At 35.9% G+C, this 72,089-nt stretch overlaps 2 protein-coding genes across 2 annotated transcripts in view; one reads left to right on the forward strand and one right to left on the reverse strand.

The window, feature by feature from the left end:
• LOC145662664 (anoctamin-1-like) overlaps positions 1–3,599 on the reverse strand; it is a gene marked incomplete in the record, with an annotated part of 119,385 nt that extends 115,786 nt beyond the window's left edge. The window contains 1 exon segment of the mRNA XM_081728465.1: positions 3,492–3,599.
• Positions 3,600–5,675: 2,076 nt separating this feature from the next.
• LOC145662665 (rab-like protein 2A) lies at positions 5,676–49,280 on the forward strand. Its single transcript, XM_081728466.1, has 5 exons — positions 5,676–5,831; positions 10,573–10,682; positions 28,811–29,002; positions 40,613–40,710; positions 48,509–49,280. Exons 1-5 carry the CDS (start codon positions 5,725–5,727, stop codon positions 48,599–48,601), a joined length of 600 nt encoding a protein of 199 aa, XP_081584592.1. The 5' UTR covers positions 5,676–5,724; the 3' UTR covers positions 48,602–49,280.
• The last annotated feature ends 22,809 nt before the right edge of the window (positions 49,281–72,089 follow it).

A 72,089-nucleotide genomic window follows, 5' to 3' on the forward strand; every position in this document is an offset into this window, starting at 1 on the left:
GAAAAGTTTAGCGGTTCTTGCGATGCAGATTTATAATCTAGAACCGATATATCTAATGGATAGATTAATTGTATTTTCGGTGTCGATTGATTGCATGGATCCACATACTTGTAAAATGTACAGAACAAATTTCTAGCAACATTTTAACAGACGAAATACTTTATCCTTTTACCTGAGAGACGAATAAGCACATAGCAATACATTAAAGTGTAACTCGTTACACATAGATTCGTCCATAAGGTAGCCATGAAGCACAGTATACAAAAAGAAGTGAGATGATTCAGGCAAAGTTGAAGGCAGTATGTAAAGTTATGAAGGCGGAACCAGTAAGGTGCTAGTGAAGTAGAACATATAAACTGTTCAGGCTGGAGTTGTGAGCAATGGCGAAGAAAAAGGTATCACCCCTTGTAACTCAACCGTACTGAACTGGTTGCTTTCGTGCTTTATAGTGGCAATCTAGCACACGTTGATCAGTACTTTTTTTTTGCACAATACTCTTTTTGTGATTAGCATACTATTGCTCCTTCGGGGTTCCACTGTAACGAATAAATGGCAAACGAAGTCTACAGTATATTAAATTAATTTATGTATGAATCTGTACAATCAATGCACCATATTTTACTTCTTTATTTATGAAGCAAACTCTTTTGTACATTGACAGAATGAAGTTTACAATGCCCGCTGCAGTTGCTGTCCTTATGCAGATGTAAGAAATTGTACTTGATTAATTTTAACAAAATGAGTCCAAACTTCCCTAACCTTAAGCTAGTCTGACCCTACTCTACTATAATTTTTTAAAGCCACTCTACATATTGATGCGCAGCTGGAGTGTGTACTGCAAAGTTTAGACCATTTAAAAACTGTTCATTGAAAGAGTTACATTCCTATGTACGGATAATTTAAAAAGACTTGACCGTTAGGGATAAAAATATAGAAATCTAATGAATTTCAGGTACAAAATTACTTTTTACCTGTACTTGATTCCAGCACAGAAGGTTTGTATCCCTAACTACGGGTAAGAGGTCACGCGGAGACACGTGATGGGGAACACAATGATGCCGACAGCGTTGTCTTTCACACTTTTTACATATACATTCCACATTTACTTGTACATCCCTTACGTGTGGAATACTTCTGTCTGCGCATCATCAGTTAACTTACTACCTTTACATAGTTATTTCACTTTGTGATGCCTTCCTTACAGTCTATTCCTTGCTTAGAACCTTCCACATTTGATCATGTATACATTATTACAAACCTCAGAAACTATATTAATGAACGTCGAACGTGTTAGGCAGATTCGCCCACAATGTAGCTAGTACCTGTACTATAAAAAGTGAAGTATCTAAAGTTAATGTGCTAACGTCATAACGCGCAACTACAGAAATGTCCGAAAGTTAAGGGATTCACATAATTGTAGAAGTTACGTTGCTTTGGAATACAAGTTTGCAAGCGGCAAGGTTCTACAGGTCCTCCTACCCATTTAGCTGTAATAAAGGCAGAAAACAACGTGCTCTCCGTGGCTCTAACCCGCCTTCACGCACTGACGGTTAATACCATGCGAGTTGAATATTAACCTTTGGTACAGAAAGGAACCAACCTAGTTACTGACCTACATGAGGGGATTTGTGTTCTAGAACCTTTCCAAGTAATTTTTACTATATACAGTGTTTTGCGCTATCCTTGTTTATGCGTATACCACCTTCGCTGACACGCCTGCTCCCTACGGACGCACCCTCATCAACGCTCGGTTCTCCCTGCTGTGTTCCTGCTCTGATTCCATTAGATATCATTCGTGCTTTTTCAGTGGCCACCTACCAAAAGTTGGTTAACGTCTTTTGCACAATAGTTCTGACCATGTACATACACTGAAACTCCCTAAGGTGAATCTAAACAGAGGAATGCAAGTCCAAGCCCCAAAAATGAATATTCAAGATACAAAATGATGATTTTCTCTAAAAGAAGTATATGTAATGAATTTGTGCATGGATCCATACAATAAATCCTCCCCCTCTGATTATTTACAATATTCTTTTAAAATAATGTACGCATTTTTTCCGTAAACTTTATAAATATGTGATTCCACTGTTGTTGATAAGTAGTACATATTTAATAGAGCACAGAAAACAAAAACCGCACATTTTTCACTCTCTTCACGTGTATGATGGTATGAGTCATTTCTCCCTCTGTCGTTATATATCAACTATGTCCCGAATATTTAATTTAAAAGTTGTCAGCACTAGTCGCAATCACACAATTCGACAATGAAGTAAAGTGTACTTTAATGCAATCTCAGCTATCGGGAAGGTTCTACATTACTGGTCCCCCATGTAAGTTAGTAGCTGAATTGGTTTCTTTCTGTACTAAAGTTTATACATTTAATTTACACAGTATTGCCAAGCAAGCGTTAGCGAGTGAAGGCAGATTAGAGCCCCGCAGGGCACGTTGTTTTCTGTCTTTATTACTGCTCAATGGGAAGGGGGACCAGTAATCTAGAACCTTGCCCAGCTATCCAGTCGAGGATACTCCCTGTGTTAATGCAAAAGTGCAAAAAGAAGTTGCTTTGTTTGTTAAATAGAGTCAGATTTGAGCTCACTAATGAGTAGAAGGATTTGTCCTACAATACCAATTAAGTCTTGAGCCAACGGGCAAAGCTCACAGAAATTTCAACGGTTGATTGGATTAGAGTTTCGGGTTCTCTTCAGCAGGGAGTCCATGTGACACCTGGATCTCCAGCGTCGAAAGCACGTACGCTAACCACATAACCATGAAGGAGTTCAAAAGATATTTCGAGTAAACAAGAAAACAATCCTGAAAATCTCTGAAATTATAACTTCATATAAAATTATCTGGACAGGTGAATCCAGTCAAAGAAGCCAATATAGAAGTGACTTAATAATTGAAGGACTGACTGAATTAAATTAATATGCATTTTTGACGTTAGGAATAAATTCATAATTTACCTCATTAATAAGAGTTCTAAACATTCCTTTACGTGTCACTTCTTTAATTACTGTCAAACCAAAAACACGAATGATTGGTAACTATCTTCCATGCCAGTCAAATGCCCTGACCGCTGATCTAGTGGTAAAGCAGACTAATCAGAAGCATGTGCCTTATCCGGCCTCTGATACGTCCTTTAAGAACACCAATCAGGCACATTCACACACAAACGGAACACGCTGAAGCGCGCATGTCCTAAATGCATCAATATGTTTTTCGTAATTTGTCCACAGCGGGGGAGGGAACGTACGAAACAACAATCAAGATCCATTAACAGATAACAGGGTATTATTTTGGTTTATATTTACATAAAGAAAGACGAATAAAGGTAACATAATATAGTATTACATCGTTATTACCTCTTATAAATAGCAAATAAAAATAAATTAATTCATGTCCTTAATCTATGACGAATATATAAATCTACAGTATGAAAAAGAATTGTATCATATTATGCTTGTTAATAATTAGGCACAAAGACTTCTTACCTTTTTCTCAAATTTATTTTCATCTGGAGATACCACCACGATGGGATCTGTAAATCCTGGGAGTTCACACATTTTAATAACGCGTTACATTATCGGTAACGAGATATATCCACAGTTCCTGAAAAGAAAATCGAAAGCAACGTGAGTGAACAGAAAAGTAGCTTTCAATATAATTAGCATTATAGTATCATTAAGTAGGCAAATGAAAGATATATTCCCTACTGAAACTGCCTTGTAACCCGCACCGGATTGTCACTATAAAGTACCCTCTCGGCATTCTTTTCCTATTTATGAAAGCAAGAAAGTATGTTATTCAGGAAACGCGTGCTGGCCCTATTTAAATATTGTAGCTTGATATTTTTCACTAGATACCAAACTACAAAACGTACAAATGTAATTAGCAGCAGAAAAACCGTACAAGCGGAGTGTACCGGTACTATAGTTGTATTTATACGCAACTTGAATGACAACTTCTACACATCTGAGTTCTTACGCACGTTTCACATCTATTCTCCACTGCCGTAAGCAAGTAAGGCTAGCGCGTGCCGACTTGCTTTGAAAATTATTCACTCGATGAGGTCACTGTAATATTCAGACACATTACACCACTCTAAAACATTTACAAATTATCACATACATAAATATTTACGTTTGTTGAAACATTTGTTGTGTCCATTTGTTCAAAACTCTGAATTAATAACATGTCCTTACCCTGTGTCAGAAATATTAATACCATGCCTTAATTTTTGTGAATTAGGTTAATAAACCAACACCAAAATCATCAATTACTTTAATCCAAACACAATAAATCCAATGATTAAAACCAAACACCGAAGATGATACAACTGTTCTTGTTATTGATAGTAATTATACATAAATTACATGATCAATTTGATCATATATTACATACCTTCTTTTAAAAATTAGCTGAAGGAATTTATACACTTATTTTCATGCTTGTCATGGCAAGGAGGAGTGTCTTTTTCCTGCTCCGTCAATGAAGGCCGAGTGAAGGCCGAGTTACTGCTACATTCACTTGTATGAAAATTTTAGGATAACATATAATCCAATTGCGAATACTAATTTATATTTAACTATATTTAACAGAAAAGTGAATGTAGTAAATTATTATGAAATTAGTGTGTCTAGGAAAATACTAACATAGCTCATTCCTCCAATATTGTGTAATTTATACATTATACATATTCTCTGTTCAACAAATTTTGATCGAAAGTATGTAAATTGTTTAAATTTAAAAATATTTTGTATTTTGAATAAAATATGTAATTATAAATTTAAAATCCAATTGCGTGTTAGTAATACTTTTAATAGTATTAGCCTATTTTATAATTCTTATTCACCTCATTGAACACACTGTAGCGCAATAGGTTTATTTGTTTTAATGTAGACAAAATACATTTACTAGTGTCTGAAAATAAGTAAAAATATACATTTTTATTCAAGAGCTTCAAAATTACTCTTTTTAATATTATTACATGTAAAGCTTCCCTGTTACAATGATCTACAACAACTCCTTTGTGGTGGACAAACACCGTGTGCATGGGTTTTCTCGGGGTTCTCCCGTTTCCTCCCACTTTCTTCATTCCACCATTTTATTCATCACTCATCATCACCGTCTCCTTTAGCCTAACCGGCATAACCGTGGGACGTAAAACAGAGATTTCATTTTCATTTCAATGATCTACAATACAATGAAGTGTCTTGAACAGTAGAATGCACTAAACTGTGTATTATATTGTCCTCATATTTGAGTCAGAGCAACAAGAGCAGAGACGGCTTAAAACTGACAGAATTGTTGAATCAAAATTATTTGTTAGTAGCATATATTTATACTGCATCGAATTATTTTATAATAAATTAAACACATATAATGTTCTATGCCTTAAAATCATTTGAGGCATCATCGTCCCTGAAACAGAAAACTTTCTTTTAGTGACCTTGCTGTGTTGAATTTCCTCATTATAAAAGAAAAAAATAAGGAACGAAAAAAGAAATAATGAATGGGAAAGTACAAATGATGTAACCGTAAATTACATTTTAAAAATCTGAGTTAGCAAACGAAACAAATTCAACCAAGATATTAGATTAAATTGTCATGAAACAGCATATAATTTTATTGCTCATACTCTCGCAGTTTTGCTATTCGTGTTTCAATTGTTCTCGTAACCTTATTTCGATTTGACACATTTCTCGGTGCATATTTTGAAGGAAAATGGCAAGTGAGGGAAGCGTTGAAGTTGACTATGATGCAGACGAGGGAAAAGCGGGTTTAGTTGTGAAAGTTATATGTTTAGGTGATAGTGCTGTTGGCAAGTCGAAGTAGGTGTTATAATATTTAATTTTAATTCATAAATGTAACATAATTAGAAGTAATGCAGGTGTTAATAATGCAGTTCGTCACATTAATTAGCATATATTTCGTTGATGAACATTATACTGAATTCAACACATTTATCGTAGATTTCGTTTACTTTTATGGAATGTTAGCACGTGAAAGTGATATCTGCCTTATTTTTTGTTATAATAGTATGTTAAAATTGTCATAAAGTAACTGCTCAGAACTCTTCGTGGCTAAGCGGTTTGCGTACGCGTCTTTGGCATGGGAGACCCGGTACGATTCCCGGAGGGCTCATGTTCGGATTCCACGTTAATCAGTAGGTCCATGTCTCATATAGCCTCGCTGCTGAGCGGAACGTTAAACACAAAATCAGTAAATCAAGGCTCAGGTTAAATTCCGCAGGTCACCTCCCAGATATCAAAATTTACGAAGAAATGGTAGATTATACAGAATTTAAGGATCAGAGAAAGAAAAGAAAAAGGGGTCTTTGTGTCGCAGAGTAGATTCGATATTTTAAGGCTTAGGCTAGCGTGGTTAGTTTGGGGTAAGTTATGTTAGATTCTGGTAGTTTATTTCAGATTAGATTGGGTTATCTGTGTTCCTTTTAGCTTCAGGTAATAGTTCACTTTCTGCAGAACGTTCATAGAAACGGATACAATAAATAGCAATACGAGCAATTACACTTTATTAATTTTAACAAAATGGCTCCAGACTTCCCTATCCTACTTATTCCTACCTTGCGTCATGTCAATAATGTGACAAAATCACTTATGCGCAAAGTGCACTATTGCCTAGCTTCAATATTCCTGGACCTGCTCTGCAACACTTAGCCCGAAAAAGATAGTGAAAGTCATCACTACACTGACTTATTACGCTGATAAATAAAGTTTAATCTTGGACTATATAAAGGCACGTAGTAAGGCCATATTAGGTAAACTTACAATAGAGCATAGTATGTCAGTATTTCCAACCAACTGTATTAGAGCTTGCATATATAATATGTATTTTTATACTAGATAAAGTTTTTTCACTATTCTTGTTTATGTATATACCAACCATCTCTGTCGCGCCTGGTCCCTACCAACTGTCCTCCGGGCTGGACCTTCTGCTGCACTTCTGTCCTGACTCGTTTGGATGGTATTCGTGCTTTTCAATAGTCACCTAATACAAGTTCGTCTGTGCTTTAGGCTGTTCTTTTGTTTTTTGCACTGTAGTTCTTATGACCACTTTTTGTGCAGTAATACAGTATGGATATATACTTAGTGAAACATAAAGAAAGCTGGAATTTAATAAGTATTTGCGAAATACAATTGCAGCTGATGTAGCGATGTGAAACAAGAGTAATTATGAGCAAAGGAAATTAATTTAAAAGTAAGTAAATAGTAAAATAACGTTTTAAACAGCTTTACGTTCATCTGATATCGGAGGGGCATCAATGGAACGTTTAATTGCACGCTCAGAATGAAAGCACATCATATAACAACATAGATTAAAGTACCCTGACGTTCATCGTCTCAGAGACAGGAAAACATTCGTGCAGATTGGAAATAGACCAGCATTACTATGGTTGGAAATTTAATTTTTCCTTTTTTAGCAAAGCTCATTTCTTAATGGTTTAATTATACTTATTCTCTCGTATTTACATTTTACTAGATATACCGGTACTTGAAAAGAATCTTCGTTTCGTAACGCACTGAGAAGTATAGGAGACCGAGTCTACGAATGTAGACGAGTAGCACAGTATGATATACCAAGGGACGGGCAGTATTTTAAGTCAATGTCTGAAAGTTCTACCGAGTTGGCAACACTGCCAACCAAATTGTATCGCCCTTACGCACGTAAAAATCATCGTATTGGCAAATCTACTTCCTGAATTTCATCATAACTTTACCGCATATTTTCTGATTTAACGCGAAGGATATATATTTGGGTTTCCATTGTCGCGAGATGATTTTGGGTTCCGAGTTAGAACCCTGAAACTCGAAAACGAAGCGGAATTTGACTCATGTTTATAGGGACTTTTCTACTTGGTTTGATGTCAGGATTCAACTCTAAAAATTTCCATACTGCTTTTCAAAACGCCTTGTGTACAGGACCTAAATGCCCATAGGAAATATTTACATTCCAAGTACAAAATTCGAAATTTCAGTAATTAATTGCGAATGTTAGGGGCTGCAGTCGTATGAACGGTTAACAGATATTAAATACTTAGGTACTTCTCCAATCGTTGTGAAGTTCAGATTTTTAAAAGGTGGGATTTTTAAAAAATTAGCGGGCAAACATAGTGTCTTAATGCAATTTTCAGCTTTTCGTCATACTGTAACGCAGGATGTAATAAACAGAAACGTAAGTCGTTTACATTTTCAAGAGACCTTATCGATTAGATTTGGATGCCAGAAGTAGATGTTTGATATGGCTCGTGAGGACAGAAATAAAAATGTTTCAAGTTAGCAAATGTTTCACCAAAGTTGGCAACATTGCGAGTGAATTGCACGATTCCTATTGGACCAACTGACGAGTTTTTTCCCTCCACTGAAACATAGTACTTTATATCCTTCCTACTATTGCGATTATATTACTAAGTACACTCCTTTCTCAACAAGAAAACTATTTAATTTGACATGTTTTTCAGTTTATCAAGCAATCCGAGAGGAAGGCAGCCATTTTGGAAGGCTGTATATCGGAGAAAATTTTTCAGCAAGAAAAAAAAAACGGATCTAATAATATCGCATGTAGATCCCATATAGAAAAAAATGAAAGGAAATCTGAGACTGTGATGGGGACCAATTTTGTTTTGCCTGGACGATTTGAAATCGAATCGGTCTAACTGGCTGCCTTTCACAAGAGTATCAACCTTAACGTCTTAGTGACAATATTGAACTAATATGGTCAAAATTGCGCCTAAAATGTGGAATAGAAAAATAAGGACAAGTTTTTTGAATTTTAACGAGAACTGGCAAATCTACACAAAATTTGGAATCAACCAGCGAAAACGGCACGTTTCGAGCTTTTGCAATTTTTGAGATCTCATTGTCGAAAGGATTGGCCAAAACATACAATTAAACCTAGCATTTTAACATATAGACTAGCTGAACCTGCGCTCTCTACACAGTGCATCATTCGTATATGAGCATAAATCTCCTTCTCATTCCTCACAATATATGTGCATGTCCCTTTACAGACACAAGTGAAAGACGTCTTGATATAAAAAAAAAAAAAAAAAAAAAAAAAAAAAATCGGCAAGGGGTATCATAAAGGAAAGATTTTTCGATTATTTTTTCTCAATATCTCGCACCGTTTGCAAGATTTGAGCCTACTTCCGATTGGAGTTTCTAATTCACGTATGACCAGTGTTTTCTTTCTTCTTGCATGCAGTATGTAATTAGCAAATACATTACCTATACAATTTATCTATTAAAATGCTACAATAGCAATTAAAAGCGCCTGAGCTCCAACCTATAACTTTAGCTTTCAAACCTTTCATTTACGGTTATGTGTGATTTCACGTTTAACAGAGACAAACATTTTAAGTATTTATACTTTCAATAGTCTAAATTAGTTAATTATATCTTTTTCATAAAGTTTATGATATAAAATTATTGTTCAAAGCCTTTGTATTTTAGTAAGCCTTCTCTAAAATCAATTCATGTGATTTGTGCTTCCATCTTCCGAGTTCTTTTGAACTATATGTTGAGGACGTTTATATGTTTGTGGTCAATCCTTTCGACAATGAGATCTCGGAAACTACAGGCTCTAGAAAGATGACGTTTTCACTGATCGATTGGAAAATTTGCGTAGATTGTGCAGTTCTAATTGAATATTTAAAAAAAACATGGCCATTATTTCTTTATTACATTTTTTTTAAAATACACTGGAAGCGTTGAAATAAAAAAAAAAACTAAAGCATCATATCCTATGCGTTATACATTCCAACACCACATCGTTGTATATTGGGGTTGTATATGTCTCAGGCGTTTGTTTCATGGCCAAATAATAATGAAAAAGGAAGGATAACCATTCCTCGAGTCTAAGATAAATCTTTATTTTTTGAGTGTTTTGCCCAATGAACACCATATATAACTGACATTATAATTAACTAGCTGAACCTGCGCTCTCTACACAGCGCATCATTCGCATATGAGTATAAATCTCCTTCTCATTCCTCACAACATAGGTACCTGTCCCTTTACAGACACAAGTGAAAGACTTCTTGATGATGATGATAATAATAATAATAATAAAAACAAAAAAGGTAAGGGGTATCATAAAAGGGAGATTTTTTCGATTATTTTTTCTCAATATCTCGCACCGTTTGCAAGATTTGAGCCTACTTCCGGTTGGAGTTTCTAATTCACGTATGACCAGTGCTTTCTTTCTTCTTGCATGCAGAATGTAATAAGCGAATACATTACATATACAATTAATTATAATGGCAGTTATATATGGTGTTCATTGGGCAAAATACTCAAAAAATAAAGATTTATCTTAGACTCGAGAAATGGTTGTGTGTTGTACTGGGTTGAAAGTTCAAAACTTCCATAAACAAGTCACTTAAATTGAATCAAACGAGAAGGGAAACGACTTTTTCTTTTCAATTTTACAATTTTTGGAGAAAATTTTATTTCGTAAAAATATTTTAACATGGATTTAAAAGATCGTTATTTAGCATCTGAGTTTTGAAGTAGATTTAACTAACTTTTTTTTTTTTTTTTTTTCATACAGGCTTGTTGAACGATTCCTTATAGATGGATATAAGCCACAGCAGCTCTCGACATATGCCCTTACGTTATTTAGGTATACTACTACAGTTGACGGAGAGTCTGTAATTGTAGGTAAGTTGAATGTTCGTTATTTTCTATAATAATCAAAGTTCTTTCATATCATGTAAATAGTAGTCACTTATTTTATTACTTAAACTTATTTTATCAATAATCTATTTGTTGATTTACAAGGTAACCAAAAAAAACGTTCTTGAGGTTTTTGACGTCCCATTAATCATGCGCTCACAAAGAGGAAATGAAATGATGCACATATCTGTCAAGCGATCAGGAGTTAGCCTGAGCATCGACCTTTAGTAATACAGGCACGTTGCGCACATACAGCAGTCATAGCTCGTCCAGTATCGAAGAGAAATGGAGGTATCGGAACAGCTGGTTCGCTCATGTTTGTAGTATGACTAAAGTGGGCTTGTCAACTGCTGCATCAAGTCGTCGCACACGCCAGGCATTGGTTCCAGAAATTCCGTTCGGGAGATGTAAGCCTTTCGGATGAACCTTGCAGTGGGTGACCACATGTATCTGATGACGACTCCAGACAGCAGTCATCAACGAGGACCAGTGGTCTAATGGGCAATGAACTTGCAGAACGGTTCCAGGTTTTCATTGAAACAGTCAGACTGCACCTGGGTGGGATTGGGAAGTCATACAAGTTAAGCAAATGGTTACCCCACATGTTGTTGGCAGCCAATAAGGAACAGCGAATTACAGCCTGTTTGTCCTTTATCACGCAGCACTGAGCACAACCATCTTCGATCGCGTGCTCACTGGTGACGAAAAGTGGGTCCTCTACGACACTTAATCGTATCAGACGTTGGTTGTCGCCACGTGATCCTGTTCCTCACACCTTAAGACGCCCTCTGCATCCATGAAAGCTTATGCTCTATGCATGATGTACATTAGAGCTCCTTCCACCTAGTCAGACCATCACTGCTAATCTCTGCTCTCAACAGTTGCGAAGGGTGCACAGTTCATTACGGCAGAAGCCTTACTTTATGAATCGTAAGGATGTGCTGTTCCTGCATGACAATGCCAAGTCACATGTGGCAAAGACAACCCGGGAGACCTTCAGCAACTTGACTGAGAGATACTGCCATATACCATATTCACCGGACTTTACGCCAACAGATTACCGCTTGTTTCATTCGCTTGACAATCATTTCTGTAAGAGATCCTTCGCAAATGAGAGAGACTTGCAGAACGCACTCACGGACTTCTTTGCATTCACGACAGCCGAGTTTTATCACCAGGGTATTGTGCTGCTGCAGGAACGTTGACAAAAGGTGTTGGATGCTGACGGAGGTTACTTCGAAACCTGAAGGTACATACCGTTCACTGTATTGCTCTTCGTTTATTACTGCTCTAGAACGACGACAACTTTTATTATTATTATTATTATTATTATTATTATTATTATTATTATTATTATTATTATTATTATTATTGTCTTGTAGAATAGAACATGTTTTTATTTACAGTCGGTGCACTCCTTAATTCTTGTTTTTCCGCGCTACTTTATTTACTACTGTGAACTATAACTAGTGAATGGGAAGAAATTCGTGCTTTCTCCTTTCAATTGTACACATAATGTGGAAGCATTTGCTCAACATAAAAGTATACTTTATTCTATGCTAAACATGGAAACAAACTTTAATCATTTTTTTAAAATCTGATCGTATATGTATAAAAGCTAAAGATAATATCTGTAAACAAATTATTACAAATGTCCAGCAGTTGGGCTGTCCAAAGATTGTAAGAATATAGAAGGTATATGACACAGCGTTTTGCAAATATACTTGATATGTGTTTCCACTCAACTGGAAGAATAAAAGGATATATGTAAATGGGAAACATGTCACCTACCTTCCTTTCACACTACTGATAGCGTCGTTCTCATCGCCAAACAACGCAGAAGTGTAACAGTTGATAATTAATTTTAAGAGCAAGGAAGTCAAGTATTGAAAGTGATAATAGAGTATTAAAAGAAGTGAATACCTATACTATATGTGACAAAAAATATTGATTGATAACAGTATTAAAGAGAGACTTATTAAGCTGGTTGGAGTTCATCGGAAGGAACCTCTTGATATTGAAAAATAAAATTGCTGTATGTGACTGTAGCCTAAACTTTCAATGAAAATATTCGTATTCTGACTTAAGGATCAGAGACGGGGACACTAATAAAATGAGGCATTCTTTGCAGACCACACAGCGAAGCATGAGAGATATATACTCGGAATCAGCCATAAAGATAGGAAAAGGATCATTGGATCAAAAGCATTGCTAGAGTGACAGGTGTTATTATTCAAGTGCTGTGATGAAATACAGCGGAGTAACGCGGAAAAGAATCATTCAAGATTTACATAATGTAAGCCATCGTCTGTGGCCGTCAAAAGTCTGGTTTATTGTTGACGAAAATGTTCAATACTGTGTGTGGAGCTGACGTTACCACGAACAGCTATTGTGGCTGCTACTGTGGAATGGAATGGTACGATGAAGAATGTGATAAATTAAACCAAGAAAGAAATGAAGTAAAACGACAGTGGCTACAGCTGAAAACCAAAGACAGGCAGGAAAAATACGGAAAAAAAGAAACAAACAGACAACAAATTGATAAAAAGGAAATATAAAGAATGGGAAAGAAAGAAGATCCTAGATCTCGAATAGAGGTATATGAAGGTCGGAAGAGTAAAGATTCTATAAATGGATTAAAGAATTAAGATAGGTTATCAACAAAGAATAGAAGTATGTAGGAGAAAGAATGATACAATTGCAGCAGCAGAAGAAGAGGTTGCAAGTAGAAGAAGAAGAAGTGGAGAGGAGAGAGTATTTTAACACGTAGACAGCCATGTATATGGAATTCCATACACACGGCTGTCCCATGCAACGCCACATGTATGATTTTCCACACACAAACAATATATTGCACTTTTGTCGCGTTCGTTGTATAGGTGTGTATGCAATTACATACATATTACTTAAAAGTCAAAATTTAATATCCATACCGCGTATATACAAGACCACACACAAAGAAAATTATAAATTTATGCGCCTAAAACATAGGCCAAACCAAAGTATTACTGGCAGACTGTTGCCCGTGGTTTACAAGTGATGACGTCGAGAGATATAGTGGCATTCAAAGTGTTAAAGAGATGCTACATCCTAAGCTTGAAGAAGAAACATACGAAGTTTTATAGATCATTAGAAGATAGAGGAAACTGAACTCAGACCGAGAAATCAAACGTCCACAGGAAGAAGAAAAATGAAATGAAATCTTTTGTTTTACGTCCCACGCTTATGCCGGTTAGGCTAAAGGAGACGGTGATGATGAGTAATGAATGGAATGGTGGAATGAAGAAAGTGGGAGGAAACGGGAGAACCCCGAGAAAACCCACGCACACGGTGTTTGTCCACCACAAAGTTCACTGGGCGGGGGCTGGGATCGAACTCGGGACCCCAAGCACCAGAGGTGAACGCTCTACCAGTGAGCCACCGCGGCCCCTCCAGAGGAAGAAGAAGTAATGGAGATAATACGCTCCTTACACAATCATAAGGCAGTAGGAACAGATGTGATACCACCAGAACTGATAAAAAAAAGTATCAAGATAAGGAGGAACGAAATTTCAGAAACAGATTCATAACCTGATAGGAGATATCTGGTAAAAGGAATAAATGCCCAAAGAATGGTACCTGCCAGAAATCGTACCTGTACACAAGAATTTTAGAAATGATCCAAAAAAACGCATCAAAAGATTGCGATCTTGGCCAATAGTTTGATATGGCTACAATATATATTCAGGGTGTCCACCCACCGGGAAAACCGGGAAATAGCCGGGAATTTCATGAACCGGGAATAAGCCGTGAATTTCTCCAAAGAACCGGGAAACACAACGATAATAGCTGAAGGAGGCCGAAATTTAAAAACGCAAGGCGTAACTCAATTGTTTTCTACCGATAAGTCACTGGGCGCTTCTGAATTCATGATTCGTTGGGTCGGTTCCAGCGTCATCCGGTCGGTATCCACCGTTTGGGGCGTCCGAATTCAGCATCAATGGTGAATCTCAAGTGAACGTGCAGGGTGTCTATCGGTCACGAAAAAGTTACGAAATTAGAAAACGGTCATGAAAGTCACGAAAACGTCACGAAATTTAGCTTTTGGGTCACGATTTTTTTTAACTCTGCAAATGTAAGTACAGATTGAAAAAAAAAATTGTTCTATAAAACGTCAAAATTCACCACCAAAAATGTCTATGGTTGGCTTTAGACGCTACCAAATCACAAGCAAAATACGTTCGTATCGCATGGATGAAAATTCGGCCTAATGCACCCAAATTCGCTCTTGAAAATGTTAGAAAATTTTATGATTTGGTAAAGAAAAGGTCACGAAATTTCATTTTGGAATTTTAATAGACACCCTGACGTGGCAACGGTGAAACAGGCGCTCGCTTGAATCGTACGTTGTGGTTCGCTTATCGACCATGTTTTGTATTTAAAAATAAATTTGTATTTGAGTAGTGATGCGTCAAAGGGTGTTGTTTGAAACCTGAAAGAGCGCTGTGTGTAGTCAACAATCATGTGTGCGGTCTTTTGTTCTGGCCTTGGTCTTTTAAGAAAAAAAAATATGGATAATTATTTAACTAGAATTCAACTTTAAGTAGCACGAATTGTTTCTTTGATATATTCTTTATTATTATTTGGTCTAGGAATTAATTCGTGCGGGTGGACAAGAGATGGCGCAACGAACGGAGCGCCCCACAGTTCCGTGTATCCACACATGTGTTGCAAACCCCTATCATCGCGTATCGTTCGTAGTATAGGGCAGTGGATTAAAGCGTCAACAACACCAGTTTGTAGTTAAGTGAACATGGCGCAATTTGTGCCTGATAAAGTGTTTTTGCGGGGTGTCCTGCTGCATTACTTTAACATGCAGAAAAGTGCGACTGAAAGTCATCGTATTTTGGTGGAAGTGTATGGTGACCATGCTCTAGCTGAGCGAACGTGTCAGAAGTGGTTTGCACGGTTTAGAAGTGGTGATTTCGGCTTGGCAGACCAAGAGCGAGCTGGAGAGCCAAAAAAATTTCAATACGAAGAATTGACAGCATTGCTCGAGCAGGATTCGTGTCAAACGCAGGAACAACTTGCAGCAGCATTAGGCGTTGATCAAACAACAGTCTCCAAACGCTTGAAAGCCATGGGAATGATTCAAAAGATGTCACATTGGGTTCCACATGAATTGAAAGACAGAGACGTTGAAAGACGAAAAACCATTTGCGAATTGCTGCTTCAACGACAGAGTAGAAAGGGGTTTCTGCATCGAATTATTACGGGTGATGAGAAGTGGATCCATTACGAGAACCCTAAACGAAAAAAGGCCTGGGTGAAACCAGGTGAACCAGGTCCATCACAACCAAAACGAGATATTCACTGTGCAAAGGTTATGCTGTGCATATGGTGGGATATGAAAGGTGTGGTGTACTATGAGCTGCTGCAACCGGGTGAAACTATGAATGGAGAACGTTATCGACGACAATTAATGCGTTTGAAGCAAGCTCTGGCCAGAACACGACCAGAATGGGAGAACAGACATGATAAACTTATTGTTCAACATGATAACGCTCGCCCACATGTCGCAAAACCGGTCAAAACCTATTTAGAAAATGTCGGATGGGAAGTTTTACCCCACCCGCCGTATTCACCAGACGTTGCTCCTTCGGACTACTACTTGTTCGATTGCATGAACAACGATTTGATTGAACAGCGGTTTACTTCTTCAGAAGATATCGAAACATGGGTCTCTGACTGGATCGCTTCCAAGGATGAGGACTTCTTTCGCCACGGAATCCGTACATTGCCTGACAGATGGGCGAAAGTGGTGGCTAGCGATGGACAATATTTTTCTTAAGGTATTTATGTATTTTGTGTTTGTACTACAGCTTCAGTGTGTGCGTACCAACCGCACGAATTAATTCCTAGACCAAATATTTTTGTTTAAAAGGAATAGCAATGTAAAGATGAATGTGAATAGTAAATGGCGGGAATGAGATTGCCTATTTGGCAATTATGATTGCTTGTTTAGTAATGGGTCTGGTTCTACAATCTCCTGATATCTTTAACCGCCAGATAAGTTAGCAAGATGTTGCTGCAGTATTAGTGCAGTACGTAAAATGACACATTGGTACTGCGATAAGTTGTATCATTCCATTATCTTATCTGACGATTAAGAGACTTCAGGAAATTGTAGGGCTTGCCCTGAGGGAATATTTATTGGTATACAACTTTATTGAGTAATTTAAAACTTTCAGCAAGATGTTGCGGCAGTAGTTCTCATTTTACATAATATATTAATATTGTGATCACTTATCATCCCGTTCTTATCTGACATTTAAGCGGCATCAGGAGATTGTAGGACTGGTCCTCATAAAACATTTATTGATGGCGTATAAGTTTATTGAGTATCTTTAAAACTGGTTTTAAAAATACTTCAAATGTACGGATGTGAGTAAATATGTAAAACGAAAGCAGTTTTCAGGCGGAATGCCAAAATAAAGGAGGGCATTAATTTTCTGGATTAGGCAAAAGTTACTTCTGCATCACGAAGTGACTAAAAAAGACAAAATAGTCAGTAAGAAAGTCAATAATCCTTTTTTTTTTTTTATCACGCGTGGTAACATCAGCACAATAAGTACAAGGGAACATATTACTTCGTGATGGTCATTATTCTCTTAACAATATGAATAACAGTAGAAAGGCTTTTGTTACAGTGATTCCACACCACAGAAAATAAATAAATTGTTCATGAACATGTGTGAAACTGAGCGAGTGTGGGATTGCTTCTGATGAGCAATCGTCACTCCGGTTCCGGCAATAATTCACTTTAATGTAAGCAAAATATTGAAGTTTCTTGCACAAATTCTTGTGGGCCAATCTATACAAACTGTGATAGTAAGTACAAACATAAATAACGAAACAAATCTAACCTAACCAGACCTGACCTAACCCAATTTAACCAAAACTGACCTTATCTAACTAAAATTAGGCATTTTTTTTAAAAAAAAAAGCAACATTTTTTGGTAAGAAATTCTGGCGCCAATCAGGCCGACTTATGCCGAGATATTATTATGGTTTCTTATTTTTTATTGCGTAATACAGTGGAAAAATCAGCTGGAGGACTTTCATTTGCGTTGTGAATGGATTAACTCATGTTGCGTTTAAGAAGTCGTCCAAAAACTAATAGTAAACAAAGTTCATCCACCAATCATTGTCAAGCGTCAACGTCTGCTTCTTTGACTGAGAATGACACATCTTTTTCTTGTCAGTCAGGCAGTATTCATTCTATTTCTTAACCGACTATTAAACGTTACCTATTAGCAGATTCAGTTACTAAAGCTGAGGTGGTTTGGTGTGTACAAATTGTGATGAACCATATGTCTCTCCGAGAAGCTGAGCGTTGTGCATCAACATTTAAATTGATGTTTTCTGATAGTGATATTGCAGAAGAAGTGCAATAGCATCGAACTAAAGTGGGATACACAGTAGTGTTTGGATTAGCACCTTATTTCGAGCGAGAACTTCAGAGGTTATTAAAAGACTGTAACTACGTTGTGATCTGTTTCGACGAATCATTGAATAAAGTTTCTCAGAGGCAACAAATGGATTTAAATGTACGATTTTGGGATTCAAATAAATCTTTTGTTACAAGATACTTTACATCTTTTTTTTTCTCGGATACTCAACAGCGTCAGATTTGTTAAAAGGTATCAGTGAAAAGGTATCTTCGGATGTTTTAAAGAAACTCATTCAGGTGAAACTCATTCAGGATGGGCCAAGTGTCAAATTTTAAAGTATTGTCAGATTTGCAACTTGAACAGCAACATACGCCGGAAAGTCCAGTGTTGTTAAGCATTGGTAGTTGCGGTCTTCATGTAGTTAATGGGACGTTCAAAACGGACATGCAGAAGACAGATTGGGACTTAGTGGGGTTTTTACGTGCTTTGTATTATTTATTCAAAGACTCGTCAGCACGAAGGTCGGACTAAACTTATTATACTGAATTTGATATTTTCCCAAAGAAGTTTTGTGCTGTTAGATGGGTAGAAAACAGTGACGTTGCATTTTGAACCTTATTAATGTTGCCTCATTTAAATATATATATATTGCGTGTGTCAAGAAGGACAAGGAAACACCTAACTCGACAACGTTCTCAGTTGTAGAGAAAAAATTTGCACGACAAAATGCTAGCACCAAAATTAGCATTGCTTCAATGGTGGAACCATTTCTGACCGAATTTCAAACAGACCAACCCATGGGCCATTTTCTGTAAATTCTGAATGCATTTTTGAGAATCAAACAGGAGAGCCTTATTGCCATGAGACAAGTGTATGATGTTGTGAGTGCATTAGATGGATTGGAGTCAATTAAAATCGACAAAGATATGATACATGCGGCCAGAAATGCACATGCTCGGTATACTGAACATTTGAAGAAAAATGCGAAGGATTTGAGTGAAAAGGAAAAGATGGAAAGAGAGAGAAAACGTGTAACGCGAGAAAGACTGGAATTGGACGCTAAAAAGGCAAAGGTAATTGCTGAGCCAAAAAAAGAAGCTGCTCTTCTGGAAGAAAAAATCAATGCACTTACCGGGAAGTAATGAAAACAGATAAGAAAATATAATTTCTTTCGATAGTATAATTTTATGTTGTTCGAGTGGGAACTAAATAATAATCATTCCGCCTCTTTCGCAAAATATTCGTCTTTTAGTGCCCGTTATAACCGGGAATTTATCTAGTAGAGCCGGGAAAACCGAGAATTTCAAAACGCTTTGAGAGTGGACACCCTGATATAGTTCTCCAAATATGGGGCGTACAAGAAAATGTTTGATTGAATTAAATCTATTGGATTTTATAGATTAGGCGCCACAAAATTTTTGAACGGACTCTAAATCGGGTTTTCTTTTTTTTTTTTATGGAATAAGCACATCATACTGAGTTAAGTGATAGTTTGGGTGTTCGGCGATACTATACGTAGTTCTCCAGATATGGGGCGTACAAGAAAATGTTTATTATAGAGATGCTCTCGGGATATCAGCCAGGTGAAGTCCGACGATAGAGCCAACGTTTCAAGAACTGACATCGTTCTCGTCTTCAGGACCAGTTCGTGTGTACTATTTATAGGAGAGGTAAGTGGGGGAGGCTTAAGAATCCGTGTCTCTGATTGGATGGTCTATAGCTTGACGCTGATTGGTCGTATTCATATATGCTTTCTTTATGACTGATGTCCATGTCTTGCTGAGTTGAAATCCTGTATCCCTGTTGATATTGTTGGGTTCTTGTAGTATGACAAGAGATTCTTTAATTATCCTATCCCAGTGGTTTGAGCTCTGAAAAATTTTAGTGTCTGAAAATAAAATTCTATGTCCTTCCGTTATACTGTGTTCCGTCAGGGCTGATTTCTTCGGATAAAACAGCTTGATGTATCTCTCATGCTCCTTGTATCGATGTTCTATTGTTCGTCCTGTTTATCCTATGTAAGTTTTCCCGCATTCGCAGGGATGCAGTATATTCCTGGTGTTTTAAGACCGAAATCGTCTTTAACTGGACGGAGTAGTTTTCTGATATTTGATGGTGCTCTGTGTATGGTTTTGATGTTGTGTCTCTTCATGATTCTTGCAATTTTTCCAGATAATTTCCCAGTGTAGGGCAGGACCGCAATGTTGACTGGATCTTCAGATTCTGTGATGGTCTTTTTACGGGAAAAGGTCCTTTTTAGGACCAATCGAATGTTATCTTCCTTGTATCCATTCTGCAGTAAGGTCTTCTTGAGATGTACAAGTTCATTGGAGAAGCTTTCTTGGTCCGAGATGGCTTTTGCTCTAAGTGCAAGCGTGCTGATGACTGCATTGCGCTGTGATTTATGGTGAAAGCTGTTTCCGCTAAGATAAAGGTCAGTGTGGGTAGGCTTTCTGTAAACACTGTGGCTCAGACTTCCATCAGGTTTGCAACGAATGAGAATGTCTAGAAATGGTATGCAGCCTTCTGTTTTTATTTCCATATTAAACTTGATGTTGCTGTGTTGATTGTTGAGAAATTCAAGGAACGATTGCGGTGTAGTTCTCCCATGAGGCCAGATGACAAAGGTATCATCAACATACCTATAGAAACACGATGGCCTTAATGGTGCTGATCCTAGTGCTTTCTGCTCGAAGCTTTCCATAAAAAAGTTTGCCACTGCTGGTGAGAGAGGTGACCCCATTGAAACGCCGTTCGTTTTTCATAGTACTGTCCGTCGAAAAGGAAATACGTAGAAGTTAACGTGATCTTGAATAAATCAACAATCTTCGGCGGAAAGTGCTCACTGAGTAAATTTAACGTGTCTTGTACTGGAACTCTGGTAAACAGAGAGACCACATCAAAACTGACTAGGATGTTGTCTGGAGAGTCTTCAATATTTCTACGAATTAATATGAGTTCTTGACATGGTATTCACACTGTCCTACCAGTGGTTGAAGAAGAGAGATGAAGTACTTAGCCAGACAGTAAGTTGGGCTTCTAATCGCACTGACAATGGGTCTCATTGGAATATCAATCTTGTGTATTTTCGGTAGTCTCGGTGGTTGGCATTTATGTGGCGTGATTTTCTTGCATATTTCTTCTGGTACGTTGGTTTTCTTCAGAAGTGTAGTAATTCTACGTTCAATACTGGATGGGGTCCTGTTTGTGTTGTCTATAGGCCGGGTCGTTGAGTAATTCCTACATCTTCTTGTAGATTTCAATGGGTATAAGTATGGTGGCGTACTGGAGATTATATCTGCTATTGGCATGGTCCTGGGAACTGGAGAAAGTTCAGCCCTTTCCTTAGTAACGAGGAAGTGGAATCGTTTAAAGTAGTGCTGTCGAAATCGGTTTTTGAAAAAACCGAAAACCGGTTTTTGAAAAAAGTGAAATTTCATAAAACCGAAATGTCGGTTTTGAAAACCGCTTTTGCGGTTTCGGTTTTCAAAACCGCATTTGCGGTTTCGGTTTTCAAAACCGCATTTGCGGTTTCGGTTTTGAAAACCGCTTTTGCAGTTTCGGTTTTTTAAAACCGCATTTGCGGTTTCGGTTTTGAAAACCGCATTTGCGGTTTCGGTTTTGAAAACCGCTTTTGCGGTTTCGGTTTTGAAAACCGCTTTTGCGGTTTCGGTTTTGAAAACCGCTTTTGCGGTTTTCGGTTTTCAGAAAATCGGTTTTCTGAAAAACCGAAAACTGCAAATGTCACACTAATATCAAGTAACGACGAGAAAACAGCTAAGAATCTTTCCCCACTCCGGCTCACAGTTGCCAGATGGAGGGAAATTTCCCTCGGCGTAGGGAAAAAATTATCAAAATTTGCAGAAGGAAAAGAAGTTATTTTTTCTTAAAATGTCTTAAAGTGAAGGAAAATTCTTGGTGAATATACTTTTACAATTGGCAGAATAAAAAAATAAGTTGCAATTTCTCAAAGAGGCACGGCTATCGTTATTGGGAAGTAAAAAGATACAGAATAAAATATGATCGGTGTTTCCTTCACGTATAAACTACTGCAGGTGTCTGGGACTTTCGATAAGAAACCAGTCAACACATGCAAAACCACAACATTCACATTTATCGGAGTGGCAACAAATCAACAATAAAATTGTGTATTGAGATAGAGATTTTTTCTTTCTTTTCTCTTTCTTTTTTATTAAGAAAGGGAGGTGGTGCCTTTTTGTTAACAAAAGAAAGAGTGGCAGTACTATTTTTAAAAACAAGGGGAAAGAGCAATAATAATATAAAAGATGTCAGTCTAAGTGGATGATATTTCAAATTGAATTTCATGAGTTGCATGTGTAGTGATCTTAAATAGGGATATACCTTATTTCTATTGAGCTTAGTGTTGGCTTATTACCCTATTTTAGCGGGTACCACCCGATTTTCAGGTTCTATATTCGTCTCCCTCTTAAACATATCTTAATCACGAGAAACCACCCGCTTTTTGGGATTGGAGAAAAATCTAAGAGGACTTAGTTGATAAAGTGTTGGTATGGTATATTCAACGTAAACCGCTACATCTCTGACAATCTCAATCGCGATTGAGTTAAATTTGGACTCGCGCTCAGGCTCAGGCTCTGGGCTATCTGAGCAGTGCACGTGTGCAGAATCATTTGCTAATAAGAGATCTGCTCTAATGCACAATGGTTTTCTTTGTGTAGTTCATGTGTTTTTAATGTAATGTATTGGAGGTTCTATACGAATGAATATTCTTTTGTAGATGTTGTGACAAACATACTTGAATTATTCATGCCTTCACAAGGTACAAAGAATGCCGAACGACAATTCCAAGACTCTTATAGAAGCGAATTTACGTTTCTTAGCCAGGGCAGAACTCAGTTTGAAGCAAAATGTACACTCTGGAAAACGGTTTCGTTTGAAACGTAGGATGCAGGGAAGCAAATTGGACCTCCCCTGATTTTTATATATTTTGTAAATTAGACCACGAGGAACAAGAATATGAAGGAAATTTGACATTCCGAGTTTCGGAACTCGAGATATTCGAACATAAAGTGACCACGGAAGTAAACCGGACTCCACCTGATTTTTATATATTTTGTAAACTAGATCACGAGGAACACGAAGCTGAAGTAGTTTTGACATTCCGACCTCCGGAACTCGAGATATTAAAACTTAAAGTTTAATATAGACGCTATCTATCTATATGAAAAAACACAATATTCTCTATACGAAACATATTATGTCCTGTGAGATATATAAAGATAACCAAGAAAGTTCTGTCGCTTTTTGTGGAGGTCTATGTTCAATTGACCCTCATACCGTGAGTTGAGTGCGAATGGAGATAAGGCGAAGGTCAGTTGTTGGTGTGGGTATATCCAACATTCTACCTGGTTGTGGCAGTTCAGTTACAACGTGAACTTGTGTAAGGACGGAGTGAATATGGAACCTCCACAGAGCATCATAAGAGCGTGTATGCTGTACGAGTTCAAACTTGGATCAAACGCCACTGCAGCGGGGCGGAAGATACCTCAAGCCTTTCGTGAGGGTGCCGAACAGTGGACAGACATGTGAGGAACTTGGGCTATCATTCAATGTTATAACAAAAGAGACACTGACCAAAGCTTAAAACTTTACTTTATTTTAAATTATAATTTCTAACTGTTTCGGATATCTAGCATATCCTTCTTCAGACACGATCGAAATTAATGAAAATACAGACATATATATAAATGTTGTTATAACAAATTATAATTTAATTGAAATTGTAATTGAAACAGTTACAAATTATAATTTAAAATAAAGTAAAGTTTTAAGTTTTGGTCAGTGTCTCTTTTGTTAAAACAATTAATCCAAAGCCATGAATAGTCTTACTATTCAATGTTAATGGAGAAACCATTCTCCAGCACCTCCATCAATTTGGGAAGCACTATAAGTTGGGTCTATGTGTCCCAGATGATTTGTCTCCGGGCCAGAAGGCTATGCGTGCAGACACCTGTGATTCTTTGCTGTCTCGTCTGAGGAAGGAGCCATTTCTGGACAGGGTGTTGACATGTGTTGAGAAGTGGGTCCTGTACGAAGCTTCACGGCGTCGTCATCATTGGTTAAAATCCCACGAACCGGTTCCAAAACAGCTGAAATCAGCAATGCAGCAGAAAGTCCTCCTGTGTGTTTGGTGGACTGCTCACGACATCGTGCATCGGGAACTGCTACCGGGTGGTCAGAGCAGAACATCAATGCAACTGCGTACTGTCAGCAGTTGAGCCGTGTTCAAGAAAAACTCAAAACCCTGGAGCCAGCACTTCTCAATCGCTAAGGGGTTCCCTCGTTACGGAACAACGCTATGCCCCACATAGCTAGAATGAGCCGGGACACTATCCTACGCTTTGGATGGGAAACACTATTGCATCCGCCATACTGTCCGGACATTGTACCGTCCTGTTATCACCTGTTCCTTTCCTTGGACACTCACTTTAAAGGACTCCAGTTCAACTCCGTAGTAGAGGTGCTAAATGCACTTGATACCTTCTTCGCTTCACGGCAAACCAAGTTCTACCGCGAAGGAATCCATGCCCAACCCGAACGTTGGCAGAAGGTCATTGATACTGATGGGTACTATTTTTGATCTTCCAGGTACGTCTTAGGTGACATATCGATGCTCTAAGTGATAGGTCAAAAAGCGACAGAACTTTCTTCGTTACTTTTATGCATATTACATAAAACTACTGTATAAGTTCTAGTATCTCGAGTTCCGACATTCGAAATGTCAAAATTCCTTCAGATTTGTGTTCCTTGTGGTCTAATTTACAACATATATGAAAATCAGGTGGGGTCCAGTTTGCTTCCCTGCAGCCGAAAAGTACATTGGAAGTGTCATCAAAGAAATAACTAAAAAAAAAAAGTACTAAGGATCGCAGGTAAGTATTTGTAACACAGAAGTTCACATCAATACTTACGGTTTAGAACCCCTCACTTTTCTGATTTTAAACTATGGCAACCCTAATTTAGCTGTCACTTGTACAACCATCGAACTATCCCTTTCGCACTGTGCTGCACATATTACAATAATAGCCTTGGAGCAAATAAAAAAAAAGTTAAAACACACATATAAATCAATACATTTGTCTTGATCGATAGATGCTTTCACAATTGTTAAAAGGTGTAATTAAAAACAGCAAACATTGTTTCTGCTTTGAAAAGGACAATCCCTTATAAAACCGCAAACACGGTTTCGGGCGGCTTTCGCTTTCGAAAAGAGCTTTTGCGGTTTTGGTTTTGAAAACCGCTTTTGCGGTTTCGGTTTTGAAAACCGCATTTGCGGTTTCGGTTTTGAAAACCGCTTTTGCGGTTTCGGTTTTTGAAAACCGCATTTGCGGTTTCGGTTTTGAAAACCGCATTTGCGGTTTCGGTTTTGAAAACCGCATTTGCGGTTTTCGGTTTTCAGAAAACCGGTTTTGCGGTTTTCGGTTTTCAGAAAACCGGTTTTCTCAAAAACCGAAAACCGCAAATGTCACAAAAATTCAACAGCACTAGTTTAAAGGCTTGTCAGTGAGATTAGTAATGACTTTATTTTGAGACAGGTCCGGTATTTCTGGTGCTGTCCTGTGTAGACGTGAAAACTTTCTGCTGTGCTTGATTGTGGTCTTCCGGAAAAGTAATTCTCCTTGTGCTGCTGAGGTTGTGTCCACCCAGTCCCAATCAGAGGGAGTTAATAGTGCAGTCAGGAAAAGGTATGTTGATAGAAGCTGTCGGTCCACGCTGTCGAGTTTCTGGCGAGTGAAGTTGATGCGTTCCCTTACAAGGGCAAAACTGGTCCTCTGTAGAATCTTGGTGATTTGAAAAGGATGAAGTGGATATTGTATTTTGGCGAAAACTGGAACAACGTGCTGGTCTCTGCATCTGAGAAGGAAGGCAAGAATTCCCTCCCCGTAAAGGTATTTGAAATAAGAATTTAAACTTTCCTGGCGGCGAATATTATAGAGATGTTCTCGGGATATCAGCCAGGTTCCAGGAAAAATTGCAAGAATCATAAAGAGACACAACATCAAAACCATACACAGACCATCAAATATCAGAAAACTGCTCCGTCCAGTTAAAGACGATTTGGGTCTTAAAAACACCAGGAGTATACTGTATTCCCTGCGAATGCGGGAAAACTTACATAGACAAACAGGACGAACAATAGAACATCGATGCAAGGAGCATGAGAGATACATCAAGCTGTTTTATCCGGAGAAATCAGACCCGGCGGAACACGGAAGGATATAGAATTTTATTTTCAGACACTAAAATTATTCCAAAGAACTCAAACCACTGAGATAGGATAGTTAAAGAATCTTGCCATACTACAAGAACCCAACAATATCAACAGGGATACAGGATTTCAACTCAGCAAGACAAGGACACCAGTCATAAAGAAAGCATATTTTAATACGACCAATCAGCGTCAAGCTATAGACCATACAATCAGACACGGATTCTTAAGCCTACCCCCCCCCCCCTACCTCTCCTATAAATAGTACACACGAACTGATTTCAGTATAATCGCCCTGAAGACGAGAATGATGTCAGTTCTCGAAACGTCAGCTCTGTCGTCGGACTTCACCTGGCTGATATCTCGAGAACATCTCTATAATATTCGCCGCCAGGAAAGCTTCAATTCTTATTTCAAGAAAATGTTTAATTGAATGAAATATATTGGATTTTTTAGATTAGGTGCCGTAAAATTTTTGAACGACCTCTAAATCAATTTTTCGTATTTTTTTGCGGAATAAGCACATCATACTGAGTTAAGTGATAATTTGGGTTTGGTTACACTATATGTAGTTCTATAGATGTGGGGCGTACAAGAAAATTTTTGATTCAATGAAGTATATTGGATTATTTGGATATGGATGTGTGTGTGTGGGGGGGGGGGGGCACAAAATTTTTAAACGGCCTTTAAATCGAGTTATCGTAGACGCTTCATTTCCTCTGAGTAAATGCTTCATTTCTGGGAAGAGAAAGAGGTCACTTGATGCAGGTTCGTTGAGTATGGGCATGGGGCAATATTTTATATCCTAATTCCACAGCCTTCATCATATATGCATGGGCGGAATGAACTGGAGCATTGTCTGCTAACAGCAGCACCCCTTTTGTGACCAATCCAGGACCTTTCTTCTTCAGTTTTTCTCGTTAGTCACGAGATAAAATATTAGGTACTAGTAATAGTTTGTCCCTGTGGTAGGTAATCTCTAATGAGTTCACCCTATCACAGTTCTAGAAAACGGAAAGCATCACCTTGGCGGCAGACTTCTGCACTTGTTCCTTTTTTATCTGGAGGAGGAAGGGTGTTTCCATTGTTTGCTCGTTTTCTTTGTTTCTGGGTCATAGAGATAAACCCAACTTTCATCCATTGTCGCTAGTTTGGCGAAAAAGTCCTCTTTATCCACCTTACAGCAATGCAGCATTTTTCTCGTGATTTCTCCTTTGGTAAGGTGTGAGCAGTCGTGGTACCCACCGTGCTGACAGCTTCTAAAGATGCAACTGGCCGTGAATGATATTTCAGGCACCCTACCAATATCACACATAACACGTTCAATGGTTATCCTCCTGTTTTTCATTATGATCTTCTCAATTTTCTCCGTCAAGGCGGCATCATCAATGAAAGATGGTCTTCCAGCTGTAGAAGCGTCCGCGGTGGCCATGTGTCAAATTTGGAATTACCGTTTCCACTTGTACACTGTTTCATAGGCTGGACTTTTATCCCAATCGACTTCATCTCTTCGTGGATCTGCTTTTTTGATTTCCCCTGAAGATGGAAAAACTTACTGATGCTCGGTGCCTGAAGCTTGTCAATCATCGCATCTTCAGAGATTTACCTTTAAAAAAAGAGAAAAAACGAACAGAAAGAAAGAGTTGTTCTAACGAGTCCAGAATTTCATCTTTAACATACAGGGGCCTAACTATAAAATGCATGTCCGACGGGTTCGTTGTTCGTTACCTTCTAGGTAATTGTACGAAGTTTTTGATACCTCCTCGTATCTATTTACATCAGTAACAGAAGCAAATGACATACTAACAGTCGAAATCAAAGGAAGATTAGCAGCAAAAAAGTATTTGTACGCTTTAGAGAAAATAATCACTTTTAAAAGGATGTCGAGGCATGCAAAGGAAATCATATATAAATAAAATGTTACTGAGTTCTATAGTAACGTATGCAAGCGAAGCATGGACCCTAACAAAAGGAAACGAAACATTATTATTGATATGCGAGAGAAAGATCTACAGACGGAAAAGGATAGAGAAATCTTGGCGGATAAGAGCAAATGAAAAACTGTATCAAATATACAAAAACTTAAACATAGTAAAATACAACAAACAGCAATGAATAAAGTGCCTAGGACACGTCCAACGCATGGACGAAGATAGACTGTCAAAAATGATGCTAAATGGAAGGAATGGAAACGGATATTGTAACTATGTGTTGTCAGCTGTCAGTACTGTGCTAAATTATTTGGCTGAAAGTATTACTAGTGTGCGTTTCTTTTCTTCATTTGTTAAGGTAATTGAAATGTAAAGAAACATGCAATGAATAGTTAAGATTTGTTGTTATTATTATTATTATTATTATTATTATTATTATTATTATTATTATTATTATTATTATTATTATTATTATTATTATTATTATTATTATTTCAGATTTCTGGGACACAGCAGGGCAGGAAAGATTCCAGACAATGCATCCGTCCTATTATCATCAGGCGCACGCTTGCATTATGGTCTTTGATGCGACGCGGAAGGTAACATACAAGAATTTAGCGAAATGGTACAAAGAACTGAGGCAACACAGACCTCATATACCTTGCTTTTGTGCGGCTAATAAAATTGATGGTAAGTTCAATGTGTATATAATATAATCATTTCAGTATGAATGGAACGGAACATTTAAAAGAACTTTTTGTAAAGCAGTTTAGTGCTCCAATGATGTATGGAGTAAAATTTAGTGACAATTGTTTATAATATGGCTATGTGCCTGTCTGTTTTTTTTTTTTTTTTTTTTGTTTGTTTTTGTTTGTTTGTTTGTTTGTTTTTTCAAATATGGTTGTAATTTGTCCATCCACAAAGTACCCAGCCCACATTCAAGGTTGGGGGTAAAACTAGAAAACCCACCTTCAAAATGTACGTAAAAACTTGAGTTCAAATGATAACCTTAATATAGTTATAATTGAAGGGAACTGTGTCCTCTATGTTCTTATTGCACGACGTGTCACTGATCACGATCACTTTACAACTGAAGTGTCACTGCTAAAGAGGATAGAACAATTGCACAATGGCAATAAAATCCAGAAACTCCCGAATATCTCTTGTGTATCTGACGTATGGTACGATTTATCGAGAATTACAAAGATCCTTTAATCGTAAAATCTGTTGCAAGAAATCAAATTAAGAACTGGAAATGAAACAAAAAAAAAAAAAAAAAGTTTAACTTTCAAGTCTTTCCCTCCTCCTCCCTTAAAAAAAAAGTTTGTTTTGCGAGAAGACGAAAGAACCTTCAGTTCGAACGGCTGAGTGAGGGATTTGATTTCTGAATATAATAGGAAATTTTATTCGTGTTCTACGTTATATAGAATTACTCACCTCTTTGTACTTACTTCTTCCTAGAAATCGAAATAGGAGTGAGTGTCAGTGGTGCAAATTGTGCCGCACGAAACGCAGATATAGCTTAATGGATTCCTTTTGTGCGACAAGGGAATTCTATACTTTCGAATGTGCAATAGAACATGAATGCGAAAGAGGTATTTTAAATAGGAATATGGGTTTGAATAAACGTACAAAATTTAATAAAATCAAATGTCCAATAAACCAAATTTTACCTAATAAGATCCACAGGGCTATTTTTCATTTTCTTTAAACTGTGTTTTTGACAACTTTGATTACAAAACACAATGAGTTTATCAATCGAGACGAAATTGTTGAAAGGAAATCATATTGTTCGTATACTCTTCAGTCATTGTTTGAAGGAGAAATTAAGATTTAAAGCGATAGAAATAATCAAGGAAGTTTGAGTTTTACACGGTGAAGAAAAAATGGACACTCATTAACAGTAAGATCGCTCCAACAGTTGCTGTCTGGATATATACAAGTCTTGACCACAAACCAAGTAGTAGATCACAAATCAATAACGTCCTGTTGATAGGACTCACTGCTGGATAATTATTAGCGTTACATCCCTTGGTGCAGATCTGAATTTTATTTCTGATGTCGTTTAGATCCCACATTAAGGATTGTTCCACGTCTAGCCTCGATGCTGAGAAAAGTGTTACAGCCTAAAACCAGCCCAACTGTTGTCGAGGAGTTTCATAGATCTCAAAGCCCATGACATAATTTTCAGTGTAGTGTAAAATGAGTTACTCAGTACAGTAGAAACAGATTTTACATTGTTAAATTTTCGTTTAGTTTCAGGAATCATGGTTCTGAATTAAAAATTCAAAACTAGCATTGTTGAAATGTATTTGTATTTCATGATTTATTTATATAATATAATGAAGAATACACGAAGTAGTTATAATAATATATGTGTGAGTAAATAAACCTATTTACGTATCTTGCATGTAATTTTCTAAATCATGTTCGATAATTTCGATGCCCCCCATAACACCTGGCCCGGAACCAAAAAAGGTCCACGAATGCCGGTTGCCGGATGTGACCGAGTATGTTCACGAGTTGCGGATAGTGGAGTTTCCCCAGATAGGAGGGGTTAGCTAGAAATAAGTAGGAATGCTCTAACAAATAAGTAATCATGGACAATACGGATAAGAGAGAAAACCCTAACAGAAAATCTTGGGTCGTCCAGGTTGAGCGTAAATCTTAACAACGTATCTCGTAAAAAGAAGACTGGTGCAGATACCCTAACCCAACCACGAAATTCGAATGGAAATGTGGAATCTGAAAGGCAGAGAAAGTCGATAGTGAGAAGGAAAAAGGATATAATATGTATTAGCCACAGGGAACGTTAGAATCTTGAAACAAACGCGGGAAGCTAAAAAATAATAAGAGAGGAGCTGGCTTAAATTCAGAGTGAACATCGCTGCATTACAGGAAGTACGATGGCAAGGAAATGGAATAATAAGAACAGGAAAAGATATACTGATGCACAGTGTTGTGCACACTGAGGCACATGATTTTTGTTACAAAAGTTGCTATAACCACAAATAATGAAATTCCCTCCAATCAACGACAGGATGTGTAGCCTAAAAATAAGAGGGAAATTCTTCTGTACAACAATATTCAGTATGCGCCAATAGAAGAGGCAATTACGGACGAAAAAGAAAAATTCTACACTAAATTAGAAGGAGAAATAAGGAAAGTGCAAAGACATGTCACATACTACGTTAAACTTTTGTCCGTGATTGTATATTTACTTCATTACTCTTCAAAATGACTTGCAAACGATGGTGAAAGGAAACTTCGGATATCTCAAAATTCATTTATGAGTAACTTGAGTTTTCTTTCTCTATAAAACCGCTTTGTAATTCTGTCTTTGAATTTGTTTCTGCGCACCAATTTTTAACTACTTTACACAACGTCATCATATATAGTCACCGGCACGTACCATGGCGGTTCAAGGTCACAGTGTGCCAGCTGAGGCGAGTTTCCACGTTATTCTGATGCAGGGTTTGCAGAGTAGTTAGCTACTTGCACTGTAGAACATACGTTGCTGTGTCTCAGGTTATGAGATATGCGTATGTGTATAAAACACAACCACAGTATTCTAGTAAATACTTGAAAATATTGTCGCTCACATACTGAAATTATGTTTACACAAAATGTAAGGACGTGAAATTTTCGTTATTTTCTGCCCAAAAGGAGATGTTCTTTACGACAAATTGGTGCAATTGTTCGTGTTAAACTAAAGGTATACAATGTTATTTATTTCAAATCGTGTTATTTTTTCACATAGTTGTAATAAAATTTAAATATATTACACATTTTCCCGGATTTAAATAAAAATTGGTTATAAAATATAAATGCCACATTTTGAGTGAAATGATGCACTTTGATCTCAAAATAAATTTTAACACAGAAATACACGCACACATGTCATTATTAATTTATTTTTATTATTTCTACTGTAAGGATTCTTTTTTATCTGTTATGAATTCATGTGATTGACTGTATTTGTTGTTATTGGATGCTGGAATAATTGCGTAAGGCTGGCAGCACTGCCGGTTATTGGAAAGCTGATTGTTGGTAGGATCACTGTTCGGAATTTGTCTGCTTTTGGAGTGATCTTGAGCTGCCATGCTACGTGCCGGTCACTATAAGTTAATTCATTGACAAACATGATTATACAATTATATTCCTATAGGTACACGTACTTACTATTTTGCTACTAGTATAGCGAGTATCTGACCTCAGCATTAGTTGAGGAACAAAACTATGTGGAATCTCCAAATCGTGGCATTACAACTTGTAGACTTTCAATAGAAGAAGACACCGTATTCAACCTGGACCCGAACTGAATATTAATGTCAGTTTATCAATACTGAAGTGTGCCATCAACAGAGCTCCTTCTATAGGACCATCTGTAATTCTGCATCAAATAAAGTACGTACTTCTATAATACGTATCAATGCCTAGTCATTATACGGTACTTGGAGCATTTTCGCAGACACTAATAAACGTTAAATACATACATTAAAAATTATTTTCTAAAATTCAGTTCTTTTCATTTTACTCTGAACAGAACATCCATAAATATTGGTGTGTGATTATCGATATCTAGATGTCTAAGAAATAGTTGGTTGCTACGGTGTAATAGATACCTCTTGCATACGTCCCTGAACGTTATTCTTACATACTCATAGCATAACCAAATGGCGGAGAGTTTAACCTTATGGAGAACAACTTAGTAACTTACGATTTTTGCATAGTATATAAATTTAAGCTTTTCAGTTGTCTTAATCTGGCATCGATCCCAATACCACCAGTATTGAAATAATGTATGTTAGGTTTTGCAGTCTCAAGCTCAAAATTTATTAATGGTATGTCCTTGTGAAAAGTAATTCGAATGTAAACACAAACTATAGATAGATTAGATTGCATTCAATGTATAACACCGCCAAGGCAAAGGAAAGTGTAATACAAGAGAAACAAAAAATATTAAGTCACTATGGCCTCTGACACAAAAGTAGAGTTTACATCAGCAGTTAGTTATCGCAGAACAGGGATCAGAGTTTAATGTACATGCAGACATATCCAGTGAATGTTAATTCAGATAAAACTATGTGAATTGTTGCATTTTGATATTCGGAAAGGATATATTTTTTTTTTTTTTTAAAGAGTTTTATGATTGTTGTCAGACAAACAGATATGACAATGACAGAAAAAAATTGTTGCCAGTTGTATTTAAAGGTCAGATAAAGCAGTGGATTAAGATTTTTCTAGATGGAAAAAATGTACACGAAACATTATACAATAATTTAAAGAAAGAGCTAATAGGCGAATTTAGAAATCCTAGCTTTGCTTTAGATATCGGGGGGAGAGTTAGACATAGGTTACAGAAAGAGTGTGAACCTATATTAAACTGTTTATGACATGCTAACGTTAATAATAATAATAATAATAATAATAATAAAATGAATAATATGCTAGTGTTAATAGAAAAATTTGAAAAGGACATGAGCGACGCTAAAAGGATAGGATTAATTACCCCATATTATATAGATATGGTAGAGACCAAATCCTATAATAATATAGATGCATTCACAGAGGATTTGCTAAAACTTGAAAAGAATGTTTAACATTGAAAAGAGACAACAACGTGCCAGAGGTAGAGAAAAATCAGAATCAATTTCAGTACAGGAATTGATAAGTAGAATAAGAAAACCAGTAAAGATAGGCAACTCATCAGATAGCTATTCGGACGACGATGGGGTAGTGGTGGCGAAAGAATCTAAGGAAAGGTCTCATTGTAGTCAAAAAGTAGAAGGAAAAGAAAGTATAACCATTCATTAGTGCACAAATGATTAGGATAGAGTAGATGAGCTAAAAAAAAAAAAAAAAAAAAAAAAAAAAAAAAAAAAAAAAAAAATGGAGAACAGAGAGAGAGGTGGAAATGTTATAATAATAACGGAAAACAAAATTAGAATACACAAGTTTTTGCAATGTACTATCAACAGCCTCAACCAAATTTAAACTACAGTACAGTACCGTTACTTCCGTATAATCAAGACTCTTCTGCTTGTCAAAATTGTCAAAGACAAGATCAGTCCAGAAATTTAAATAGGAATGTGTCTAAATGGACGCGGTACATTTACAACATATAGGACACAGAAACAGAAGCAAATTTTAGCCTCAATACAATGCGAAAATAACAGTGTTTTTACCTATACATATACAAAATAAACCTCTTAGACCTATAATTGATTCTGCCAGTCAGTTATCAATTATTAATGATTTAATTCCTCCAAGAGCTAGTCGAAGAGCGAGACGAGGATTAAAGGAACAACTCAGAATTCCATTTCAGTAAATAAAATAGCTGTAATTAGATTTTCTATGGCAGAGAAAACTTTTCATCATAGTTTTAGAATCATTGAGAACTTTTCTCATAATTTATTAATTGGAAATAATTTATTTTCACACTGACTGAAAACAGATTACGGAGTCAAAACAATAGTTTTACATAGATGTGGAAAACTACCAAAGAAATGATTACAAGTAGATAACATCACAGTGTCTGTATCAGAAAAAGGTACGTAATATATAAAATCTTGCCTGGTGCCTAAATTTGTAGTTAGCAAAACTGTCTATTTCCCACCTTGGACAAAGGTACATATGTCATTAAAATTACAGCATTCTTGCTGAGGAAATAAATGCATGTTAGAACTTTTAGAGGATCAGTGCAAAATTTTAATTCCTAGAACATTGCTATTCAAAGATCAAAATTTGTTAGAAATAACAAATCTATTAGGTAAAAAGATAGTACTAAAAGTAAACACAGTAGTAGTTTATGGTGAAGATACATTACTAATAAAGAATGTAATGTATCTAACACAATAGATTCGAAAGCTGAAGAAATAGAAGGGAAAAAATTAAAAATTTGGCGAAAAGAGACTAGTTATAGGAGCAAAAGCAGATAAAGAAGTTAGAAAGAAATAGATAATTAGATGTTTGCTATAAGTATAGTAATGCTTTTGTGAGGGACTCCAAAACAATCGGAAGTGTGAAGATTTACGAAGCAATTTTACAGAGAAAGAAATCTCAAGTTAATCATAATTGAGTTCTGAAATATCTAAAGTTTCCGTTCGCCATGTCTTGCAAGTCATTTTGAAGAGTAATAAACTAAAAGTACAATCACGGACAGAAGTTTAATGTAGTCCGTGATAATAGGGGACCTAAATACGCAAGTAGGGATGTAATAAACTCATTTGTACATTATTTTGGCTGTATGTGGCTCAAGCAGTTTAATTCTCTTTTATTTTAAAAGGGTTGTCACTTGCAAGCAGACTGTTTCTCTGTGTGCGTTTTCTCGCTCAGAGGATGCAGATGACTGGTTTGACCTTGGCCAGTGCTTCTCTAGCCAATCACAGTTCTGTCCGCTATTACGTCATCCAGCACGAGAAACTCACGCGAACAGCGAGAACTAGAGAGAATTGGCGGTAGGCAGCACTACTTGGCGCTGAAACGAGGGAGATGTAACATCTCACGTGTATTGCTGCAGAACTCAATCACATCATCATATAATTTTAACATTCGTCTATCAGTTTGTATTCCTCTAGATAAAAAGCATCGATACATATTGCGATTGTAATCTTAATTACCTAATATCAAGCGATGTAAATATAGTTAATTATTAAAATTTTAAGTCCATTTGTGCGTATTGGTTGTGATTTACATATTATCTCCTCATGCCTCGTGGTAATCAATTTATGTGCGTGGTACCGAAAATAATTTTTACTTATTGTTTGTGGTGTTTATTATCTTTCAAAAAATATGATGCTGAATCTTTAGCGTGTAAGCATATTTAAAGGTTGTATTTGGAATCTTTGCCTATGTGTAGTTGGCGGTGAAAGGAGCTATTACTTGTAATAATTTGTTTCATCGTCAACGCTCGGGCAAAATATTCTATTTACGACTATCTAATGTGATTTTTGCTCTCTTTGGATTACCATCCTATGAAGTAAACGTCATAGGGAAAGAAGAAATCTACAGAAACAGGATAGCAAAGAAAAGTCTACACGATAACAGCAATGGTAACAGACTGAGATTAATAGACTTTTCCAGTGAGAGGAACATGATTATGAAAAGCACTTGGCAACCTAAGAAGAATACAGGATATAGTAATATGAGTTTCTCCGGATAGAAGCACAAAGAGCCAAATAGACCACGTTATAATAGATAAACGACATGCATCAGACATAAAGAAGATAAGCAGCTGTAGAGGAGTATATGGGGATACGGACCATTTTGTAGTAAGTGCTACGTATAGACAAGAAATAGATACAATGCAAACTGAAAACCTAAAAGGAGAAAGAAAGGAAAGATACAATATAAAAGGAATGAAAAATTGAAATTACTTGATAAATACAAGATAAAGTTAGAGGAAAAACGATGTAGAAAGGGGGAATTTAAAGAAAGTAGTTCAGATATGAAATGAAAAATGCTTAATTGTGCCATCAACTACGTAGCAAAGAAACCTTAGGAAAGAAGTAAACGGAATGGTTTGACGGAGAATTTGAAGCAGCAATAAGAGAAAGAAACGAAAAAAGGAATAAAACCATACAGAGACTGACAAGACAGTTAACAAATATATGTAAAAAAGCATAGTAAACAAAATATGTAGAAGCAAGAAGAGAGAATTTGAAAAGAAAAGAATAAAAGAGTTAGAGGAAAAGGAAATCAGAAACTTTTATAGGAGAACAAGGGAAATAAAAGAATTCCAGCCAAGAGAAATGGTTTATAAAGATGAACATGGGAACCTAATAGGGGACAAAAAGATGTTATTAGAGAAATGGAAAGAATACTTCTGCAAACTAGTAAATGGATATGAAGTGGAAGAAAAGGGAAAATAAATAAGGAGAAAACACCTCAGGAAAACTTAGAAAAAAACCTTATCTTCCTCACTAGAAAAAGTACACAAAGAAATACTGAAGTTAGGAAATAATAAAGCGTCCGAAGAAGATAGAATGGAACCAGAACTAGTGAAGAGAGGCGGAGTAGTTGCGGCAAGAACATTACAGGGATTAATAATGGAGGTGTGAAAAAAGGAGAAAATGCCTGAGGGATGGTATATGGGAATAATATATCCGGTACATAAGAAAAGAGATAAGGTAGGCTGTGGAAATTATCGAGGAATAACATTATTAAATGTAACATACAAATTGTGTAACAAAATACTATTGATAAGACTAGAAAACCGGGCAGAACACATAATAGGAGGTTATCAGGCAGGATTCAGGAACCAACGATCAACAACGGACCAGATATTCATACTACTTCAAATACTAGAGTAATTTTACGAGTAAGACAAAACACTGTACCAGATGTATGTAGATTTTAAGCAAGTATATGACAATCTGTACAAAAGCAAGATATTCGAAATAATGAAAGAATTTGGAATTAAAAAAAAAAAAAAAAAAAAAAAAGGCCTTAAAAACTACAAAGTGTAAAGTAAGAATAGAACAAAACTTGTCTGAAGAATTTAAACATAACAGAGCATTAATACGAAGAAAAATATCAACAATACTTTTTAACATAGCGTTAGTAAAAGTAACACAACAACTTCCTATTAACCCAGAGGAAACCGTTTTAAATAAAACGGCTCAAATTCTAGCATATGCATATGATACAGTAATCTTAATAAGATACATACATATAGTAGAAGAAATTTACAAAATAATGAAAAATAAAGCAAAAGAAATAGGGCTAGAAATAAATACAAATAAAACAAAATATATGAAACTGGAAGATTCCCAATATCCCAATAAGGAAGGAGATATAGATATACATGATCATACAATAGAAAGAACAAAAAAGTTTAAGTACCTAGGCACGACAATCACCGAAGACAATAAAACCTCGGAGGAGATACAAGAAAGAGTAACAAGCGAGAATAAATGTTATTACGCATTACAGAATGTATTCAAATCTAGGAATGTCAGCAGAAAAATAAAATTAAGCATGTATAATATAATACTAAAACCAAGTCATGTATAGTTCGAAAAGTTCAGTAATGACCACAAGAGAGGAGTAATGGTGAGTGACATGAGGAAGAAAGATCCTGCGAAAAATATATGAACTAATAAAAGAATAACACGTAATACATTAGAACAAATTCAGAATTACAACATTTATAAAACCAACCAAATATAATTGTAAGAATCATACAAAAAAGATTAAGGTGAACAGGACATACACAGAGCATGCACAAAAGTAGAACGGATTTGAAGGTGTTCATAGGAAAACTGGACGGTCGAAAGAAATTAGGCATTAGGGGCTGAAGAAGAAAAGTAGATAATCGAGAAGAATGGAAAAGAATGGTTAGGGAGATTAAGGCCCTGCCGACTAATAAGAAAGCATAATACCTAGCAACTTGTTCTAGGGAATGTTGTTCTTAAGCGTCTATAGCAATAGATAACTTCACCATCTATATCAATAGATGGCAGCCAACAATATCAATAGATGGCAGCCAACAACGGATTTCAACATTTTGAATTTTTTCCAAAAGTACTGATGATGTTTACAGAAAATTGTTCTTGAACTTCTGGAAAAGTCATCTTTGAACTAAAAATTGACTAGAGCCCTTTCTTGTTTGGATCCTAATGTTTCTATAGTATCTGATGTTAGAATGAATCGCATGGAGTCTCTTTTAGCTGAACTAGGTGAAAATAATTGATTAGACGACGATAAGACAGAGTTGTAATTTTTGTTCGAATTCTAATTGTAAAACAATTTTGAGACAGTATATTGAAACTGGTTAGCGATTGGATGACTTTTGACTGAAGAAATTGGATACTTTAGAATAGATGATCTAAGAGATGTTTCTAAAGTAATCTTTATTTTCCCGCATTTAATTTCAAATCTAGAGAGAATTTTTCCAATCCATGTGAAATGTGTAGCAGATAATGTACGATTCAGTAAATACTTCTTATGGCTTTGAGAAACTATCCATAAGTTAATTTATGATTCATTATGCACGAAATCCTCATACTCATTTTGCAGAAACAACAAATCAACAAGAAGAGGGAGAGAAACGGGGAAAAAAAAGCTGAAAACTGGAGCTTTGAAGCTAAGCAGATTAAAATAATGGCATATGTGCGCAATATTGATGAGAAAATAAAGCGTTTGAAGAAGTTACAAAATTACATAATACTATTTAGTTTTTTCAAAAGATATGTCGTTAATATACCGCCGTCAGTTCTGTGTACGTGCATCAATTCTTTTTCGATGAGTGTTTCACTGTGACTTTTTCCTTTCACATGTGACTAAAGTTACGATTAAAGTTTGACGGGAAAATGTGTAAAATCTTGCTTTCTGCAGGAATTTGTATTAGGTAACTGCTCTGTGATTTCATAAAATAATACTTTGTATTTGTTTTTATATTATTATTATTATTATTGATGATTAAGGAAGATATGTTACTTATGTATTATCGTTATCATGTTTTCTTGGTCGTGTTTTCATGAGTATGGGAAAGCCTGTGTGGTTAATTACGTATCAGGGAAAGCTTGAAAAAGAAAAGTTCTCTAAAACCGGGAAAGGTGAGAGAATATTTTCCGTGATTTTTGTAGCTACCCTAGTGACATTGGTACTCTACCTGGATGGTGGTGGTTTAAGTCAGGAGGTTGGCACAGCAGGTCGTTCTCCGTACATTAGGATGATATCTGTTCTTTTGTCTCTTGATAGTGCCATTGATATTTGTCTGAAGGAAAGTCAAATCCTGTTGGATGTCAGTTCTCATCAAATTCCCGGTAATTAAAGTGTATTTTAACAATATTACTTCAATCATAACACATCACAGCTTAAGTGAAGTGAGGCGTTTTTCGTTCTTCCACCGCATCGTTTACAAAACCTTCGAACACAGTAATCTTTCGGAGGCTGTAAAAAGGTTCAACCAGAACCAATACCAGAATCAATTTCCTTATAGGTGCTATATCCCAGATTTCGTAGAAATCTGATATGAGGTAGATGGGAATGGGTATTTTAACTGGATGACTTGGTGTGGAACGACCCACATGTGATTTGATGTGTCATGATTTCTTTTCAATACTGCACATGCAATTCTAGCAGAATTAAGGCCTGGTACGAATTAATTGTCTCCCCATATTTCAAAGAATCTGGATAGTGAAGGGAAATTATTTATAAAATTCAATAACTTAGTTTTATTGAATTATTCTAATATAAAGTCGAATATCTCTAATACATGATCAAGTATAAAACGTAGTAAGTAGGTATGTGCAGCTAATCGATACAAGACTTAACAATATTTTTTTGTTCTAGCAAATATGGATATTACTCAGAAGAGTTTTGCGTTTCCACAGAAGAATAATATCCCCTTGTACTATGTATCAGCTTCAGATGGAACCAATGTTGTAAAGGTAAGGTAGTATAGATTTAAGAAAGGAAAAAAGAAAGAAAAAACTCGTCATATGCTAGGTTATTAGAAAATAAATGTTCAATGTCTACATACAACCCTTCCTCACTGTGACTCTAGAAATGAAGCTACAGGTATCATAAAACGTGCTGCAGAATCAGCATGTTGAATCATTGTGATTTACGAGTATTTCTCTTGTATGATTTCAAACTGATACGTAGTGAGGCAAACATAATTCTGACGTAGTGAGTACATGGGACATAGATTTAGCTTCAGAACGTAGAATCACTGCGTCGCTGGTTCAGAAATTTCGTGTCAAAAGCTACTCTCTCCAATATGAGAAAGATAGACACGCCGAGGGTGGATAACAATGCTTTAACAGCAAATCTGTAGTTCATCAGAGAATTTCTCTCGTAGTTCAGCATCGTAGGTTTAATTACTTCTGATTATAAGGAAAGCGAAATAATAATAATAATAGTTTTGCAGGAGCTTATTGAGTGTCATAAGCACCAGCTGTTGGGGTATGCAATAATTATGGTGTTATGACATGCGGCAAGAAGTAGATGTAGTACAATAGTTGAAGCATGGTGGGGAGTAATTGGGCATTAGTGAAATTTCCAAATAATTCTAAAACTAAAGTAGATGCCACACAACGTTTTATAATAAATGGTTTGCTTAATTTTTTCTCCTGTTCAAGTCATTTCTGTTCGCAGAAATTGAAAAATGCGCTGGCAGTTGTGTGTCTTTGGTTAGTAGGAAGGGTCAGCTGATCTTGCACATTAAACCACATGTGACGGAAATTGGGAAGCAGAATCGGAAGTATTCCTTTACCACCCATATAATCCTGATTTAACATCAACAGAATGTCGTTCGTCAAAGTCACTTCCTGAAGTTTGGGGTATTCAAAAATAGGGATGCTATCAAAACTGTTCCCTAGGACAACATTTTTTAACGAGAAGTACGTTTTTTAAGGGATTAGATTGAGAGTCATGTAAATTTTTGAAAGAAATGTGTCACTCCGTTTGGAGATAATTTGAATGAAGTAGGGATGTTTTCTGCATTGTAACACTCAGTACATGAAAATGCCAGTTATGGACTGCACTGGAGTCGTGCATTTTGATGAATCGTCAGCGAAGATGTACAGGGGAACAGGCCCGTATCCACGGGGAAAGGGGGGTGTAAATTTTTACTGCCCCCCTTAAATTTTCATGGTCGGCTTGCAAATGAACTATAATGTGATGATAAACTACAATATGGTTGGATCATGCCCCCCCCCCCCCCTTTACTTCCATCGGTCCCTCCGTACATTTTGGGGCTGGCTACGAAACCATGGGCTTGGTACAATATTACGCCTGGTGGAAAACCACCCTCTATAATGGATGGACCGAGGTCATTATGCGTGTCAAGTCACAAACTCCGTACTTGTCCAGAATACAGGCTGGGGTACCCAGTCAGTGGCAGTGTGTTGAAAGAGGTCGTGAGAAAGTACACCATGGAGAACAATTCTGAATTATATTTCTTTACAAGTTCAAAATGGGAGATCTTTCGCATCTAGTTGCAAAAAACATCAGTAGTGCATTTGGTCAGGAGTGGTGAAGGAACGCAGAATACATTGTTGGTTTGTAAAATTTTGTTTATGAGAAAGTAGGATTTATGGATGTCACATGAGTTGACACTAGCCAACAAGGATCACTGTCTGGGGGACAGGTTGCAGTTCTAAGTGTACAGAATAACCGGGAGGGTTCTTGCATCGGATTAAAAAAAAAAAAAAAAAAATCTCTGATTAAAAATGGATCTGCTACGACAATCGTAAACTGTCAGAATTGTGATAAACTTCTAAAACGATTTCCAAAAACCACTACTTCACCCACAAAAGGTGCTGTTAGTAAGGTAGGATTGATCCATCGTCACTGTAAACCGTAACAGTGCTAAATTCCACTTATTCTTCGCAAGAATTCAACAATTATCAACTGACATGGTGTTTTCATGTTGCATGACAATACACACCCTCAGGTTACTCTAAGGACGGTACATACTTTCCATTAGTTATATTGTGCAAGTCTTCATGACCCCACTGTATTCTCCTTACGTGTGTCTCACAAACTATCGTCTCTTCCGGCATCTTGATAATTTCTTGACAGGGAAGAACTTGAGAAGAGGTTTATTATCGAATGGTGTAACGTGCGCTTGAGGACTTATTCACACCGCAAACTCCAAACTACTACTACTTTTTTTTTTCGATCACACGTAGTGATAATCAGTCTTCTTCGTTCGTATTACATGGACGTCCGCAGCTTCTCGCAGGAGGTGACAACGTTTGTAGTCCTTTATTTTCTTATTTTTATTTTTAAATTATTTATGACTTTTTTGGAAAACGAGCCTCATCTCGGGTAGAGGAAGAGAAAGGACCTGCAGAGAAGTCACCCAGGACTGTATAGCATCATCCAGGTATTATTGCATAGGTTTAGAGGGAGAAAAAGAGAAATGCGTGTACTTTGCTGACTGCCTAGTATCGTGTAACAAGTATTTTTGTAACAAAAGTTGGAAATCTGAAAAAAAAAAAAAAAAAAAAAAAAATAGGCAAGAATTAAACTTGCTCGTGCTTTGTAGTTTAATTCAAATTATTTGATTCATTTCAATTCTAAAGCGGGAGCAAAGCCCTCACCCCCATTGCGGACGTCCATATTCATAGATACATATATAGAAAGAATTCAGTGTAACTAGCATATAAATCTCAGATATTATATCGTCCCGTACCTTAATGATGTATAAGTAAGTCATTTGCAACTGGTCGATGTATGTCGTAGGAGCAGGCATTTCGAACAGGCAGAATAAGGAAAGGAGAGGAAACAAAATAGGGAATGTGTTGGCAGTGTATGCGAAGTCATGAATCTACGAATGGTATGGCTCCTAAATCATCGATGTTTTTGTTTGCTGGTCACCAATGCTTTCTCAACACCGGCTCTCATGCATATTCCTTGTTCTCGCCATGTGCTTTACAGAAAAGGGGAGTAGCAAATTGTGACGCCATAGAGCATCCAGTTGGTAATTAATAACTATTCTGTTTCATCTCATTTGTGTTTTGCAGTTTAACGTTCCTTTTCAGCAGCGAGGCTATGATATTTGAACCTACAGTTTGAAGTGAAATTCGAACCACCGTGCTGACTTCATTTTCGTAAGGCTGTTTTACCTGGAATTGAACCCGTGACTTCGTGCACCGAAAGTCCGCGCGTTAAGGAAAAACCTTGTTTGTAGGCTGTTCTTCCATTAAACTTCGCAGCTATACATTTTCTGACACATTTTCTGTTCCACAAAACTAAATTTTGAAAAATCAGACGCCAAATCGCAAAAAGTTTTTTAATCTATACAAATTGCACCGGCCCCAAGCGAGAGGACATGGGTAATCAGGGAGCAAACCGGCATGGTAAGCTGGCGATCAGGGTTCGGACCCAGATTACACTTCGAATTTTCCAATAATAGATATGGTTTAGGTGAAAATCGATTATACTCTATTATTTTATGCAATGTATATATTGCTAAAAGTAATTAAAATGCTTAATGACTTTTTCTGATATTTGGCAAAATGTGGAAGAATTTAAATTTCCATGTTAGTTACTTTTGTTATTTAGACCAGTTGTTGCCAATTGGTGTTTTTGCACAGTCCCATAGGTTGTGTCACAAAATGTTACAGTTTAAAGAGTTATAAAGCATTTAATAATTAGTTACAATCAATTTGAGACAGAATGTACCAGTCAGTGCCTCCTGCGACACATAGTGGCTCTAGTCCCCCAAAATGTGGACAAAAATGGAAAACATAAAGAAGTCTTTTTGAATCTCAGTATATATAGGTTTTTGAGACTGCTGATCTGCAATTTGATATTATTGTTTGGAATAAACCTAAGAACAAAAGCAAAATGGCAGATACAGTATTCAGGTCTTATGAAAAATAATTAAATTTCAAGAAAAATCGGTAATGAGGGATTTTCCAGATCGTTGATTTGAATTTTAGATAAATTAATGACATTTTTAATTGGATATTTTTATATCTTCTAAAATCAAACTTATGTATCGCCGTAGTAAAACATAGATAAAACAAAATAGTGCTAGTGGGTGCACCTACGTTTTCTATATGAATGAAGAACGATGTGAACAGTCGGGAAAAATTGTTTGAGAGTGGGATCTCGCGGGAATTTTGACTTCTGCATATTTTAATATTTGCACTTAAAACTGAAAAGGATAATAAAACGACATTGTAACTCTCATAATTTAACAAATTTTATTGCATTTTATTTACATAGTGAAATATACTTATTTTCAGTCGTTGATCGTATTTGAGAAAAAACAGAATACAGTAGACTTCCTGTTAATCGACCATCGCGGGACCGCACCCTAGTCGGATAACGAAAAAGCCAGTTAAAACGAAAATTACTATTTCAAAGTGCCTAAATGGTATAGCATCTCTATAGTGGTTATAAAGTCATACAGTATTATAGTTAAACTAGCTGCTCCAGTCTCACTCAGTTGAACCAAATACTGTATATTAAGTAAACACAGTAGATTATCATATACTACACACTTATTTACGGTGTACGTATATTGGTGAAAGAAAAACACTGAAAAATAGCCTACATTACTGAATGAAGTACAGTACTGTATTTTATAAACACATTTACTAAAGAAAAGAAAACACATTTGGGCTTAAAAATAAAAAAGACTACTAAAAAGTGTGTTATTTGTGGAGTTGTATATGTTGTAGAGCACCGACGTAACATATAACGAAAATGACTTATTTCTGGGAAGATCGGCAGTTAAGCAGAGTATAGGTTAAAGAGAAATTGCCTAAGAGAGAGTTCACTGTAACTACAAAACACAGGGAAATGGATAGCCAATTGAAAACTGCATTTACTTACATTCTGACAAGGGACTGTTCTTTTTTTGACAGTTCGATTTCTGAAAATGCTTGCTATTATCGGATGCAGCACCCAAAGAAACCGAGAAAAACAAGTTTTTAGCGGCAGACCATAAACAGGGTCGGAGATAAAGGGGTCCAAATTTCGAATACTGGACGCAGAAATTGCATATAAACCTTCATGTAATTTTGAAACGAGTGTAGGAATTGAGGTCAAATTTGAAGAGTGAGTATCGTGTGAAGGTCTTCGGAATAGGTATACTGCGCATCATGTCGGCCATCTTAAAAGTCGTCGTATTGGAGTTATCGAAAATAAAGAAACGGGAAGGAAATCATGTGGCATATCAATTTTTGGTAGCTTGTTCCCACAAATTCAAATATGAAGTTAGTTTTTACCAACCCTTATGTGTTGAGTATTTTTGAACAGGCGAAATTAATGGTAGTGTCTTTTACCATTTCAGTCGATTCGACGTGAACCAGAAACATGATCAAAATAGGGCTGTGAGTGTGGGCACAGTTTAATAGTTATTGCTGTCGATGAGGGAGTATTATGTTTTTAAATCAAGCTTGGAAGGTGCATACAATCCTATCAATATAGCACCTTAAGGATCCTCGAAACATCTGTATGAGAAAGTTGCTCATGAGGCGAAAACTACAGATTCTTAAATTCCAACAGTAATTAGTGTCAATAGGGAATACCGTTTAAAACCTGTAACCTAATTTTGAATAGTCTCACCGGAAAATGTTGACGTAGTACCTTACAAAACACGACTCCCGTCTCATACAGAGTCCTTGTGTATTTATGACCCATTCCAGCTAAAATTACTGGTTCTAACACTTGTTAGTGCTCTTCTACGCATACACCGACGATTGTGGTCACTTCTGGTATATATTATTTTTAGCAACAGTGTTCATTTACAACCATGTGCAGGATTGCAATTAACGGAATGCACAGATAGGGAAGACATACTGTACTGTATGTTCAGAAGAAAATGTAATTTGGAAATATAAAGATTGTAGGGGATATGCATATTTGAGAAGGGGAATTAACCTTCATCCCGTTCGTAATTTGCACACTGTTTATCGGTTATTATTATTATTATTATTATTATTATTATTATTATTATTATTATTATTATTATTATTATTATTATTATTATTATTATTACTTTAGTAGTAGTAGTAGTAGTAGTAGTGTAGTAATAGAAGAAGAAGAACTATTTTCACTTATTTTCGAAGAGCTTCACACTCGATACTCACGCCTCAAATTTGATCTCAATTGCTCCACTCGTTTCAAAATTACATGTTTATATGCACTTTCTGCGTCTTGTATTCGAACTTTGGACCCTTTTATCTTCGGCCCTGTTTACAGTCTGCCGCTAAAACTTGTTCTTCTCGACGTCTTTGGGTGCTTCATCCGATGATAGCAAGCATTTTCAGAAATTGAATTGTCAAAGAAAGAATGGTCCCTTGTGAGTGAGATCCGATGTGACTATTTCGGCGCTTACATTGAAATAGATTCTGACAGCCCAATATGTGTATCTGGCCCCTGAAAGTGGTCATTTCGAACAGTGAAGATAGGAACTTGACAATTTAAGGTGTTGAAAGTCAAAATTGGTACATCGATTTTGAAGTGTTTGACCAGATTTATGGTAATTGGAACCACTGTCCTTGGTAGCGAAAATGCTTAATACTATATAGTCATTACTTTAGAGATACTATAGTTTTACACTATTATAATTTATATTATTACTAGCGTATACCCTCGCTTGTTGCCACTAAAAATATTTTTCAACTCTTCCTCTCCCTACTTTCTATTCCTCTTAGTCTTGACATTGAATGCAAGTGAATAACATACACACAACAAAACAACTATTTTATCCTTCATCCCCCTCCCCCCTCCTAAGAATAAGCTATTTCCAAAATTTCGTCTTATTTACAGCCTAGGGCGCACCCGTGTAAAATTATGTATATAAAATTTCAAGGTGTATGTCTAATAGTTTTGGAGATCTGGCGAATGACAAAAGGTTGGGCACCACTGATTCATATAATGAGGTTCTTCGTCAATGTATTTTCAGTCGTAAAAAAGGATTCGTGCTCCTTTGTACTGTAGATCTCATATATATGAACATGGTATGAACACGTAACTATATTTATTGTGATACAAGTTTCTGGTCGTTGTGAAGTTGAGTAACTCCGTTGTTGTCTGCGTTTGCAGAGGGTGCCCATGAACTGTGGCATTTCATTTACACTGCACATTATGCATATTTGTATACAATTTCTCCCTAATGCATTAGTTTTTAAAAAGGCATTAAAACATCTATATTAAACACGCAACAGAAAGGATAAATCAGTAATCCAAAATTAGAGTCAGTCTTAATCTCGTGGGATATTTGACTTGACAAGAAGTTAACAGCCTTCTGCGGTGTGGGAGAGGCATCACGATAAACTTAAGATTAAATTACATTTGTTACATTCATAACAATTATTTTTTACGTATTTTTAATTACACCATTACACCATTAATTTTTAATACAATATTACAGTGCAAAACATTTGAATGTTACAATGTAATATTGTAAAGAGTTATTTTAAGTAACAGAAAAATGTAGTCGCTGGACGGGTAATAATTTGAATCTTGATATTTCGCTTGACAGGTAGTTTCTGTACCAATTGAGCTACAAAAGTATGTTCGAATCCTCACCAGTCCAGTTTCTCAATTTCTGGTATTTTATCAGTATTGTGTGTTGCTAATACTTAGTGAATAGTAATAATAATAAAAGCTAATTGTATGACGCAAATTATTTAATTACGCTGTAAGCAACTGTTTTTTTATTATTTTAATTCATTTTTTTATTATTATTATTTTAATTCAATTTTTGATTACTTATAGCTCTTTCGGGAAGCAATTCAGGCTGCCGTGAAGTACAAGAAGAATCCCCCTGATATTACTGATCAAATTCTGGAAGAACTGGAAAAGATATGAAGTTTGTCCGTTCTAATCAATGCCCCTTGAATGAATGAAATAATAGTTGAATGTTATATATCCCATATATGTGTATGTATGTTTGCGAGTGATTGTTGTAAGTGGGGACCAAAAAACTACAAGTGTCCTTCCGTTCGTGTTTTACACAGAAAAAGAAAGGAACTCGAGTTGCAAGTTATTCGTTGTGTATGTGTTGTGATAATGTAGTATAGTTAAATAAAATAGTGTTCTATTTGACAATGCATGTGCCATTACGAAAGAACATATTGCTACGTGCCTTTTAAAAATGAAATACATATCAGGAATCGGAAGTTATTGAACTCTAGTCATTTCAGTGTAAAAACACCTCTTTTTGTTAATTGTTTACAAATAACGATTTTTTTTTTAAAAAATGTGTTTTAAGTTATTGAATCAAATCGTTCCAATATTTTATAATTGAATATAATTGTTAAAGAGTAACTCATTCGAACGAAGGCAGTTATAGTAAATAAGAATTATTTTCATACTCACGAAAATGCTTTATATTAAAACAAACAATATTTGTTCGGATTTGCTCACTAATTATGTTGTATTTATTGTGTATTATTTTAATACACTGCTTTTTCACAACGTTATTTATGTAATTATTTTGTGTGTATATTCTTACGAAGTGATTATTTTGCAGTGCATGCAAGTACTAGGTTTTCTTTGTAATCTCAGGACGGAAGACTGAGCTTTTACATCTTTTGTCTGGAAACCGAATGTATTTCTTTGTATTCATTATATTTATTGTGGATTTCTGTTGTTTCGTGATATATATATGGAAATTCTAAGTAAATATACTCATGTTTTTATTATTGTAATATTTGAATTAACATTAAAAATCTACTTAAAAATATTCTTAATAAATTTATGTGATTGTTATTCCTAAGCCTGATTATTGTTTAGATATTTGTAGAATAACGTAGTCGGAAAAGTTGATTGATGAATTTGGAGTGAATGTATGGTTTAAGAAGGACTGTTATTGTTGATTGACCTACTTGAGTTTAACATGCCGTTTCACCCAGAGTTCATAGGAGACATACACCTATAGTTTAATGAGATCCCAACTACATAAAATCCCACCGGAAGATAGTTAAGAGAGAAGGGTTTAATTATAACTGTTTTTTATATATTATATATAACATATTGTAGTGATACATAACTACAGGTCAAAAGATCTGATTCATTGCTGCGTTCTCATCCCCGAGTTCAATCAGACGGAAAAATTAAAGCTAGAAATGAAAACTATTACGAAAAAAAAGTTTCGGATTCCTTTAGTTTGCGTACTGTAGTCTAGAGAAAGTACACATAACGTGGAACCAACTTCTGTTAAACTCTGCTATAGTAGCCATAATAGGCGATACATTACGTTAAGAAGCATTATACCTGCATGAAAGAATGAAATATTCTTGTCTAGACTACAAAATATAGTTTCTAGATGAAGCTAAAGTTTCTCTACACGTAATCATAAGAATTGTCTGTGAAGACTAAAGGTCTGATTTATTTAACTTCTCTTATCTAGCCATTTTATGCATTTTTGCGTTGAAATGTGGACCTTCCTCAATTTTTAACTTTCATTTTCTCATTTTTCTTTCATAATTCACTTTTATCGATTGCTTTCCTTTCAACACTTTTCATTACCTCATCTTCTGATAATTTCTTTGTTTTCTTCTGTTAGTTTTCCTTTAATTCCTTTTTCCAACGTCTCTATTGGAACCTTTCCGTGTTTGAGTCTTTTCACTTGCCCATACCGTAAGAGTTTGCACCAGATTTAAGGAATTTTAAAGAAAATAGCATGTAACTTACAAACGCAATGATTTAGAACACTGTATTTTAAACGTATAATAGCTAGATATATAAGGAAAATATTCTTGCAAGTGAATTAGTAAACATCCAATATGACCATAGTTATTGAAACATAAACTGGTGCAAAGTTACCCCACAGGTGGGGATACTTTGCACAACATACAAAAATGCATGTTCAACATATGAACATAATGTTTCTGTGCAATATTTTCCCTTCAGTATTTATAAATTTCACTTCCTACACAAAGCTGCGTGCAGTCTATAAATATTGACATTACAATGATAGTACCGGTATCAGTACTTAGTATGAATTACCGATATTTGTAAAGAAAATTACGTATTTTCTGGTACCGGCAAAGGAACTACGTTCTGATAGTTTAACATATGTCTCACAAAAATGCTAACTCAGGAACAGAAAAAAAAAAAAATCCCGTGAACTGATTTGCCTTGGTTACTCTTTATGTACAAGAATATAATTCTAAACGTAATCAGTGGAAGATTTACGGGGTTTGGGGCTTTCAGGCTGAAGCCCACCCAAATTGCATAATTTTTTAAAATCTAATGTTGGTCATTCCTATGCGTATAAGCTTCAAGCCCCCCCCCCTAAAAAAGCAGTGTAATGATTTCTAAAAAAAGAAAAAGAAAACTTTTCTGAGTGAAGCTCCGCGCAAACTATTTTTCTTGATCCGCCACTGTTCGTAATTTATTTTCCAACAAGAAATCCATTCCGGCATCTACATAAATAGGAAATATACCTTAAATTAGAAGGCAGGAGGTACCTGCAATAGTAATTTCCTATCTAATGAGTTACTGTGGACCGGTGCAAAATAACCCCGATCCCGATTAGAGGCTGTAGACGCTTTTCTTTCTCTCTCTCTATATATATAAAATGTTCACTTCAAAACGTTTCACATTTCAATTTCAACTATTGCTTTGCTTCAAAGTCTCATTATACACAGTAGTATTTTACGAAACTGACTTAACCATGACGGAAATTCTTGTAAGTGATATCTTTCAAGTTTTGGCGGTCAAACAGACTGCTTTACATACCTCTACAACAATGAACCCTCCAAGTAATTAGAACTGAAGTTAACCGCCAACATTATAGTCAAAATACACTGTACTTGTACAAAGTGCAGTGGCAGTTGAAGCTTTCTCTTTACAGTTCATGGTTTTACCGACAGAGGACTGTGCAACTCGTTTCGTATTTTGTGCAAAGTAATCTCGTCTTACGGTATCATTTTAATTTGTTCTTGCTTATATTCTTTGACAAGCTGTTCTCTCACTGTTAATTCCGTTCTCGTCTTCCATAACGTGCTCCATAGGGACTTTCATTGATTGGTGAGTTTAATGAGATCGTCAGCAGCGAGGCTGTTTATCCCCCGTCGCTCAAGCGGGTTACATGCACAGGACCGACACGGCGTAGGATCGACACGGCATAGGATCGACACGGCATAGGATCGACACGGCACAGGATCGACACGGCATAGGATCGACAGCAGAACTTTCATACGATCGAAATAATAAAAAATACATTATTTTATAATTACGCAATATTAAGTAACAATTATTTTCTCAAGGATATATAGGAGAGAACCGTCATACGATCGAAACGGCATAGGAACGAAACGGCGTAGGATCGACACGGCATAGGACCGAAACGGCACAGGGCCGACACGGCATAGGACCGAAACGGCACAGGATCGACACGGCACAGGACTGAAACGGCACAGGATCGACATTCTGTAGGGTGGTCAACACTTTCTGAAAATATCAATATCGCATATCCCTCACCTTGAATTTGTGGATATAAAAAATTGTAAGGATAAATAATTCTAAATGGTCTATTTTTAAAAAAATTATATATATATATATATATTTGGTCTAGGAATTAATTCGTGCGGTTGGTACGCACACATTGAAGCTGTAGTACAAACACAAAATATATAAATACCTTAAGAAAAATATTGTCCATCGCTAGCCACCACTTTCGCCCATCTGTCAGGCAATGTACGGATTCAGTGGCGAAAGAAGTCCTCATCCTTGGAAGCGATCCAGTCAGAGACCCATGTTTCGATATCTTCTGAAGAAGTAAACCGCTGTCCAATCAAATCGTTGTTCATGCAATCGAACAAGTAGTAGTTCGAAGGAGCAACATCTGGTGAATACGGCGGGTGGGGTAAAACTTCCCATCCGACATTTTCTAAATAGGTTTCGACCGGTTTTGCAACATGTGGGCGAGCGTTATCATGTTGAACAATAAGTTTATCATGTCTGTTCTCCCATTCTGGTCGTGTTCTGGCCAGAGCTTGCTTCAAACGCATTAATTGTCGTCGATAACGTTCTCCATTCATAGTTTCACCCGGTTGCAGCAGCTCATAGTACACCACACCTTTCATATCCCACCATATGCACAGCATAACCTTTGCACAGTGAATATCTCGTTTTGGTTGTGATGGACCTGGATCACCTGGTTTCACCCAGGCCTTTTTTCGTTTAGGGTTCTCGTAATGGATCCACTTCTCATCACCCGTAATAATTCGATGCAGAAACCCCTTTCTGCTCTGTCGTTGAAGCAGCAATTCGCAAATGGTTTTTCGTCTTTCAACGTCTCTGTCTTTCAATTCATGTGGAACCCAATGTGACATCTTTTGAATCATTCCCATGGCTTTCAAGCGTTTGGAGACTGTTGTTTGATCAACGCGTAATGCTGCTGCAAGTTGTTCCTGCGTTTGACACGAATCCTGCTCGAGCAATGCTGTCAATTCTTCGTCTTGAAATTTTTTTGGCTGTCCAGCTCGCTCTTGGTCTGCCAAGCCGAAATCACCACTTCTAAACCGTGCAAACCACTTCTGACACGTTCGCTCAGCTAGAGCATGGTCACCATACACTTCCACCAAAATACGATGACTTTCAGTCGCACTTTTCTGCATGTTAAAGTAATGCAGCAGGACACCCCGCAAAAACACTTTATCAGGCACAAATTGCGCCATGTTCACTTAACTACAAACTGGTGTTGTTGACGCTTTAATCCACTGCCCTATACTACGAACGATACGCGATGACAGGGGTTTGCAACACATGTGTGGATACACGGAACTGTGGGACGCTCCGTTCGTTGCGCCATCTCTTGTCCACCCGCACGAATTAATTCCTAGACCAAATATATATATATACAAATTGTATAAAAATATTGTGCGTAATATATCCATGCCGTAATAAATACACCTTTAATTTTGTGACATTAAAAAAAATACGCTAAATAACTCCAATAGTTGATTCGAGGTTTTCAATACCGAATAAATAATATTATTTGTCTGATATTTTTATAATGCTGTAATTTTTTATGTATACTAAGTTGAAGTATTTACATGTAACTGCAATTTTAAAACTGTAGGCTTAGAATTTGCGTTTGGATTTTTTTTTTTTAAGCGAAGCAATGCACCTATGTCAAGTTGCCTCCTTTCAAATGTCGAATTGAAATCGGAAGCCAATCGTTTGTTTTTTGTTTGTTATTGACTTTTTTGAAGAAAAATAGTAAAAATCGTATCTTTCTTAAAACATAAAGAGATGTTTACAAAATAAAGTTGGTATATGGCCAAATTTACCCTTGTTCCTCCACTTAAAATTTTGATTGAAAATCAAAATCAATTGTTTGATATGCGTATGCTACTAATTATTTTGAAAAAGAATAGTCTGTTTCGAAAAACATAAAGAGTCTTTTCAAGAGAAATGGGTGATGGAATTTCATATTGGCTCCACTTTAAAGTCTCGAATCAAAACCGAAGCCAAGCGTTTCTTATTGGTTGTTTTTAAGAGCAAATCGCTTGTTTCGAAAAAATAGAGAAAGAGATTTACAAAATAAATTTAGAATGTGATCAAATTCAATCTGATTCCTTTACTTACAAATTTCGATTCAAGACCAAAATCAATCGTTTGATATGGATTTGTTGTTGCTTGTTTGGAAGAAAAGTAATTTGATTCGAAAAACATAAGAATATAATTAAGAAATAATGTTGATGAAGGTGATTTGTTTCGGGGTGGTTTGCTTTTTTTGAAGAAAAATCACTTGTTTCAAAACAACCAGTAAAATATATCTATTTCCAGGATACATTTGGTGGTCAACTTCATACTGTTTTTTCTGCTTTTAAATATCGATTCAATACTGAAGCTAATAACATGTTTTCCTTTCTTATTGATTGGTTTGAAGAGGAAATAGTTTGTTTTGAAAATTATTAAGAGTCATTTACAAAATAAGGTTGGGTGGGCCAACTTTTTGGTGGTATTTCAAATTTCGATTTAAAATCAAACTCAATCATTTATTTTTCGTTCGTTATTGATTGTTTTGAAGAAAAACTAAGAACCATTAAAGAAATTTTTATAGTAAAGGTGGTCACCTTCACAGGGTTCCTGCACTTCAAATTTCGTTCAAAGCATAAAACGGTTAAAATAATAAGAGAAACACAATCAGTACTCTACGCAAATGTTTAGGGGGTTCAGGGGCTTTAGGAACACAAGTTTATATAATATCAAGTGTTTATATATATAAACGTGCTAATATGATAAACGTGCTTAATTTTGCATAATACCTTGCTCAAGGGGGGTTTCAAAGTCCTTAATCCCTTTACTTCAGTACGCCACTAAACATCAATTATAAGTCATTTGTTATCCAAATTGTACTTCTTGTACTGATTCAATCCTTAATTTTAAAGTTCAAAATTATATGAGCACTTATTATGCTATTGCAAAAGAGCACATATTTTATGACAGTGCAAGGTAGTTTCTTGTTTTAACAATTGAAAGAAAGGAAAACACCAATAAAAGTAATAATAATACCTGACACGAATTCCGATAGTAAATCATATTTTATTATCTTATTTGAAACTTTGAGAAAATTGAAGCTCTACACCGAATACAAATTGGATAATAAGCAATGCTTTATAATTGCTTGATAAATTTCAAATTGAGAACAAAGAGAGTGATACTGTGTAAAAGAAAGATTGAATAAAAACAAGAATTTTAGGAATGATCTAAAAAATCATCAAAGTATTATGATCTTGGCTAATATTAATTTTTGGATCAGTTACCATAAAATATTCGAACGGTCTCTAAATCGAGTTTTCTCCAGATATGTAGTTCTCCAGGAATAAGGAGTACAAGAAAAATTTCGATTAATTAAATATTTTGGATTTTTTTTATAACGGGCCACAAAATTTTTGGACGGTCCCTAAATCGACTTTTCATATTTTTTACGCAATAAGCATATCACACTGAGTTAAGTGATATCTTGGGTTGGGTTACACTATATGTAGTTCTCCATGTATAAGACATACAATAAAATTATTGATTTAATGAAATATATTGGACTTTTTGGATCAGGGGCTACAAACGTTTGGACGGTCCCTAAATCAAGGTTTCGTATTACTTTCGGAATAAGCACATCATGCTGAGTTAAGTGATAGTTTTGGTTTGGCTGCACTATATGTAGTTCTTCAGATATAAGACGTACAAGATTTTTTTTTTTTTTATTGAATGAAATATATTAGATTTTTTGGATCAAGGGCAACAGAATTTTTGAATGGCCCCTAAATCGAGCTTTCGTTTTATCCAGGCACTAAGCACATCATACTGAGTTCAGTCATAGTTTAGGTTTGGGTACACTATATGTTGTTCTCCAGATATAAAGCCTACAAGAAATTTATTGTCTGAAATATATTGGATCTTTTGATCCAATAATAGTCCTTCATCCTCCATTTATACATTAAGCAAGTAACAGTATAACGTGTACATTACGTGATACAATTTGTATTTTATGGTGTGATGTTTAATAATAAATTATTAACAGAATACCCGTTCTTCGCACGGGGAGAATAGTTTCATTTTGAGCATAAAGGGCAATGGAATCTGAGTATGGATTTAAACTGCATCGGGAGTGTTACTGTTCGTCTGAGTGACTCCAAATACTATTTCATCGACACTAATATCGGTATTATTTTTTATCATTATATATATAGTGTGTAACTTCATTAATGTAATGAACGTCTAGAGGTGATTCCTGGACTCGGAAGAAGAATTTAAATGAAACGAAGTCTTTAGCTTATCATAATTATAACTTCTATGCCAATGGTAACGGATGATCAATCAGCGGCTTCTTGTTCAACTTAAGAGTGTGTAAAAATGAGAAAAAAATAACTTTGATCCAGAGTAGGTTTATAACGACTGTGCATAAGACAGTCAGGGGCAAAAGATCATGTACGATGAACTAGAGTATAAGGGATTCTTCACATAACAACAGTGATTCCCACAAATTATGTGAATATAATTTGAGCCAAAGTAAGCTAGATTAAAAGATTTCCTCCCCGTAATGCGTAAATTCGTGGAAGATAATAACTACGAGTACAGAAGGAATGAAACTCGACGATACTCAAGGTTTTGCGCGTGTTGCACAAGGAAAGAAAGAAATACAATTTCAAATTATCGATTTATTCTGTTTCGGAGAAGGTAGGATAACTGAAATACTCAGAGGTACCTTGTACAGTATTTGTGCAATGCAGTATATGTACACGAGACAGCTATGAAGAATAACAGTTCACAGTCTGATATTGTCGACCGTTGACCGCATTGCAAAGATGACATCGGCGAAGCAAATTTTTCCGCGTGTGATCAAGCACATCTGAAATTTCGTAGATGATTGCCGCAGCTATATTACATCGAGCTACAAGTTCTTCGACTGTCGTGGCCGGAGTTTCATACGTATCCCCGAAATAAAAAATCAAGCAGCGTGAGGTAGAATGAACGAGGTTGTCATAACACAGGTTTTTCTCTCCCAATCTGGGAATGTTTCATTTAGGTAAGTCTGCATATTCCTGTCAAAATGTGCAGGTGTACTATCATACTGAAATCACATCCGCTGTCTTATGTTCAAGGGCACATGTTCTATCAATTTTTTGGAGAAAATTACGTAAAAATAAAAGATACGTACTCCCACACAGGCAGACCGATAATAAATAAGATCCTACCACAAAATTATCCACCACACCACACCAAATTTCTGCTGCTGATCGTTTACTAGAGTTGCATGTGGGTTTTTACGCTATACACATGATAGTTTCAAGACGGTTTTGATCATTCGACGTACGCTGTCTTCAAGTTCAGCTTTCCATATGGGGCTATTTCCTCCGATTTCACGTACGAGAAACCGAAGGGACCCCTCTCTCGAAGTCGAATATGGAGGCGTGGAAAAATACAAGTTACTCTCTTTTGAGGGCGACGGTCACGATATAAACGCCTCACTTCTGGGCTATTGCCCTTTGCTACTCCATAAATGAGTTGCATATCTGCCAGCTCGTGGACAGGGTAATCTTCCATCGCGCAGGCGTGTACAGGTTAACACAATCAATTTTACTTAAACACCAACGTCTCTCTGTATATACAAGTGTGCAGGTGGAGCATCGATTTAAGTTGAAACGTCTTGTCCCAAGACCCCCACAAGGTCTCAGGTAAGGTCCAACTGAAAAGTTTCAAATGGCACGGAGAGTTAATTAGCACATCGTGTGAAAGGTGTTGTTAAATGAAAGAAGTTGGAGCAAGTCTTGACTTTCTACGACAACCCTGTGCAAGTTGGCGGCGGGTCAAAATGAAAAGAAAAGCTTAATTGAAAAATCTATGGCCACCTTAAATCCAAGATGGCCGCTTAAAACCTATGCCGAGAGGATAGGCATACCAGACTGTTGAACGTAGGAAAACCAAATTTGGCATGAACGTTGATCATTAGGTGACGAAAAGATACGAAATGTTCAAAAACGCGACATCTTGAGTTCAAAATGCCGCACTATGTATTGGATGCATGTCAACTTTAAACAGTGATGTTGGAAAAGCGAAATGTGATATTTACGTTTATGGTCAATAGTAGATATCCACAAAATATAAAGAATAACACCTGCAATCCAATATGGGTGACAGCGTGAAAAATGAGTTTGTATATAAATATGCTATTTTTTGGAATATTGTGACCAAACAAACAAAGTTTGGCGCAGCTCGATGTACTGAAATGATTTACACGTTGGTTTGGTACTGCTCGCCAATCTTGCAAGTGAACGTTTATTATATATATATATATATATATATATATATATATATATATATATATATATATATATATATATATATTTGTTATTGCTTGAAATATTGCGATCAAACCAACGAATGGCATACAAATGTAACCATCACGAATACGTTACAATATCGTAAAACTCATCTAATTTGTAATTTATAGAAAGAAAGCAAAAATAAATAAGACCGAGTAAAAGGAAATAATCGGAGAAAAACTCAACTATTCCAAATTAATTTTCATTGCATAGAAACGATTACTTTTCTTACTTCATTAAATCGGCTTTCAACATTAGCCGGGAAACAGACAGAGCAGAAGATTGAAAAAAATCAACGAAACTGCAAACCTAAGATAGGAATGCATTGAAGAGACCGTTCTCATCGCCAGGAAATCAATTTGCTGAGATATGGACGCTTCATCGCTATCCGTATGATAAAATATTGGACTTTTGTTTAGCAGTATGAATAGGAAATCAGAGTTGTGTGTTCATCACATATTCATTATATCATAGGCGCCGACTTTAGGGGGGCAGGACACTTTTGGCACCCCCCAATATTTAAAGGTGGGGTCCTCGCCCCTCCAATATAATCCAGTCGAGGAAGGAGAGGATGAAGCGGAATATCGGACCGAGAACTTGGAGGGGGGAAGAAGAAGGGCTTCATCAAACAGTTGATAGAAAACGGCTGAATATGATTATGTTCATTGTTTGCCCCCCCCCCCCAATATTTTCTTCAAGTCGGCGCCTATGCATTATCTTAACACAAATGATATCGAGAGAACCGTGACGAACGTACATTAGGAACAAAACATATATGTGTTGTTACGGAATGAAATAATAGTTGAAGTGGATCGAAATTCAGTTGTTATTTAGTATTCCTATTGTTTCTAAATACATAATTTTAAAAAGAAAGAGATTTAGATTTGTACTGTTATGAATGGCATAGGTTTTAAGCGGCCATCTTGGATTCAAAGTAGCCATAGACCTTTCAATTTGGTTTGTGTTTATACTTTAACCCGCCGCCATGTTCCACAAGATTATCGTAGAGAATCGAGACTTGCTCCATCTTCTTTCATTTAACAACAGCTTTAAAACGATGTGCTACTTAACCTCCCTTGCCATTTGAAACTTTTGAATTGGACCTCACCTGGGATCCTGTGGGGGTCCTGGGACAAGACGTTTCAACTTAAATCGTTTGAACATAATGCCACACTTTACAAATAATGCCACACGTCCTTTCATGTTTTCACATTTGCCTCACCGTTTCCAATTTATAGGAGTAACAATTGACTTTTCAATTAATTTTTTGTTTATACTTTAACCCGGCGCCATGTTCCACAAGATTATCGTAGAGAATCGAGACTTGCTCCATCTTCTTTCATATAACAACAGCTTTCAAATGATATGCTACTTAACCCTCCTTGTTATTTGAAACTTTTGAGTTGAACCCCGTCTGGGACCCCGTGGGGGACCCTGGGACATACTATTTTACCTCAAACTGTGTGCCCTTGAAAATGGTGGGATTCGTGTTCGCCGAGTGTTCCACTTATCCAACCGTTTCCGAACAAATTACTCGGTTCCAACTATTCTGGTAGTTTTGTAGCTTTTACACTAAAAAATATATTGTAACTCACGATATCCCGCCCGGTGGCACGTCTAGTTATTATAACATATCAAATGCAAACACAATTGTCTCCTTCGAATCTCAGCGGAGCCACTTCATGACCCTCCGTTGTGGTATACATTCCCTTTAACTAGTTTTTGGGATAACAGGAAGTGCTGATGCGTCGAACATAGCCACCTGCACAGGTGTGCGATAATTAAGTAGGCAAAGACATTCGGCGAAACTGAAATAGGCGAAACAGGAAAATACAACATGTTGCAAGAAATGTAATTTCCAATTATTTGTCACAAATTCTATAGTATCTGGCTGTGGAACACAAAACCACTTTACACAAAATAAACCTAAAGTAGCGAACACAATAGTCCAAAAGTTTGATAAATAATTTGTTAATCGTGTTTTCAAGACACGGAGAAAGTCATATTTGATTTTTTAATTTTCTTTCTAACTTACCCGGAGACTGAGAACATTTTTTAAAAGTAATTCTTTATTCAAGTGTTTTCGTTTCAAATTTGATTAGAAAACCATATTATAAGAACTGTAAATGTAAAATGCCATAGCTGAAAACAGGATGGTAAATATCTGCACTGTTTCAACGGTATTACTGTAATTTCTTACGCGAAGCACCAGATTTCGATTATATGTAGAAGCACATGTGGTGCGGGTCCCACGTTGAGTTGTGTTTCCATATCTCTAATTGAGTTGATTTTAACACCCCTTTCAGCAGCGAGGCTATATGAGACATGGACCTGCTGATTAGCGTGGAGTCCTAACCAAGGCTAAATTCTAATTAATCAACTATTACTTTTTGATTTGTAACATAAAATCATTCCTAAATGCTTTCTTGACAAATAGAATAATTCACTGGTTTCTTGCTATACATCACGAAATGGCAGAATTATAACTTTTGTAGATAGAACAAAGAAATATTTAGATTACTCTATTACAATTGCCATGTATAATATCGATTTCAGCGGAAGGAAGATGCTTAATTCGCTCATGTAAAAATAGTATTGAAAACGAACATGAAATCTCAATTAATTTATTAATCAATCAATCGAACACAGTATGAAACATGTCGCAGTGGGGTGGGGTGGAATCCACTGCATCGTTCTTGATTGATTTTAAATCTAACAAAGGACATCACTCAATTGTCCGGCTCTGTTTTCAATGTTTTTTTTTCTGTTAAAGGACATGTACGCACTATTTGTGATGATAGAAATATTTGCCGTGGTGCATGTTTCTATTTTTTATAATTTTTAAGAGTTGTGATGTGGTTATTAGAGATTACTGCAGAAGTTCCTTACTACCCTTTATAAACGGAGCGTTAATGAAAAAAACAACAATGTATATATAAAGCTTAGGGGAAGTCGTATGGTAGGTATGACCTTGACGGCATCCATCTTGAAATCCGCCATTTTGAATTAAGGCTAAGTTTTTAAAATAGGAATAGGTAATACGATACATAATTTCGGGCTATAATTTAATTAGGAAGACAATGGTGAAGTTAGTTTTAAGATATGCCAATTTCGCTAAAAGTTACAGGCATATTAATTGTTTACTAGCTGAATCTGCGCTGTCTACACAGCGCATCATTAGCATATGAGCATAAATCTCCTTCTCATTCCTTACAACATCTGTACATGTCCTTTTACAGACACAAGTGAAAGGCGTATTGAGTAAAAAAAATCCAAGAGGTATCATAAATGGGAATTTTTTTTATTATTTTTTCTCAATATCTCGCACCGTTTGCAAGATTTGAGCCTACTTCCGGTTGGAGTTTCTAATTCATGTATGACCAGTGTTTTCTTTCTTCTTGCATGCAGTATGTAATAAGGCAATACATTACGTACACAATTAATTATAATGTCAGTTATATATGGTGTTCATTGGGCAAAATACTCAAAAAAAATAAATAAATAAAGGTTCATCTTAAACTGGAGAAATGGTTATCCTTGCCTTTCCATTATTATTTGGTCATGAAACAAACGCCTGAGACATATACAACCTCTATATACAACTATGTAGTGTTGGAATGTATAATGCGTAGGATGTGATGCTTTAGTTTTTTTTAAATTTCAATCCTTCCAATGTACCCGTAATAATGTAATAAAGAAATAGTATCCATGTTTTTTACATATTCAATTAGAACTGGACAATCTACATGAAATTCGCTATCGATCAGTGAAAACGTCATCTTTGTAGAGCCTGCAGTTTCCGAGATCTCATTTTCGAAAGGATTGACCACAAACAGATAACCGTCCACAATATCTATCTATTAAAATGCTACAATAGCAATTAAAAGCGTTTTTTTTAGTGCTCGCCATAGGCTAGCTCCCTTTTTGAGGGCTACACTCTCTCTTAGGTGGGAGAAGTGGAGGTACTATGGTAAAGAAGTAAGGAATGGGTGGGCTAAGAGTTATTTATTTATTTATTACTAAAACTAGGACATTATGATCTTTTCGATCATAATCATACTTGAACGGTTGGTGTAGTTTTAATAACATAAGAGCAGTAACATAATAGCGAGTATAATTGAATACAACATAAATAATAAATATGGTAATTATATAGTGGTTTTCAAAGCTAAACCAAGTTTTCTTATCAGCAGTAAAACTGTCATATGGTTGTTAGCAGCCCCGTGCGGTTTGTCAACCAGTTGGATGTTGCCGGTATTACAAAAGCTTAGCCGCTCTCCCTCTCGCCAGGGTAAACAATGAAGTCTCGAACTATTCTTTCTGAGTGTTGCAAACCAATAAGCAGATACATAAAACCAGAATAACAATTTAAAACAGGGATAAAATACGTACAAGTCATTCAACAAGTAATTTTCTCTCCTATTAATAGAATAATAATAATAATAATAATAATAATAATAATAATAATAATAATAATAATAATAATAATAATAATAATAATAATATGATAGTTTTTACGTCCGAGCCATTTCGGGTACTGTGCATTTGCGGTAATGCTCGGAAAATAGAATAGAAACTGGACCGCACGTTGGACCGATATTATATTTTTACCCGTATGAATCGGGTTTGCCCGATTGAACCGTATGAATAGGGATGACCTGATAATCCCGTTTTTATGAAAACAAGCTTAGTCTGTCATTATGGTAAATGATGTGTTGTTTCACTTTATTATCATAACACAAATTGTTCTAATTATCATGTACGAACTCATAACGAGTCTATTGGTACAAACGGTCCAATCAGGACAAACACGGGTCAAACGGGTTTATCAGGTCTAAGGATCGAGTATACCAAACGCAATGGGTATCGGGCGGATACAGTTTACCCGAAAAGTTCAAGCACTAATTATAGGTTAAAGTCAATACTTAAGAGCTCTAATTGTTTGCATTCACTTTTTTCTTTCTTTTTTTAGGTAGCCGACCAACGAACTTGAGGATACATAAATATAAATGCTCAAATCTAAATTATTGTATTATATTATTGCAATGAGCATCAACGTGATTTACTATTAGGAGTTAGCGTGATGCACTAATATTAGTCTTATAAATGTTGTTATTACTATTATTATTATTATTATTATTATTATTATTATTATTATTATTATTATTATTATTATTATTATTATTATTATTTGTTTATGCCCTTCATGCAACTTAGAATCAATCTCACATAAAGTACTATATCAGACCTGATTGAACATTATTTTGAAAATTCTCATATAAATAGATAAAATTAACAATTGGAACTTAACACTTCAAGAGTTCAAAACATGTCTTCGTTTTCGTTTTCCTCAGTTTCTGAGGACGATTGAACTATCTCGATGACAACATGATCTTTGTCTCCAACAAAAATATTTTGCAAGACACGGTAACTTTGTTCAATGTCCTGGGAAAACATTATTATTATTATTATTATTATTATTATTATTATTATTATTATTATTATTATTATTATTATTATTATTATTATTATTATTAATAATAATAATATTATTATTATTATTATTATTATTATTATTATTATTATTATTATTATTATTATTATTATTCGACAGGCCATCTGTCTATAATGACAATTTAAAACTTTATTTTTAAAGAAAGAAATGATTAAAAAGCATTCTATTAAGTATCTAAATCTCATATGTATCAATGTATGCAGGTTAATATCTGAGTAATAAAGCTATCATTATTAATTTCCTGTGTATAGTATCCTAATTTGTAGTTTGTCCAGTTTTTATATACGTGAGGAATCACATTAGAAAGAAACTGATCAATTATATAATGACCTCTATAACTATATCTTAAAGTTAGAAATAATATACTTACAAGCAGAGCACATAAACAGGCAAAATCTTTATTAAGCCTATTACTAATATCACATATTAATATTAGCAATAATAATAATGATAACTAAATTCATGGCGCAACAGCCTTTAGAAGGCATGGACTTATGGCACTCATTTCTGTGGGGTAATGTGTTTATAGGTCTGCACGGGCTCGGGCTACTATGATAACCGTAATGGGGTTAGCAATACTGAGAGCTTTATACAGTTCTACCTGAGTTAGAGCGGCAACGCCGGAATCTGGTTACAATGAAGGATTTATGGTAGGGACAAGTAAACCCTTAGATCTTTACTTACTATATATATATATATATATATATATATATATATCGAGTGTTGCAAAATAAGTGTTACAACTCTTGAGAGGTGACTCCTGCCACTGAGACAAGAAAAAAAGTTCTCTTGAACTTTCGGCTATCGGACATAGTTTCGGATCTACAAAGCGTGGAAAAATGAGTTTCGGACGCCAATAGTTCGGAAACTAACCAACATAAAGAGGGCGGGTAAAAAATTCACTGAAGAAGTCATACCTGCTCCATTGAATTTTGCATGTTTCACAATCCTACCATGCACGCGCAAGGGTTCCCCAAAGGAACGTAGGGAGTCCCGGATAATCTTCCAAGTGAAACTTGGTCTAAATGGATATGAATTGATAGGCTTGTACCAGGTAACAATAATTCGTTTGTATTAAGTCGATATCTGGAACAAATATAAAATGGCGGACACCATGCCCGTTGTGTGTGGTTGCATAATCGCCAGGTATGGATGCCGGACAACAGTGATGTTCTGAGTATTAAGTATAGCGAATTTGTACTCAAATGCTCTAGAAAGACATCTGCAGTGTCGGTAGAGCATAACAGTGAAGCAGGGTGATTCAAATGTGTGGAAACACTTTACGAAAAATCCCCAGAATGCACTCATACTCAGTAAACGTGAGTTCAATTCGTCGGAAATGTAAGGATTAGCGTCAAGAACATGAAAGCCATTGCCAATTCATCAATAATATTCCCTCAAACTGATGCAATGTGATGTGCACGGTTGCATACCAATAAGGATGCGATAACTGAAGCCAAGTTACTTTACATATATATGATTGTTATTAGTAAGAAGATAAATAAGAAAATAATCAGGCAGTATATTATAAGGAAAGAACATTAATGATCATAACGAAGGATTAGGTATAGAATGCACGATACGTATGATATAGTAATGGGCGTGAATGATGTGGCGAGATGCATACACAGGACAACACGTGGGTGATATTAGTTAGACAAATGAGCTTATCTTTAGCCTAGAGGCTGCTCTATTCAATGATGAAAATGAATGAGTCCCATGTTAGTAAATAATGGTAATCACTGTGCTGGAAATGATGGGTGAATGAGAGGAAGATGTTCATGAATGACGTAATCGGCGATGATAAGTAAAGAGGGATCTAACGGTGGTAGATTATAGGAGCGAAAGTGGAGAATGACAGTAACGGTGAGGTGTTGGGTGAAGTGCTAAATAACGCATTGCATCCTGAAGTAAAGGATGTCGGTTTTCGAAACGTCTGGTGATATATGTTAGCCGAAGTTTTCCAAGAAAGTATTGTAAGGTCGGAAAGGTAATTTGGCGGAGTGTGCAATTAAAACAGTTATCGTGGAATATGAAAAGAACACGAGAAGCTGACTTCCAATACGAGGCCGAAACGTGTAAGTAGCCAGTAATGAAATTTAATGCATAAATGATATATTTACTCTTAAAACAATTCTAAGCGATATAGCCCAAGGCTTATCCTATGTCTGGCGTGTTATTTCAAATCATTTTGCTAATATGATAATCTTTGTAAGTCAAACAAAATATCTATTATTATTTTAAACTCTGTTAAACTAACCTTTGTGACACACAGAGTTTGACCCTGGTTTAGCAGATACACAGTAGTGACCAACAGATTCCCTTTTGTTGTATGTATACCTTATGTAAATAAACTATCATCATCATTATATAATTTCTCTCTTATTCCATTTTGCAATTGTTAAATAAGATTAACAAAAGGTTGTAAGAACTAATAGCGTTATATTAACAAAGGTTCACCAAGTAGTTTATAAAATAATATCGGCCTTATTTGTAATGGAATTGCAGGGGCTTATCGCCCAACCTTGTTAGGAAGAAGAAGCATATACAGTTTATTGCATTGTAGATAGCATACCCTACAGGGAAATAAAATCATAGGTCACACTCTATCACTGTACTACCAAACCAAACTAGTAATATTCCAAGACAAGAACCATTGTCTTGTTCTAAAAATAACACTAGACTAGTAAGTGATAACACAATACGTGTACAGAAACCAATACATAGTCATTCAGGGTATAGCCAGCAAGTTTTTCTAGAGGGCCTTCATTTTTACAAACTAAAAACAAATCAAAAGTTTCTTTCAAGATTATGAAACAATTAATAACACATAGATACATATGTATTTCAGAAGTACATATTATTATTATTATTATTATTATTATTATTATTATTATTATTATTATTATTATTATTATTATTATTATTATTATTGTTATTAATATTTAGTAGTAGTAGTAGTAGTAGTAGTAGTAGTATAGTAGTAGTAGTGGAAGTAGAATATTTCATATATGCTACATTTCTGAGACTTGAGTCTTGATAGTACGTGAAGTTTAAATCAAAGGTTATGTTACGGACGGCAAATGATGGCTTAACACCAAAAACATATTCTGGCCGGGACCGGAGGTTAGTCTGTTTTATGTTTATTAAACGTGTTTAATAATTACAGCAAATGAAATATGTTTATAATAGAATGTGAAAGAATACAGTTTTAAAAGAATTAAACTACGTCAACATGTTAAAATAATTAAAAGAACCTAATTAATCAGCCACTTTGTACTCTCGTTTGCTTAACTGGATGAACCGAGGCCTAAAGGAAAAAGAGTTTTCTGCCCAAATCTCATAAGCAGTGGGATATTTTAATATTATAGAAACTGACCCTCCTTTCGCTTAGAAGTGTAATTTTCAAGACGCTGAAACATATAGTATTTTATTACTTTTAGTTAAAAGTTCAAATGCCGAGTTGCACGCATCTAGCTTAAACAAATCCTTCCTTAATTTATTTACATATTTTCTGAGTAAGTAATGGGGAAATCGAACATAAAAAAATGTGCTCCCTTTGCTCTTTCCCTTTTATGTGTTCAATTTTCAATTTTCAGTTTTTTTTTTTTTAATAGGAAAGCTTATATGCCAAGTTTTATTTTACTAGCTTTAGAAACTTGCGAGATACACTACCCTTTAAAAAAATCTTACCCCACCCTTTTTACGATACTTATTTCCAAAAATTCTTTCTTATGTACTGCTTTCATAAGAAAATTATATTTTATAACTAAAATTTATCGCCTCTACTTGTAGTAGTATGCCCAAAAATCCCTCATCTTTACTCTTTTATATAAGAGTACAGAAGATAAATACAGTCAAACAAATGGACTTCCATGAACAGTTTCCGATTTCTTATAACTAACTTATTCGTACATTTTCTACAAGCTGTGGTTTTAAATTTACGCTCTGTCAAGGTCCAGGTTTCAAAAAGGAAGTAACTGGAAATACAATAATATTATGTATTTATGTACATGTGTAATATGTATAAATTTATTGTCTTATTGAAGCTTTCGTAATCTGAAAATAAACTTTTGATTTGCTTTTAATATATAAAAATCAAGCTCCCCTAGAAAAAATTGCAGGCTACACCCCTAAATGACTATGTAGTAATTTCTGCAAAAATGGCACAGGACCTAAAATTTAGGTCTAGTGCCTATATTTTTAGGACTTGTGCCGTTTAGAACTTATGAATGTCACCCAATGTATTGCATAGTAAATGCTCTTTGTTCAATTTTAAATCTACTGCGTTCTTTATGTATACCGTTGGTATTTAATGTTCACTCGTGAAATGTCTAGTGAGCTTTTGTCTTAATTAAGTAAACTTTGGTGGATTTTTGTCTTACTCTTAATAAAATTCCCTCCACACAGTATATATTGAAATTCTGAATGTTTTCTTGCTTTCAGAAGTCTGGTAAAATATGCTTTTTAAACATTTTTTCAATTTTTTATTTATTTATTTTTGTTTTAGGAATTTGTCTTGGGATTCTCGTATCTCCATTCGAAAGAAACGAATTTCTTAACTAATTATGTAATTAATTCTTAGAATGAAATAAGTTGTATTATGTAATTCACGTATAAGTGCAGAACAGATAGTGATAATAATAATCTTAGTAGTACAAATATAGCTGTTATTGTTGGAATTAGCTACGTTCGTGACATTATTGCCAACTAGTTGCTGCATCGTCGCAATTTCGTGGGGTGGTGGCGAATTTCAGAACTAAAGCAAGTGAATGAAAAAGGCATAAGACCTAAACGGCACAAGTCCTAAAAGTCAGAAGTCCTAAACGCCAGAAGTCCTAAAAATCATATCGCGGCACAAGTCCTAAACGGCAGAAATCCTAAAAATCATACCGTGCCACAAGTCCTGAACTGCAGAAGTACTAAAATTCAGGTCTAGTGCCTATATTTTTAGGAGTTCTGCCGTTTAGGACTTCTGGATGACACCCGACACATCATGCTGCCTCAGTGATGGTTTGGTGGGGAGTGAGCTACTCAAGCACAACCCAGCTGTATTTTTGCGAACAAGGTGTTAAAACATCTGCCAAGGTATACCAGAACACAGTGCTAACACCTATAGTGTAACCACTATCTGCTACCATGTTCCCTGGAGAAAGGTGGACCTTCCAACAGGATTCCGCTCCAGGCCACACAGCGAAACCAACTTAGGACTGGCTGGCGCAGAACGTCCCTCACTTCATTTCTACCACTGATTGGCCTTCTAGCAGCCCGGATCTTAACCCGTTGGACTACAAACTTTGGGCAGTACTTCAGGCAAAGGTCTGCCATAAACGGTATCCATCTGTCGACAGTCAGAAACAATCTTGGCCCGAGCAGTGAACAATTTTCCCATGGACAGTTTTGGGTAAGTTACATGTAAAAATGTAACGCGTTACAAGTTACTTTACTTTTTCCTAAAATGTAACGCGTTACTTGCCCCCAAAAAGTAACTGTTACTTTACTTCGAAAGTAACGCGTTACTTTTAGGTCTGAAACTTAGAATATGTGAACAAATGTTATCACTTCAATTTTCCGTACTACTATTACTATCGCTTTTATTATTATTATTATTATTATTATTATTATTATTATTATTATTATTATTATTATTATTATTATTATTATTATTATTATTATTGCCCTTTCTGAATTGCTTTATGTAAATGCAAGGACACATTTTTACTTGACAGCTATAAGTTATGAATATTTTCATATAAGGTAACATTGGCTAAAATGCCATACTGCGTTACTCGTAGGGATGGGCTAGGGTAACCAGACGTACTGATTTTCGCAGTACAGTACTGTTTTTCAAAGAGCTGTCCTGCGTGTTGCGAAGATGTCTAGGAAATCGAGAAATATCCTTCTTCTTTAAAATGTCCTGCGAAATGTCCAGAGTTAATTTATTTGCAATATCTTAATGTTTCATTCTTTATTCACAATATTTTGAATCAAACACACTCTTTTCCTGAATGATGAAGCGCTGTGTTTTTTAACACTCCTCAGAAGACTAGAGATGGAGAACAATCAACAAACCATTTTTTACAATACATCGCTTTTACTGAGAAGGCCTTGTTGAGATATCGGTAAAGTAGGAAAGGTTTCTTATTGAACTTATGACAGTGATGCTAACCAAGTTAAATAGAAGTTCCTTTGTGCCGGTCTAAATTTTCTTTCATTTCTTAAAATAATACCACGCTTCGAAATTTATTATTATTATTATTATTTAGCCCAACACGAACTTTGACTGTACGTTCATAAAATAAACCAATTTGTTATTCATCAAAGCATTTGGAGTTGTGTTTAATTCCTTTAATAATTTTGTTCAGTGCTTCTTCTTAACAAAAATATTCATTAACTTAAGGTTAACATTAATTGAAATAATGATATGCGTATTGCCGACGCAGTAAGATATCATATACAGTACTATTATACTTGTGTCCTACTTTTCGATTGTTAGAATGTGGTCATCCTACGATGGGCACAAGTGAGTACGAGCGAGTATTCTTTTGAAACTCGATTCGACTAAAAACAGACATCTTTGAACGCGATTCGAAAAATTTCCTCCAACTCGACTCGAATTCGGGTCGAGTCGAACCAAATCTGGTTTGTAGTTTCGAGTATTCTCTTCAAGTATCTTGCATAGACAATATAGGTTATCAATGATACTAGTACTACTACTAGTACAACTTTTATTATTATTATTATTAATAATAAATAATAATTATAATTATAATTATAACAACACTGTGTTTAAACATGAAAGAAACGCGGTCTGTGTTTGAATATTAAAAAACTAGTTGATTGCTAACCTCGGTAGTCGTGAATTCTAGGAGTCAAGGATATTGTTCACGAGCTTGTGAATTTGGGTTGAGGGTTTAGGTTGAGTATTCGGGCTCGAGCCAAACATTGTTAAAAGTTATAGGGCACTGGCCAAATATCTTCAAAACTGTTCGGCCCGGGTTTACAATTGTAAACAACTTGAGCAGCTGGGCTCACAGCTCACTCACTATGGACCCGAACCGAGAAGTGAGCCGAGCCAACAGCTCACCGAACCGTGTCAGCAAGAGCCTTCGGCCCAGATGAGCCGAACCGAGCAGATGGTTCATCCAACCAAGCCAGCTCGAGCCGATGGTTCACCCCAAGCGAGCCGGCTCGAGCCATCGGCTCAGTTATTACTTCCCAACTGAGCTTCTTATTAAAAAAGTCTCTTGTGGTCTCGATATCGAGACGAGAAGACATGCGAGCATGTTTCCTCTAGTGAGCAACATTAAAAGTATTCCATATTACTACTTAGCGTACATTTCTCATGGCTTTCGCTTTCTAGTGGAATCAGGCCATGATTTCAAAACGAGTTAAAACGTAATAATAATAATAATAATAATAATAATAATAATAATAATAATAATAATAATAATAATAATAATAATAATAATAAATATAAGTATTCCATACATATAGAAATGCTTTTGACCAAGCACACAAGAAATTATATTTTGTCCATTTAGCACTATCATTCTTTTGTCACTCACAATTATTAATATTCATATAGTAAATATCTTATAATTCTTATATTTTAAAATCAATTGACAGGTCTCTGATTGCTTTTATGAGAAATAAATATTTGGTTTTATAGATACTACGCAGTGGGGATGATCGTGCGTCGTTTCGGTCCTATGCCGTTTCGGTCCTGCGCCGTCGATCCTGTGCCGTGTCGATCCTGTGTCGTGTCGATCTTGTGCCGTTTCGTTCCTATGCCGTGTCGATCCTGGGCCGTTTCGGTCCTATGCCGTGTCGATCCTGTGCCTTTAGCGAAATTGGCATATCTTAAAACTAACTTCACCATTGTCTTCCTAATTAAATTATAGCCCGAAATTATGTATCGTATTACCTATTCCTATTTTAAAAACTTGGCCTTAATTCGAAATGGCGGATTTCAAGATGGATGCCGTCAAGGTCATAC

Source organism: Thermobia domestica, chromosome 10 (assembly GCF_964235325.1).
Source record: "Thermobia domestica chromosome 10, izTheDome1.hap1.1, whole genome shotgun sequence".
Classification (NCBI taxonomy): domain Eukaryota; kingdom Metazoa; phylum Arthropoda; class Insecta; order Zygentoma; family Lepismatidae; genus Thermobia; species Thermobia domestica.

Coding starts and splice junctions, on each gene's coding strand:
- LOC145662665 (XM_081728466.1), top strand. CDS start 5,725: ATGGCAAGTGAGGGAAGCGTTGAAGTTGACTATGATGCAGACGAGGGA. Junction 29,003..40,612: donor TGCGGCTAATAAAATTGATG/GTAAGTTCAATG, acceptor TTTTTGTTCTAG/CAAATATGGATATTACTCAG. Junction 40,711..48,508: donor ATGGAACCAATGTTGTAAAG/GTAAGGTAGTAT, acceptor GATTACTTATAG/CTCTTTCGGGAAGCAATTCA.